The sequence below is a fragment of the Coturnix japonica genome, chromosome 28 (assembly GCF_054131305.1).
Source record: "Coturnix japonica strain WE chromosome 28, WE-NBRP24, whole genome shotgun sequence".
Taxonomy (NCBI): domain Eukaryota; kingdom Metazoa; phylum Chordata; class Aves; order Galliformes; family Phasianidae; genus Coturnix; species Coturnix japonica.
The window spans coordinates 3,808,517-3,866,540 of record NC_140690.1 but is presented as its reverse complement, the minus strand read 5'-3'; the positions used below and the strand labels follow the sequence as shown (position 1 = coordinate 3,866,540).

Below are 58,024 nucleotides of genomic sequence, written 5' to 3'. Positions count from 1 at the left end.
CAGATGGGAGAGGTAGATTGTGTTTTTGCAGTGGAAGTTTCCAGTATTTTCAGTACATAGTGTAGGCCCTAACTGAATGTATAACCCTCTTGTAAAACAGCTGTATAAGTAGTTTTTGCACCAAGAAAGTTGCTGAACAGAGTTAAGTTCAGACTGGGGGCATTCTGACATGGGTAGAATTGAGACAAGCACAAGATAAATACGCAGGGTGGGTAGAGCCCAGCACAGGACAGAATGAATGTACTGACTGTTGGAAACATTGCCCTTCTCTGTCCGCAGAAAAGTACAAGGCAGACCTAAAAACAAGAGGTTGGTAACTGACCTTATATGGAAATGAATCCTAGCCACAGTCTCGAGGAGTCTGTGAGCCTGAGATGCTCAACCAATGAGAGCCATGAGAGCATCACCTGCATTGGGTTTAGGGCATAGAACAGAATTAATGTCACTGACTGGTGTGCAATTTCTCCCTTGCCAACAGGGGATGTGCGCGCAGTATTGCAGTAATGAATAAGCACTGCTGCTATCGCTGCCAGCTTTGCCTAACTAGAAATCTTTGACTTTGAGAGTTTCTCACACAAGGGGAGAGGGTAAGAAAGTAAAGAGGCACAGAAAACTAAGGGAAACTGCTCTTCTTTATCTTATCTATAAAAATTGATACGATGCTGTTGTGCATTTTTTTTAATTTTATTTTAAATTTTTTGCTAATGTCAGTTAGATTGTTTTAAAATATCCACACACCAAAATCTGACTACCAAGCAAATGTAATGAAAATGAAATGAAGGTGAGTTAGTGGAAAGCACAAGGCCATATTATATTAGGCTCCAGCAAATTTACAGGCAGTCACTGCACGAAGAGGTAGATCTGAGTTGCACATTATATGATTCCCACAAAGATTAATGAAATCTGAAGCTTTCAATATATTTTTTTAATTCTATTTTCATTTCATTTTTAAACACCTGACCCAGATCCCAACCCTCACAGGAGCTGTAAAGATAACAGCATTAACCAGCAATGTAACTCTAATCCTAACCCTTACCCTTATTCTAAAATCGTCCCTAACTCCAAATGCAACAACAAAAATGATGCTAGAAGTTTGTAGCAAAAGGAACCTTAACCCTGATCATAATCCAAAAAAAAAATCATTATGGTAACAATAATCTTTACCTTAAGAGTAATATTAATCAGAGCCCAGATGATGCCTGCATCCAATCAGAAGCATGCTTTGCATTATTTAAGAGTTGTATTTTTTCCAATGAACTCTCTCTATTATCACGTTTATAAAGTAACAGAGTCTGTTCTTTTTCTCCTGACACTTTGCCTTACTCCTGACATCCCCTGGAAATGACCCAGATAGGGCACCATCAAAGTAATGCTAATAGTAATGTCAATCCTAAGGGTATCTCTAGCCTCAGTGTTAATGGGACGCTAACAACAATCCCAACAGCCTTAAACATTCTGGTGGTGTGAAAGAGGTGCTGCCTTGCACATGCTGGGCAGTCCCATTGCCTGTTAAATGCAGGCGGCAGCGTAGAAACATGATGCCCGTGGTCAGAATGCCCTGTGGCAGATCCTGGCACCGGAGAACTGACCGGAGAACCATGAGAGAACTGACAACAAATCACGCGACATCAGAACCGACCCAGTGGTTATTTACAAGCCTTGGGTGACCCAGACAGGATCTCAGAGTGGTGAATGTAGGTACAGAAGTTGTTACTACTCTGTTTTCTTCTAAAAGAAGTGTTTTTTTTTCATCTCAGAAGTTGGGGGGGGGGGGGGGGGGGCGGGAAAGGGATATCAATTTAATTACTCATTAATTTATTGACAGACATTCACGTTTGCTACGTTTGGAGAAGTTTTTATTTGTTTGCTGTGGTTTGATTTTTTTTTTTTCTTTTTTTTTTCCCCCTTCCCTCCTCTTCCATCTTTGTGTTCTTCCCCTATAATCAAAAGAGAACGGATCCCCAGGGTCTGTCCCGCAGACGTTCTTTCCGTGGTCTCTGCTGCCACCTGCTGGCCAATACGCGGAACTGCCACTGTTGGGCGTTTGGTGCCGCAGGAAGCACAACGCAGATCTGAGTTCTGACCGGTCTACGCAGCAAATCCGCCAATCTTTATTGCGATAAGCCCTCCAGACAAGAGCATAAAGTCTTTGCCTGAGGGCAGGGTTAGTAGTAATGGATGTCAGTTTTGAAATTTCCAGTCCATTCACCATATCACTTTCTGCCTCCATGTCCCATAACCAGAGCAGCTATGCTGGCATGCTCTGGTTTCTGTCTAAACCACTGTACTATATCCATCAGTTCAGCTGCTGTATTATGGGCAGCAGGGTTTGGGGGGTGGACACTGGTCAGGGCACTCCCACCAGCCTATCCTGCATTTATTTTTTTTCATTTATGGGTTACAATCAGTCAGATCTCAAGTAGATCTAGTCCAAATGGAACCTCAAAATCTGACCTTTTAGTGCCTTCATTTACAGAGTCCATTTTATACAGATTCCCTTGTACAGGGCCCCCATGGTCCTCCAGACAGTTGTTACTGATCTTCCATAGGAGAATGATTGAATTAGGTTTTTTCCCCATCAAAACTGCCACCTGTCTTTCCAGTTTTTCAACACTATCATTCAATAGCTGATTTGCATCAGCCTGAGCCTCTTCAGTTATGTTCAGACAGTTCAAGGCCATTAAAAGTGGCCATGCCACCATGAACACAGCTAACTGTCATTCTCAAGTTGTAAGTATGTCTTTGCTAAGACCATGGAAATACTCAGTCAGGTGGGCCAGGGACTCATGGACCCTCCCTCCGTCCCACACAGGGCCCCATTTTTCAGGGGCAGAAGCAGTGCTGCATTTTTAGGATCCTAGGAATCCCAGGACATGCCCTGACAAAAGGTCATTCAAAGGGGTAGTCTTTCCCCATCCAAACAACTCCATGATATTCACAGAATCACAGAATTGTAGGGGTTGGAAGGGACCTCCAGAGACCACTGAGTCCAGCCCCCTGCCAAAGCAGGTTCCCTACACCACGTTGCACAGCTCAGCATCCAGGCAGGTCTTGAATATCTCCAGAGAAGGAGATTCCACAACCACCCTAGGCAGCCTGTTCCAGTGCTCTGTCACTCTCACCGTAAAGAAGTTATTGCACACATTAGTGCAGAACTTCCTATGGTGCAGTTTCTGTCTGTTTCCCCTTGTCCCTCCTCCACACACTGCTGAAAAGAGTCTGGCCTCACCTCTTTGCCCCCCACACCTCAAATATTTATAGACCTGGATCAGGTCCCCTCTCAGCCTTCTTTTCTCAAGGCTAAACAGACCCAGTTCCCTAAGTCTCTCCTCATAGGGGAGATGCTCCAGGCCCTTCACCATCTTTGTGGTCCTCCACTGGACTCTTTCCAAGAGATCCCTGTCTTTTGTGTACTGGGGAGCCCAGAACTGGATACAATATTCCATATGAGGCCTCACCAGGGCAGAGTAGAGGGGGAGGATCACCTCCTTCGACCTGCTGCTCCTTCGACACGCTCTTTTTAATGCACCCCAGGATGCCATTGGCTTTTTTGGCTACAAGGGCACACTGCTGGCTCATGGTCAATCTGTCATCCACCAGGATGCCCAGATCCCTCTCAGCAGAGCTCCTCCCCAGCAGCTCTTCCCCCAGCCTGTACTGGTGCATGCAATTATTTCTACCCAGGTGCAAGACTCTACACTTGCTTTTGTTAAACCTCATCCGGTGTCTTACTGCCCGGCTCTCCAGCCTGTCCAGGTCTCGCTGAATGGCAGCACAGGGTTCAGGTGTGTCAGCCAATCCTCCCAACTTCGTGTCATCAGAAAACTTGCTGAGGGTGGTCACTATCCCCTCATCAAGGTCGTTGATGAAGATGTTGAACAAGACCGGACCCAGCACAGACCCCTGGGGGACGCCGCTAGTTACAGCCCTGCAGCCAGACACTGCACCGCCAACGACAACCCTCTGCACTCTGCCAGTCAGCCAGTTCTCAACCCACTTCACTGTCCAATCACCTATCCCATACTTCCTCAACTTTGGTATAAGTATGTCATGGGAGACTGTATCAGTTATAGAGGTTATAGAGTTCAATTCCTGCAGTCAATTTGGCGGCCCAGGTGAGACCAGCTCTGTTCGCTGCAGGACCAGCTGAGAGGGAGACACTTTTGGCGCACCCTGAGATTTCTCTGAAGGACTCCCTTCCTCACCTGATCACTGCAGGGACAGACAAGGACCACCCATAGGTGGACCAGGTATGTGTATGGTAAGTGGAGCCCATATGTCTTGAGGAGACATCCTACACAGTTTACAGCCATACGTGCTGCTCCCAGGGAGGTGAGCTCATGGCTTTGGTTGCCAGCTGGGTAGGAAGACTCCTTGGGTGAGTTCCTATGAAAGGGAACTGTATGTCATATGAATGGAAACAAGAACAAATACTCTCTCCCAGGTAGTTGACAATAGGAGGGACCTAGGTTGGTCTCTCCTACGGGTATGGGATATAGTGGATAGCCTGTCAAATGGTAGCCTGGGTTCTCCAAGTTGTAATCACGGGGGTTATAGGTTGTATGTTCAATATTATCATCTGCTTTAAGTGTTTGGTACCGTGTGTCAAGCCGACTCTGGGAAAAACATTAACGTTTGCAACTGGTCGACCAGAGTATGAGTGTTATTAAGATTCCAGCTAGAAAACGTTGTCAGCATTGTGTAGTATGAATAAACCATGGTTTTTGATCTAAATGTCAGAGTGAGTGTGGTGTGAGTGAGACACAGAACAGCTGCAGGGTGAGTGCCGAGTCCCGATCCATGTTTCCTTCCTCCTGTGAGGGAAATGGCCAGACACGGACAAAGTGAAAGACTGTGTTGTGTGTCCACTCATATGTACTTTCTGCTTGTATGTAAGAAGATGGGAGTTTGTGCTCTGTAGATTAGTAAGATTGTCCTGAGGAGAGGTGTACATTCCACCCGACCAATGAGTGTCAACCCATTTATGTAATACTAAGTACTGCTTGTGAGGAAGTGTGTGAGGGAGGTGGTTCAATCAGTGCTGGTTCTGTGGCACAGTGTTTATAACTGAAGAATACAGACTGTATTAAGGGAGTTTATGTGAACTGAAGAACTGTACTGTTTGACAAACAGTTTTGATGGTATAAGAAAGTGTAATTGTTAATGATATATGGAAGTGTACTTGAGGGAATGTGGAAGTGTATCTGAGCATAGAAATAGAGGAAGCATTTACAGAAGAAAAAAGGTTAAAGTGAGTTTACCTGCACTGACATGAGAGCAACACCCTGCACCGCTGCCCTGTGAGCTGAGCAGAGCAGAGCAGAGACACAGTCCTCATGTATCAGGTAGTGTTATTCTGCTTACCAAATGAATGAGTTCACTACAGAAGAGGCAAATCTTCCCCTCTGCTCCATTTGTGGCATACTCTGGAGTTCAAGACATTGCAAAGCTATGGCACATCTACTTTCTTTCAATGATGACGCCTTTGTGTGCTCTGGGCTGTCATTTCAATTGCATCTAAAGAAGTCTAGGGTCATGCCAGCTGACAGGAAGCTGGCAAATGTTGTCTCATTGTAAGGAAGAGCAAGAAAGATGACATGGGCAATTATGGACCTGTCAGTCCAGAGCCTGGTAAAATTATGGAGAAAATGATGGTGGGAGTTATGGAAAAACAGCTGAAGGACAATTCTGTCATTGGTCGCAGCCAACACAAGTTTGTGAGGCGAAGGTCCTGTTTAATTTAAGCTCATTCTGTGACACATTTATCCGTTTAGTTGACCAAGGGAAGCCAGTTGATGTAATCCTTGAGGATTTCAGTGGAGATTTTGATACTGTTTCTCACAACAACCTTCTGGACAGAATGTTCTGCATATGGCTAGACAGAAACACAATGTGGTGGGTGAGCAGTTGGCCAGTAGGTCAGTCCCAAAGGATTATAGTCAGTTTTTTTCATCAGGCTGGTAGATGGTCACTGTCGGGGTCCCCAGGGTTCCATTTTGGGGCCACTTTCCTTTCATGTTTATGCAGATGACTTGCATGCAGGACTAGAAGACGTTCTGAGCAAGTTTGCTGATGAGACCAGATGAGGAGGTGCTGTTGCCTCGACTGAGGGTGGAGAGGACTTGCAGAGAGATGTGGACAAGTCAGAGAAGTGGGTACCAGTTGGTACTAAGCACCAAGTGCATAACGTATAACAAGAACAAGTGCCTGATTGTGCACCGCAGAACATAAAGGACATCAAACTCTGGGAGAATGTGCAAATGAGGGCACTGGAACTGAGAGATCTGAAGTTCAGAGTTTCACAGGGATTGGCTGCTTGTTCAGACTGGGCCCTTCTCACATCCCTTCTCACATCCTGCAATGAAACATAGGTCTCATATGGGACATGAACCTCACAGCGTCCTTGCACCACATGTAGAGCCTGGGATCTTCTGTCCCCATGTCTTTCATTTAACATCATACGGACCTCCAACCCATTGCCCCAGGAAATGCCAGGAGCCAACATGAGAGACAGGATCTCTCTACCACTGGTCTTGCAATCAGGGCTTGACCTGTCTGCTTCGTAAGGCAAAGGAGAGGTTTCTTAGCATGCCAGTGCCTTTGCCTGCCTTTAGTCATGGCTTCCAGTTATCTTCTCTAACAAGTCCCTTGGGAAGCTTACTTGGTAATGGCCCTCAGTGGGCCCATTAATACTCCAAGAAACTTCACTGTTACTTCTGATTTTGTCTTGTTGAGCACTTTGTGCAAACTTCTCTCTGCACTAGAGGCTGATGAACTCAGCATCAAATGCACCCTGGGGCCCATTATAACCTAAAGAATCTCCTGTGCCTTATACCATCTTGTTATCTTCTTCAGGTTATCAGAACTTGTTCAGCAAAAAGGAGGGATATCTGGAGAGAGCTTAAAGAATCCAGTATAAATTTATTGTCTATTTATTTATAGTTGGGTTTAAAGAAGACATTAAAGCAGCACTGTGCAACTGATACCAATCCAGGATGTCCCAATGAGTTCTGTACTGTTACTGTGTTGACAAAGGTCCTTCTCAACCTCCCCACACAATTTCTGCTCACAATGGACCTATGGGACTTGCATCACTTTTCTTCACATCACTCTTCTCCTCTGCATTCATCCGCTCAGTGTTAAAACTGCTTTGCACCAACTCCCACTGGCTTTCCTCAGAGAACCAGCTACACATGGAAAAGGAAAGATTTCTCTTTTTTATCTGGCCAGCAAATGGAAAGAAAGGTGATGCAATTGAATGAACAGTAAAACACAGTGATCAACTGCATGCCATGTTCAAGCTGCATCTATTGAAGTTTGTCTTTCACATGGAATATTTTTAAAAGAAATGATTTATACTGAGGTAGGATAGGATAGATTGAATCACAGTGAAGTAGTTGACAACAGAGGCCATCAGACTCTGAGAGATGGAGCAAATTCCAGTAATCTTCCTGGGATAGATCAGCCAGGTAGTTGAGAGGTATCAACTTAAAATTGATCAGGACTTGTGAGTATTTCACACATTGAGATGGGTTAACACATTCTCATTGATTTATATCTTTGTCTCCAACTCTGTTTTTCACTTTTACTGACATTAATGAACATCTTTCAGACGTCGTGCCTTAATAAAAAAGAGACAGTGATTGAGAAAAAGAAAAAGTATAAGAAGAAAAAGAAAAAGAATAGATAGGAAGGGATAGATCAAATCACAGTGAAGGAGTTGACAACACATTCCATCAGACTTTGGGGAGATGGAACAAATTCCAGTAATCCCCCTGAAAGTCAGAAATCAGACAGATAATTGGGAGGTATCTGACTGAACAAAGAGCAAGGGATGGAGAAATCTGGAGGGCAGTGGGAGTAGTGTGTGCCCAAATGGCCTGCTGAAAACATGCCCTTAACCATGGCCATTTATTTAGGAGAGCTGAAAAAACTTGGAGGATGAGGCACATCAAATAGGCAGCAGGGAAGAGTAGTGCTGGGCACCGGGCTATAGTCACAGGGCATTGGCACTGGCACCGCTGTCTGTGTCTCTGAACCTGAAGGCATTTGTGTCCAGCGAACACAGTTCTGGAAAACATTGTAGTTTCAGTAAAAGAAAAAAAAAGGCATCAAATCACCTCAAAGATTCATATTTACAACTTAAAATGGAACAAGACTCATGAGAATTTTTCATGTTGAGAAGGGTTAACACATTTTCATTGATTTCCATCTTTGTCTTCAATTATTTGTTTCAGTTTTATTGACATTTATGATCAACTATTAAGCTTACAGCCTCAAAATAAATAAATAAATTAAAAGAGATACATTTGCATCTTGCACATGGCCTGATGCCCCTTTCACCTTCACAGTTCCCACAAGTCCTTCCATGCCGGAGAGTATGAGATCCAGCAGAGCACCTCTCCTCTTTGGTTCCTCCATGGCTTGGTCAAGAAGCTTCCATCTGTGCTCTCCATGGATCTGCTGGATGCCACATGCCCTGCTGTGCTGTCCCTGCCACAGATAATGGAGTGACAAAGGTCACCAAATGGGACAAGGGACAGACAACATCAGATTCCCATCTGTCTGCAGAGGGCACCTTCCATTTACTCTCCCTGATCAGGAAGACAGGAAAAGACACTGATGGTCTCCTCTGTTGGCCATTTCCATTAGCTCTGACCTGTCTGCTCTTCCATCCCCAGGCAGAGCTCAGTGCACTCTCACAGAGGGCAGTCGCCCTTCTTTGTCTCCTCGCCCATCCATCCTAAAGACTCGGTATCCCCCTTGTGCTACAGTGCAGTTGTGGAAACCATTAAACTGTGTCCCCATGGTCCAAACAGGAGCTCAGGCCTGCAGCTCTACCAAGATTTCTAGCTTCTTGTGTGTTGGTGTTTGCATTAGTGCAAAAGCACAGAAGTAAATATCCTAATTGAAAAGCATCACTGGACATTGCCTGACTGGATAGCTCATCTATAGAATCAGTGTGCAGAAGGTGGCACACAAACATTAGACCGATCGTGGGTCTTGGAGGTGACGTAGCAGCACGGACACACCATGGGCATGGCTTTCCTGAAGGCCCTGTGCTGCTCTTGTAGCTGTGAGTGAATTCACCGGACAGCCGGTGCTATCCCCTCTCTGGCCCTCAGCTGATGCCCAGGAAGGAGGTGTCTATCTCAGGGATTTCCCACACGGTTTACAAGCACTTGCAAACATCAGGAGCAGCCCAGGCACCTTGGGCATCACCCAGTGTCTGTGTGTGAGCAGCTGCCTCCCAGCTGAAGGACCGAGGACTCAGAGCAGGAGCTCACATGCAGGCAACTCCTTGTGCACTTCTGAACTGAACCAGAGAAATCCCAGCTCCTGTGGTTCTGTGGGGAGCCGAATCCCATTTCAGCTCCAGGATTTCTGTCAAGGGATGAGACTCCTGCGCTGCCTCAGCTGGATCACTGCCCTGCACAGGGAAAGTCCAAACCTCGCCTTCCTTGTCTGGTTGCCCTTATTGTTTCATCAAACGATCTCTGGGAGCACTCCCCATATGTCTCCAATCAGTCACTGACCACTGGACATGTGGTGGTTAATTGAGCGGATTTCAAAGCACAGTCATGATGCTGTTGTCTTTCAGGAGCTGTTGGCCATGAGGACCCAGGGACATGTCAGGGGAAATGAGTGGGAAGGATAAAAATGACATAATCTGCTGCTTGCTTGTCCAGGTTCCTGGGACACAGGGAGCTCATAAAAGTGGGCAGAGCTGCAGAGAGACAGCTGTGCCCAGGAGCAGATCTCGTGCACAGCACAGCCTGCAGGTGACAGAAGGAGAGGAGAGAAATTGGAGAGAGCTTGCAGGATGTGTGTGGTGTGAGCGGGCTGTGAACTCACTGCAGGAGCATTGCTCACAGACCATGACAAGGTAAGTCTCACAGCTGACCATGAGCTGCTTTTAATTAAGGGGTAACTATAACTGGGACATCCCATAGGAGATCTGACTGCAGGCACTGCATGTTTCTTTACTGTGGAAAAAGCTTTCTGCTCCAGCTGAGACGGGTGCCCAGGGCTGTCCTGCAGAGCAGGGTCCCTGCTGTGCCCCAGGGGCTGTGTGCCGGGTATGGGACTCTGCCGCCTGCCAGGCTCAGCACTCAGCCTGCCCGGGGAGCTGCCCAGGGCACTGCGGGGAGACGGGTGGGGGGAAGGAGCCCCCGGCAGGGTTTGTGCTGCCACAGCTGCTGCCTGGGGCAGGGGATCACAGCTCCACTGCACAACTGAATGTTTCTGAGGGCACTTTGCAAGTGGAGAGCCAAGGCAGGGGGTTTCCATTTCCTGTTCTGAGGCAAAGAGGTTTGGAGTCAGAAATCTAAAAGGGGCAATAAGAGTTCTGAGAATTTTTCGTCAATCAATTGCTTGTTTTGTGAACAGTCACACATGATGTGCTTTCAGTCTCCCCTTTCTCAAAGGATGGAATTATCATCATTTTCTGTAGGCATGAATAATTCACTTATCCTACAAACAGGCAGCATTTTCTAACTGAAACTGAATGCCACAGAAGCTCGGGCAGGGGGCTCTAAGAGCACTTGTGGTAAAGATATGAGACTTGAAACAGATGAAAATATCCAGGGAGAAGGGATAAGAAAATAAGAGGAAGGTTAGAGCTCCATATGCTGCTTCTGCTTAAGGAATGCTGATCTACATGAAATTAAATGCAAGTAATGGTGCTAAATGTACACTGTTGTAGGAGAATTAAAACATTTCATAGTATAGCAGGAGTAGTGCCTCTGAGAATGGTCTGGACTTGTCATTATCTTCTGCACTCTGAGCAGGACTCCAAGCCCAACAACAGCAGATGCCCAACAGCAGCTCCATCAGTGAGTTCCTCCTGCTGCCGTTGGCAGACACGCGGCAGCTGCAGCTCCTGCACTTCTGGCTCTTCCTGGGCATCTACCTGGCTGCCTTCCTGGGCAACGGCCTCATCAGCACAGCCGTAGCCTGCGACCGCCGCCTGCACACCCCCATGTACTTCTTCCTCCTCAACCTGGCCCTCCTTGACCTGGGCAGCATCTCCACCACTCTCCCCAAAGCCATGGCCAACGCCCTCTGGGACACCAGGGCCATCTCCTACACAGGATGTGCTGCACAGCTATTTTTCTTTACCTTCTTCATGTCAGCAGAGTATTCCCTTCTCACCATCATGTCCTATGACCGCTACGTTGCCATTTGCAAGCCCCTGCACTACGGGACCTTGATGGACAGCAGAGCTTGTGCCACCATGGCAGCAGCTGCCTGGGGCACTGGGGTTCTCAGTTCCCTGCTGCACACTGCCAGTACGTTTTCACTGCCTCTCTGCCAAGGCAATGTTGTCAACCAGTTTTTCTGTGAAATTCCCCAGATCCTCAAGCTCTCCTGCTCAGAATCAAATCTCAGGGAAGTTGTGTTTCTCATTTTTACTATCAGTTTAGATGTAGGCTGCTATGTTTTCATAGTTGTGTCCTATGTGCAGATCTTCGTGGCTGTGCTGAGGATGCCCTCTGAGCAGGGACGGCACAAAGCCTTCTCCACGTGCCTCCCTCACCTGGCCGTGGTCTCCCTGTTTCTCAGCACTGGTGCTTTTGCCTACCTGAAGCCCCCCTCCATTCCCTCCCCACTCCTGGATCTGACAGTGGCACTTCTGTACTCAGTGGTTCCTCCAACACTGAACCCTATTATCTACAGCATGAGGAATAGGGAGATCAAGCACGCTCTCAGGAAGGTGTTGCAATACTCACTATTCCCGCTTCAATAAAGTGCACATCTTCATCGCATGATTCCCAGTGATGGTTCTTCATCTTTTATGCATCTTTGATTGATTGATTATGTGAGATATAGCAACGTGCAAAAAAATGTTATTGAACTTATAAATAAAAATTTGTTTCACTTCTTTCACACCTACTATCCATTTTCTCACTCCAAGAGCTCATGTAAACATGGAACCAGATTCCCCGAATAGGTTAAGAGATAAATAAATAGCATTCAAAATACGCTTTTCCTTAGCTCTTCTCTTATCCAACTTTGTCTGGATTTGGGGAAGGTACAGCCACAGATAGAAGCACAACTAGTTCTTTTCATTCCTCCTCTCTTTACACTGATACAGTGCACAGAGGATTCGAGTCCTCTCATTTCTACAGGCCTGAAGGTCTTGTGTGTCTCACAGCAGTCCCGTCGTCTCTACAGCAGCACTCAGGGGTTTGCTTAATTTTCTTATCTCATTACTTGGAACAGCTACAGGACCTGTAGCATAAGTGACCGCAGAGCTCCTTATGAGGGGTGGAGTGACGGTGGGATCTGTCCAGAGCTTGGAGCAACTGCAGGATGTGTAGCAAAAACTTGGAGCTATTGCAGGGACTGTGCCAGGAGTTGCAGAGGCTGCAGCAATGTCAGCAGATCCAGCTCTCTTCCCCTTGAAGATGCTGAATAGTGTTGAACACAGCTCAGTAGGTGTGGGCCAGGCCCTGGCACACTGCAGTCATTTGGGCCTTTTTAGGATTACCAGTGCCACAGCAGACCTGTCTCCAATATTCTACCAGTTTCTCAGGATCCTGCAGTTGCTCGGAGATGAAGTTCCAAAGCCCTGGGGGTGCCCACCACTCCAGGCAGCTGCCCAGACCGTCCCACACCCCCTGCCATGCAGAGCCTTCTCACCTTGGGGCAGATCTCTCACTGATATTCCTGAATAATTGTTTAACCTCAGTCCTAGAATCATAGAATCACCAAGGCTGGAAAAGGCCTGAAAGATCATCCAATCCAACCGTTCACCTATTACCAATAGCTCCCACTAAACCATGTCCCTCAACACAATATCCAGTCTCTCCTTGAATACCCCTGGTCTCCCAGAGACGACAGTGTAAAATGTGTAATTCCTAATCATACCAACAATATTACTTCCAAAACCCAAAGATGTCCAAAGAGCTGAATGTGCACAAAACTTCACTTTGCCAATTTTATCGTGGTACAAACCAAGGTCAAACAGCATAGCAAAATAAATACCCTAATCCAGCATCCAGAGTTGACAAATGATGCAGCAGGGAAAACAAGCAGCAAGCAAGGAGCTGTGAAATGCAGCTTCATGAGAAGACTCAGCAAGCTTCACAAATAGGGAAACTATCAGCACCATGGCCTGCACATCTCCAACTCCCACAAAGCCCTGTCCACTCTGGACAGATGTGCTCTTACCACAACCCTTGGAGCCTCACATCAGGCACCAAAATGACTGTGGTTGTTGAACCCAACATGTGGCTCAGCAGCTCACAGTGCTTTGTGCACTGCCCCATTCCCAGTGGGATGGGGATGAGAACTGGGAAAAAGAGTACAACTTCTGGGTTGTAACAAAGCAATTTACTAAGAGAGATAAAAGGAGAGGAGTAATAGTTATCACTATATATCCGTTGATATAGAATCGTATGTAACAACTGATGCACAAGCACTTGCTCAGCACCACCAGACTGATGCTCAGCTGGGCCCTGAGCAGTGAAGAGACTGAGATGAACTCCCACCCCTTTCAATACAATTTCTGCTTGCTGTCAGCTGATAGACAACGTCTCTTTGGCCACTATCAGTCAGCTGTCCTCACTCTGTTCCCTCCCAGCTCCATGTGCCTTTACTGACCATGGCCTTGGCTCCGTACAACACTGCTTAGCAGCAGCTGTAAACATCAGAGTGTTATCAATGGTTTTCTCCTAGAACCAAAACACTGCACCACAGCAGGCAGTCTGAAGAAAAAAAATTCATCTGAGCTGTAACTCAGATTCCTGCCTGTCCCCCTCCTCTTGTTCTTCCTGATCAGGAAGCAAGGAACAGAATATGCTGCTCTTCTTTTTGAAACCTTCCCATCAGTATTCAGGTGGCTCCTCTGCCATCCCCGGGCAGAGCTCAGTGCACTCTCACAGATGGCAGCAGCCTTTCTTCATCTTCATTGCCTAATCGTAATGAAGAGTCTGTACCTACTTTGCTACAGTTCAGAGGTGGGAGCCATCCCACCATGTCTCTGTGAGACAAACAAGACCCTAGGCCTGAAAAGGCACAGAGATTTGGAGTTCGCTGAGTGAATGTTTGTGGTCCTCTCATTAGTGTAAGGATTCTTCAGAAAGCATCCCCTTCCAGAAGCATGCTTTGATTTAGCCTGTCTGGGTCTTGCATCTACACTGTGGTACTGATGTTCAGGGCCTTGCTCGGAATCAGCAGCCTGCATGAAAGGAAAAGCTCTGTGGTTTTCTCTTGATTTGTCCCGTTTATTTCTCATGCTACCCGCACTGGTCTACAGGCACTTTAGGGCAGCAGTAGGTTGGGGTTACCCCCAGAGGGTACACAGTAAGATTTAGGACGGGGTATTGGCAACAAGACTTTCTCTGAGGAATCCTCACACAATCCTATAGAACAACTCAGAGGCTTTCCCTTCAATCTCCAACAGCAACAACATCCCTCAGCCCTTCTCTGTCACATCCAATTCCCCACCCTTCCCCATTTGGACCTGGTTTAAAGCCCTTTAATCAATCAGTGCAGGAGCATTTCAGATGGGGTCATGGAGGAGGCAGACTGCCATTCTTGGGGTGGCCATTTTCCCAGGAGGGCATGGTGGGAGGGCTTTGTCCCATCTGGTTCCACCAACACTTGCATCCACCCAGCAGAAGGCTGTGCCCTCTGTGTCCCACTTGAACTCTGCATGGAGCTTACAGTTGGCAGTGACATGGCTGAGAAGCTCTGGGCATGGATTAAGGGACAGGGAAGTAATGTGCCTTCCTAACTTCCTCCCTGCATGCCTTAGCAACTTCCTTGTAATCTCCCCAAGTACCCAGCCCCTTCTTCCAGAGGGCGTAGATTCTCTTTTTCTTCCTGAGTCTCAATAGTTTTTCCCAGTTCATCTGCACTGGTCTTCTTCCCCTATGGCTCACCTTATGGCATTCAGGGACAGCCTGATCTCGTGCCTTTAAGATTTCCATCTTGAGGAGTGTCCAGGCTTCCTGGACCCCTTTACCCATAAGGAGCGACTCCCAAGGGACCTGTGCTACAAGTGTCCTGAACAGGTCAAAGTCCGCCCTCTAGAAGTTCAGGATAGTAGTTTTGCTAGTCACCCTTCTGACATCTCCAAGAATAGAGAATTCTACCATTTCATGGCCACTCTGCCCAAGACAGTCCCCAACCTTCTCAACTCCTACCAGTCCTTCACTGTTAGTGAAGAGCAGGTCTAGCAAGGAACCACCCCTGGTAGGACTTCATACCAGCTGTGTAAGGAAGCTGTCTTGCATGCAATCTATAAACCTCTTGGACTGATTCCTCTGCTATTTATTATATTCCCAGCATATATCAGAGAAGTTGTAGTCTCCCAAGAAAAGGTGTGCTGGCAATCTTGCGACTTCAGTAAGCTGCTCATAGAATGCCTCACCCATCAATTAGGCGGTCTATAAGAAACCTTTAGCAAGATGTCACACTTACAGGCCTTTCCCCCGATCCTTACAAACATGCACTTCATTCTGAAGCCCAAGCTCTTCAACATCAAAACTCTCTTTAATATAAAGGGCCACACCACCACCCTTCCTTCCTCCTCTATCCCTTCTGAAGAGCTTGTAACCATCCATCACAGCACTCCAGTCATGGCAGTGGTCCCACCATGGGTCGGTAATAGCAACTAGGTCATGGTTTGTCAGATGCACAGTTGCTTCCAGCTCCTCCTGCTTGTTGACCAAGCTGCGTGCGTTGGTGTAGACGCACTTCAGCTGAGGCATCTGCCTCTCTCCCAGCTCAAACAGCATTTCCCTAGGCTTATCTCTGGTAAGCCCTGTTTTGTCCCCTCCCCCATCGTAGCTAGTTTAAAGCTCTTTCGATAAGCCCCGCTACCGTCTGTGCTAGGATTCACTTCCCCCTTTGAGACAGTTGGGTTCCATTCATGGATAACAGACCATGGGCCAAGTAAACTGTCCTGTGATCAAAGAACTCAAAGTTTCTGGCTCAGTACCAACCTCTGAGACAATTGTTCATTGCTTTGCTTTCCAAGCCTGCTCTGTGTCCCTCACTGCCACTGAAGGTATAGAACAAAAAATCACTTGATCTCCCATTTTGTGAACTAAATGGCCTAAATTCCTGAAATCTCTTTTTATAGTTTGTAGTCTTATCTAAGAAATTTCATCACTGCCCACCTAAACTATGAGTAGTGGAAAATAATCAGTGGACCTAACCAGCATTGGGAGTTTCCTCATTATGTCCCTGACCTGAAACCAAGAAGGCAGCAGACTTACTGACAACTGGGGTCCAGTCTGCAAATGGGGCCCTCTATTCCTCTGAGAAGGGAGTCACCCACCACGACCACCCTTCTTTCTTTCATGGCAGAGGAAGTCACAAGGCTTGGTAGTGACTGCCTTGCATTAGGTTTCCTCCTAGGCAGATCCTCCATTGCCTCCCCATTCTTATCTCCTTCAGATTTCAGAGTGTCAAACCTGTTGCTTATATGGATCAGGGGTCGAGGGCTAGGCAGGCATGGGGGGGCTCCTGTGATGTTGAGTTGGGACTCTCTTCCAACCCTTCTCATCAGTCAGGTCTGTCTGACTGTGACAGGGCAGGGAGTCAACCACTTTTCTGGGGGTATCTGCCTGGCAGCCTTCCCTCGGGGATGCCAGCAAGTCACTCCACCAGCCCATCTCCCGATCACACTCCCTGATGGTAAACTGTGAGTAAAACCTTGAGTAAAGTGAGAGTTCACCTAGACAAAAGTATGAGTAGAAACATGGACTGACGTGAGGGTAAACCCAGAGTAAACCCAGGATCCCATCCATTGGGCATGCACAGCCTCTGAGGGCAACTTTTTCCAGTGTTGCTGTGTAAAAATATAGGTTCCTCACATCTAACCTATGTCTCCCCTTTTTAATTTAAATCCGTTTCCATTTGTCCTGTTATCAACAGACCATCCCATCCTTATTCTAGCGTTAGGCATCTCATCCTCAGATGGAAACCCTGGGGCTGAATTGGGATCAGTTTTTCAAAGAACCACAGGAGCTACAAGTTCACCTAGCTGAGTTCAGATGTGCACAGTGAGGTGTCTGTGTGTGAGTCCCTCATCTGAATCCTTGGTTTTTATTCCACAGGGACTGCACTACTCATACACAGTCTCTCAGTGATGCCCAAGGTGCCTTGGGTGATCCTAGTTTTGTGCTAGTGCTTGTAAACTGTGACGGAAAATCTATGAGATAGACAGCTCCTTCTGGAGCATCAGCTGAGGGCCAGAAGGGAGGTATTCTTGGCCATCCTAAATACCACTGCAGCCCCATGCTTAGGGCACCCATTGTGTCTTTTGCACCTGACCCCATGGAGTATGTAGTGATATTCAGCTTATCAAAAGGATGAGCTCAGAACAGAAGAGGCAGATCTTCCTCTCTGCTCCATCTGTGGCATAGTCTGGATTTCAAGGCATTGCAAAGCTATGGCACATCTACGTTCTTGCACTGATGACACTTTAGCATGCTCTGGGCTCGCATTTCAATGGCATCTAATAAATCTAGGGTCATACCTGTTGACAGGAAGCTGGCAAATGTTGTCTCATTGTAAGGAAGAGCAAGAAAGATGACACGGGCAACTATGGACCTGTCAGTCTCACTACAGTGCTTGGTAAAATTATGGAGAAAATGACGGTGGGAGTTATGGAAAAACAACTGAAGGACAGGTCACAGACAACACAAGATACAGAGGGGAAGGTCCTATTTAATTTCAGGTCTTTTTATGAGACCTTTATCCATTGAGCTGAACAAGGGAAGGCAGTTGATGTAATCCTTGAGGATTTCAGTAGAGCTTTTGATACTATTTCTCCAGCACCCTTCTGGACAGAAATTCCTGCATACAGCTAGACAGAAACAGAACGTGGTGTGTTGTAATACAAGAAGAATTTTACAGAGCAGCAGCCATGGATTGAGATAAGGAGTTCACAGAGCAGCAGCTGCGGAGCAGGATAAACAGCATGAGAACCAAGGACATCTCTAGGAAAAGAATGAATGGCTCGTGGCTTTGAAGGGGGGTTATAGGGTTGTTATTGCAGTAGCTTTCCTCCAATTAGCGTGTGTGATTTTTGGACGCCCTTGTCTGTCTCCTATAAAAGTCTGGCTTTTCGGGCAATAAATTGACGCGGCTATATGTAACTATATTGGTGTCTGTTTGTCCCAGCACGCTGACATTTTGCCTTTCAGGTTCACCAGCAGTGGTGAGTGAGCAGTTGGCCAGTAGTTCTGTCCCAAAGGATTATAGTCAGTGGGTTCCATCGGGCTGGTAGATGGTCACTGTCAGAGTTTCCCAGGGCTCCACTTTAGGGCCACTTTCATGTTTATGCAGATGACTTGAATGCAGGACTAGAAGATGTCCTGAGCAAGTTTGCTGATGAGACCAGATGAGGAGGTGCTGTTGCCTCCACTGAGGGTGGAGAGGACTTGCAGAGAGATGTGGACAAGTCAGAGAAGTGGGTACCAGTTGGTACTAAGCACCAAGTGCATAAAGTATAACAAGAACAAGTGCCTGATTGTGCACCTGGGTATGGGCAACCCTGGACATACACACTGACTGGATATGGGACACATGAGAGACGTCTGACTGAAAAGCATTGGGGGTCCTTCTCAACATAAAATTGGAAGTGAGTCAGCAGTGTGCCCAGGCAGCCAGGAAGGCCAACGGTACCCTGGAGCGCATAAAGCAATTTATTGCCAGCTGGGTGAGAGAAAGGGTTGTCCCTCTTTGCTCTGCATTGCTACTGCCTCACCTGGAGCACTGGGTGCACTTTTGGGCAATGCAGAACATAAAGAACATCAAATTTTCTGCCCAATTGATGGGGAGACAAGAGTGCCTACGGCCAGATGCAGGCTCTGAATAGTGGTGAAAAGGTCAGAGAACCATCTGCTGCCATGACTTAGGCGTCCAGCCCCTAAGGTAATCCAGTCTGGACCCATTAGGGTCTTGAGACAACAAATGTTTAAAGACCAGATTAGAGCAGGAGTTCAGTTTAAAAAGATCGATGGACAGCATAATCAGGAAAAAATATCTGTTAAACAGGCCCAAGCACTGAGTATTTTCAGTCCAACCTTTTCAGCCAAACTAGATGTGAATGTAACTCAAGAAGGGTCTGGATGGGGGCTCTGGCAGAGCCAGAGTTCTTTGTGAACCCCTATGAGGTTTTGGTCACAGGTTTGGCATGGAGCAGAATAAAGATACATCACAGTTGAAAAGCATTTATTGGCTACCTATTCTACACTACAGGTGGTAGAAACAGTAACTCAGATTTCAGAGGTTATCGTTAAACAACAAGGCCAGTCCAGGGGTGGGTAAAAGATCTAACACACATCTCTATGATGGGGGTGGCCCAATGACAAGCAGTGGTGCGCTCAGTTGTTCTGCTTGCCTGCTCCTCAAGGAGTTAGGAGAAATCTGTGCCTGCTGCGTGTTCAAGTGCATGCGCAATGCCATGTGGAGGGCTTATCACAATAAAGATTGGCGGATTTGCTGCGTAGACCGGTCAGAACTCAGATCTGCGTTGTGCTTCCTGCGGCACCAAACGCCCAACAGTGGCAGTTCCGTGTATTGGCCAGCAGGTGGCAGCAGAGACCACGGAAAGAACGTCTGCGGGACAGACCCTGGGGATCCGCTCTCTTTTGATTATAGGGGAAGAACACAAAGATGGAAGAGGAGGGAAGGGGGAAAAAAAAAAAAGAAAAAAAGAAAAAACCAAACCACAGCAAACAAATAAAAATGTCATGTTTCTACGCTGCCGCCTGCATGTAACAGGCAATGGGACTGCCCAGCATGTGCAAGGCAGCACCTCTTTCACACCACCAGATTGTTTAAGGCTGTTGGGATTGTTGTTAGCGTCCCATTAACACTGAGGCTAGAGATACCCTTAGGATTGACATTACTATTAGCATTACTTTGATGGTGCCCGATCTGGGTCATTTCCAGGGGATGTCAGGAGTAAGGCACAGTGTCAGGAGAAAAAGAACAGACTCTGTTACTTTATAAACGTGATAATGGAGAGAGTTCATTGGAAAAAATACAACTCTTAAATAATACAAAGCATGCTTCTGATTGGATGCAGGCATCATCTGGGCTCTGATTAATATTACTTTTAAGGTAAAGATTATTGTTACCTTAATGATTGTTTTTAGGATTATGATCAGGGTTAAGGTTCCTTTTGCTACAAACTTCTAGCATCATTTTTGTTGTTACATTTGGAGTTAGGGACGATTTTAGAATCAGGGTAAGGGTTAGGATTAGAGTTACATTGCGGGTTAATGCTGTTATCTTTACAGCTCCTGTGAGGGTTGGGGTCTGGGTCAGGTGTTTAAAAAATGAAATGAAAAAAAAATTTAAAAATATATTGAAAGCTTCAGATTTCCTTAATCTTTGTGGGAATCATATAATGTGCAACTCAGATCTACCTCTTCGTGCAGTGACTGCCTGTAAATTTGCTAGAGCCTGATATAATATGGCCTTGTGCTTTCCACTAACTCACCTTCATTTCATTTTCATTACATTTGCTTGGTAGTCAGATTTTGGTGTGTGGATATTTTAAAACAATCTAACTGATATTGGCAAAAAATTAAAAATAACTAAATAAATGCACGACAGCATCAATTGTATCAATTTTTATAGATAAGATAAAGAAGAACAGTTTCCCTTAGTTTTCTGTGCCTCTTTACTTTCTTACCCTCTCCCCTTGTGTGAGAAACTCTCAAAGTCTAAGATTTCTAGTTAGGCAAAGATGGCAGCGATAGCAGCAGTGCTTATTCATTACTGCAATACTGCGCGCACATCCCCTGTTGGCAAGGGAGAAATTGCACACCAGTCAGTGAAATCAATTCTGTTCTATGCCCTAAACCCAATGCAGGTAATGCTCTCATGGATCTCATTGGTTGAGCATCTCAGGCTCACAGACTCCTCGAGACTGTTGCTAGGATTCATTTCCAAATAAGGTCAATTACCAACCTCTTGTTTTTAGGTCTGCCTTGTACTTTTCTGCGGACAGAGAAGGGCAATGTTTCCAACAGTCAGTACATTCATTCTGTGCTGTGCTGGGCTCTACCCACCCTGTGTATTTATCTTGTGCTTGTCTCAATTCTACCCATGTCAGAATGCCCCCAGTCTGAACTTAACTCTGTTCAGCAACTTTCTTGGTGCAAAAACTACTTATACAGCTGTTTTACAAGAGGGTTATACATTCAGTTAGGGCCTACACTATGTACTGAAAATACTGGAAACTTCCACTGCAAAAACACAATCTACCTCTCCCATCTGTGCAGCCTTGCAGACCCAGAGCACGCCAGGTTATTTCTGCTTTCATAGCATTTGCATGCTGTAGGGTGAGCAAAAGGTTCTGCTGCTTGATTCTTCTGCAAGAGCTGCCTACCGGCAAATGGTTGCAGGGATGGAGGATGTGACAGAAAGCATTTGTCTCCACAAGAGCAGAGTTACATTCAGTGCAGAGAGTGAGAGTCAGGTTGGTGTGGAAAAGCACTGACACGCTGTGGATGATGCAGTGCTCACATGTCTAACACTCACAGACATTACTGTCAGAAGGATGGTGCTGTGTTGTGCTTCTACCTTTGGCAGCCCCTGGAGAAATGCTGTGGCACACAGAACACCTTTGTATTGCACTGACTGCTGCCATGCAGCATGGATTTAACACACCAAATCCAGAGGAGCATGACTGCATCTAACTGCCCTGAGAAAAACTACTGTAGCTGAAGAGATGAGGAGGCAGCTGCTCATCTGCAGAACAAGCAGCACTGCCAGACACTGGGCCAGGTGAGCACCTCCTGCTGCAGCGTGATGATGACAGGGCTGGAGATGATCTGCAAAGCCAGCTTAAAAGTGGGAGACGTGAGTCAACATGGCAGGAGGACAGAGGTGTTAGGGAGCAGCCAAGGCATCAAAGAGTATCAAAAGGCTTTAAAAGGTATCACAAAGCGACAGCCAGAAAGACTGGGATTATCATGAGCAGCAACCTGGATGCTAGAGATTATTTGCTGCCATACAAAATGGTAGAGATCTTGCTGCTGACATCCCAAAGCCATGCAAAATGGGAACCCAGAGCTCTGCCTGCACGAACCCCACAGCCATAGCATTGCAAGCTGAGCTGCCTTGCTGTTTGTTGCATTCATCCCAATCCCTGTGAATGAAGACTCGGAATGCAGCCAAGGCGATGATTGAGCATGAGAGCGACTTTATTCAATAAAAGACAGGAGGGCTTGAGAGGTCAAGGGTGAAGATGGGACTCCTCTTGTCAAGATGAGAGTGGCTCAGAGCTGGTGCTGCTGCCTGGTGCCTGGGACTGGCAGCCTGACTCTAAGTCCCCATCTAAGATGCTCAGCTTCACCTCACTGATGCTGCCCTGCTCCTGCATGGTGGTGCTGCTGCTGGGGCACTCGGGCTGTGCTTGGGATGGGCAGCACTGCAAAGGCGCTGGGTCACAATCCAGGCAGGTGACTGTGGTGTCTGGCAGGCTCAGGTCAGGAGCTTCAGCAGAGCCAGGAGATATGAGAGCATGAACGTGGATGAGCCCCTTGTGTCCATCACTGTTACCATGTGGAAGGCTGTCATCCGAATTGCAGCGATTTGTGCTTAATAAGAACTCTCCATTGATGGAAACACACTGCACATCACTACTTGGTTTGGATCTTTGGGGTTGACAAGGGCTCGAATTATCTAGGAAGGCACAGAAACACAAGGGTTAGTGTCAAACGTTTGCAAGTTGAATCATGCAAGAGGTTGCTGATACTTGGTAATAGAGTGGCGGCAGGACGAAGCAAATAAGCTTGAAGCAACAGAGCCACTGTCTTGAAAGTGATCCTCGTGCAGGTCCATAAGTTTTGACTCTGCCTGGACTTCATATGGGGCAGTATGACATCACAAAGGGGTGATATGATGTCACAAATGGGCATTATGACGTCACAAATAAGCATTATGATGTCACAAAGGGGCACTATAATGTCAAAAATGGGCATTATGACATCACAAATAAGCATTATGACGTCACAAAGGGCATTATGACATCACAAAGGGGCATCATGACGTCACAAAGGATTGTTATGACGTCACAAAGAGGCATTATGACATCACAAAGGGGCATCGTGACGTCAGAAAGGGGCATCGTGATGTCAGAAAGGAGCATTATGACATCACAAAGGGCATTATGACATCACAAAGAAGCATTATGACGTCACAAAGGGGCATTATGACATCACAAAGGGGTGTTACCATCACCCTGCGCCCAACTCCTCTCTCCCTCCTATTGGCTCCCTCTCCCACCAATCCCCGATCTCCCCTCCCCTTAGGCATTGAATTCTCTTCTCACTACCTCCTCCCAGTCCTCCCCTAGGAACAGAAACCATTCAGATTCTACAGCAAACTACAGCATCTGCACTGCAAGAGCTCACTGAACCACCTGCAACAATGAAACATGGTTTTGGAGAGTGGGTTTGAAAACACACCTTTAGACAGCTGTCTCCCTGTAGCCAAAAGGAAACCAAGCAGCAAAAGAAGAGTCCAGCCTGAAACATGCCCATGCTACTAGCCCAGGTTTTTCACAGTCAATGCAGAATCCATCCTGTTCATGAGGTGACAAATGACCAGTGGGTCTCCCCTTGCTCCACCCCTTCTCCTTCAAAGCCAGAAAAAGAAAGAAAAAACAAGCTTCTGTACAGCTGCCGTTATTTCTGACAGCGAGTGTAATCACAGAATCATAGAATGGCCCGGGCTGGAAGGGACCTCAAGGATCATGAAGATCAATCGCCTCCCTGTCCCTGCTGGCCATCCCCTCTTCTGATGGAGCCCAGGGGACCATTTGCTCTCTGAGCTGCAAGAGCACGCTGATGGCTCACGTTCTGTTTTTCATCCACCAGGACCCCCAGGTCCTTCTCTGCGGGGCTTCTCTTAAGGACTGCTCCTCCCAGGCTGTAGAAATGCCTGGGATTCCTCCAGCCCAAGTGCAAAACCTTGCACTTTGCTGTGTTCAACCTCATTAGATTCACCTAGGCCAACCTCTCGGTTGAGCTGCCTCTGAATGGCATCCCTTCCTTCCACTGCATCAGCCCCACCACTCAGCAAACAGCAGAGGGTGCACTCCATTGCATCATTGGTGTCACTGATAACCATGTAAAAAAGCACTGGTCCCAAGACAGACTCCTGGATGACACCACTTGTTATTGGCCTCCACCTGGACACAGAACCATGAATAACCACCCTCTGTCTGTGGCCTTTCAACCAATCCCTTATCCACCAGGTGGTCCACCTGTCAAATCCACATCCCTCCAGTTTAGAGATAAGGATGTGGTGGAGGGCCATGTAAAAGATCTTGCTCAAGTCCAGGTCAATGACATCAGTTTCCTTCCTTTTGTCCACAAATGCCGTCACTCCATCATAGAAGACCACCAGATTGGTTAGGCATGGCCTTCCCCTGCTAAAGCCACGCTGACTGTCTTGGATCACATGCTCATTCCTTATGTGATCAAGCATGTCTTTGAGGCGGATCTGTTCTTCACCATCTTCATCACAGTTCTACATTTGAATCAAGTAACTGGTGTTGCTGTCACCAAGAAAACCTCTTTGTCTTCTACTCCTGCTGCACATCTGTGCTTTCACCAGAAGCAAAGGGAGAGGCCACCTCCTAGATCCAAATTTTAAGAAACCAACACCCAATAGGTGTCATCTGAAGTAAAATAGGAGAGAAATTAAGATGACTCTTTTGCATCCAGCTTGGATCACTCCCTCACTCAGGCACACCACCATCAGATCAAGGAGATGCTGCCTTCAGCTTAGAGACTGTATGGGAAATCACAGCTTGAACTTCTGATTAATCAGCTGAGGCAAGTGTTGGGCCAGCTGCGGGAGCACAGGTGAGAGTAATCTAGCTGTGCTCCCAGAAGGGGTGGACCTTGACTGCACCTCTTCTGAGACCTCACCTCATTTAAACGCTGACCACCACTAAGGCAGAATCTCTTGGAGACTGCTCCCCAGTTGAGACTGCCTCAGCTTTCTGGTCAAGGCATCAACATTGGTCAGTTTTCCTTTGCTAATAATCTTTGACTATTTACCACCATCTTGGTTAACATCTTTTTACTAGCCACCTTTACAGAGACCATAAGGGCTTGGGCTTCCAAACTCTCAGCAAGCATTTGGATCAGACAGCTTCCTGCTGGGGAGCCCCCTGCATCACTGCTGCCTCCTCGTGTTCCGTACCCGCAGATGCTACAGAGCTCATTAGCATGGACTTCCTTCCTCCCCTCAGCAGCTGCTCCTGCACTCACCTTCATTCCTACTCAGATACCGGCCGCTTCCAGCACCAGCTGACCTGCAAGACACAGAAAGGAAAGGTGGGAGTCATGCAAACGCAGAAGCCCAAGGCTGCGTCACCACCACGTATGGCAGCCTCGGGAAGTCAGCTGCAACTACATCCTTTGTCAGAATGGAAACAGGCACCGTCAATTAAGTGTGACCTCTGAACTCATTGCCACCATCAGAAATAGGCACTGAAATTGCTCACTTCACTGCAGCTGGTTACCTCCTGATTTTGGGTAAATGCGGACACTGTCTTGAGGGCTACCAGAAAAACGACATCAACTTCATTGTAGGTGGTTAAGCTTGGAAGCTGGACTTGAGCAAGAAAAGTTTCTCAGCTCAGAATCACAGAATTATCAAGGTTGGAGAAGACCTACAAAATCATCTGGTCCAACCATTACCAATACTTCCCGGATAAATCATACCTCTCAACACAACATCCAAACGTTTCTTGAGCACTCCCATGGTCGGTGACTCCACCACCTCCCTGGGCAGTGCTATCCAATGCCTGAATACCCTTTAGGGGAAGTAATATTTCCTAATGTCCAGCCTGAATCTTTCCTGGCACAGCTTAAAACCATTCCCTCTAGATCTATAACTGATCACACGAGAGAAGAGGCCAAACCCCAGCTCACTACAACCTCCCTTCAGGACGTTATAGAGAGTTATAAGGTCTCCCCTGAGCCTGCTCTTTTCCAAGCTGAACAATCCTAGTTCCCTCAGCAGCTCCTCGTAAGGTTTGTGCTCCAGACCCCTCACTACCTTCGTAGCTGAAGACGTTCCAGAACCGCAAGGTTTTCTTGCAGGGAGGGGCCCAAAACTGAATAGGTCAAACATCCTTCTCTCCATCATTGCTGTCACGTGGAAGGCTGTCCTTGGAACTGCAGTGACTCATGCATCCTAACTGCACTCCATTGATGGAAGCACAACGTGCATCATTGCAACTTGCTGGTGGGTTCATGTATTGGCAAGGGATCGATTCACCTGGAAAGAGTAGATACACAGCATTTAGCATCAAACTTTCACTGTCCAAGGAGGCAAAGGCTTGGTGCTGCCTGTCAAGCAGGTTTCAAGCAGCTTGTGAGACTCATCTGGGAAAGACAGGAGTCAACCAAAGATGTCAGGCACAGGCTTGAATGCCAGAAGGAGGTACAAGCCCACTGAAAGCATGAATTCTACCTGTGTTGCTGACAAGCAGTGTTTTGAAAGCTGGATTTGCACCCTTACCTGCCAGGACCAAGACTTCTACTTCAGAGGGCTCCCTGGCACTGCTCTGCAGTTGGTGTTTGGCCACAGGGGATGGTTTGCCCAGGCAGAAGCAGGAACGCCAACTGCCAGCTGGTGATTCCTTCCTCTTTCTGGAAGAACTTGGTCTGGAGAGAAAACAGAGCATGCTGTCAGTCGTGGTGCAGGGTGAGGGAAGAGCTGCACCGAGCCCTTGCCAATAGTTGCCTGTTCCTGGTAATGCCTGCTTTCTGCTGAAACACAGCCTAGAAACACCCTCTGTTTCAAACAGCAGAGGATGCTTCCATTCCTACAGCTCAGCCCTCAAGTCCTGCTGGCTACATTCCTCTCAATGATTTCAAGCAAGATTCGGAGCATGTGAGCAAAGGCTCCACAGCCGGACAGGAAAGGAGCTGGCAGGCGTAACTGCTTTCTGAGGAACGGTACAGTTAGAAGGGAAGTTCAAAAGCATCCCTGACTCTTACATTAACACCTCCTCGGCCTCAGCTCACTGCCACCTTTAATTTCTAGTGCCAGCAAGTCTGACCAACAGCTCTGCTTACAGGAGAAGCACAATTGGTTTCAGGCACATGGCCCTGAAATCTGGAAAACCCCAAGATTTCCATGTACAGCCAGCACAGAACAGGATAGACGCCAGCATGGCTTTCTGCATCTTGTGACTGCCTGCCCAACCAGGAAGGAAAGGCACCTTGTGTGGCTCCACTGAGGCCATAGGGCAACTGTGTGTTAGTTGAATCCTCAAAGATATAATGGACAAAAAATAAACCAATAAAAATCATCCGAACAATGATGGTAGGGGCTGGAAAGGGAATTCCTCTTTCTTTATCTTTCAGATGGAAAATCAATGATTGCGTTGAAGTTCCTCAGTACAGCTGCAGGCCCTTCCTCCACTTGTATCTTGCTGCTCCGTGTTGCAACAGGAGAGCTGCTCTGGCCTCTCCTCTCAGCCTGTGCCGCCTGCACGGTGAGCAGCTTTGTGGATGGAGAGACCCACACAGACTTGGGCCCAGGCAGAGAACTGTGCCCTGCAAGGGAAAACCACAGCTAAGACAGAAAAGGAAGCAGCAGCACAGCCATCCCCATTCTGCATATCTCTCAGAATTGCTCATCCGAGCCACTGGAAGAAGAGGAGCTCAAAATAACTGTGTGCTCAGAGGTATGCTCGTGGCAAAGGACACAGCCACAATTAAGAGCAGCTCACTGTATCTTAAGAGGCAAACAAAAAGCCTAGAAAAACTAGGGGCCAGAGATCTCAGAAAGCATCACTGCCACACTTCAATCAAGTTTCACCTGCTTGCAAAACATCTTAAGAGCAGTGATGGTTTTCTCTATGTAAGGCTTGGACACTCTCAGGACCCATCAACAGGGCACCATATTCTAACCTAAGCCCAGAAGCCTGCTGTCTCCTCAACAGTAACAGAATTTTCAAAGGTCTTGGAGAAGCCCTGGATTGGATGAAGCTGTCAGATTTAGATCAAGCTAATGGAGGAAGATGCTCACCTACTCCCTCTCCCATGGCTGGTGTGGATTTGGAGCAGAAAAGGACGTCTGTGTAAATAGTACTGTTGAAATATCAACTGGTAGAGCAGTGTTGCACATTGTACAAATCACAGTTGGACATCCATGGACAGCTGATGATAAAAGTAATTGTAGGGGAAGAGCTGGATGAAATATTGTTAAAAACAAATAATCATTTTAGCTGCACGTTTGTAAGCATTTCTTTTCATCCTTCTCAAAACAGTTTCATGGCAGAATAAAGAGGACACGTTCACACAGACATTTCCACAGCCAGACTAGGGAATAATCAAAGAATATCAACCAAAACGTGTTTCCTACCAGTTACATGAATCTTGAAGGTGAGTTTCTAGCCAGCAGCCTCGCAGCTGTACTCCCCTTTGTTGCAGTAATTCATTCCTGGATGTAAATCACATGTAGAAAAGTGTTGCTATGATACTAGATGACCAAGAAAGTCCTATAGCCAAAATGTTTTGCACCAGAGAGGCTGTCAGTTGATCCTCCAAATGCAAGACACACAAAATGAAGCGTTCCTTTCTCTCTGGGATTCCAAGCATTTTCTCACCTCTGACTTTCACTTGGAATGTTGCTTTGTCATCTTTTGTTTCACAGCTGTAGCTCCCTTGGTCTTTCAGGGTCACATTTTTGACCATGAGCTTGCGGTGCGTCCCCTTGGAGATGATGGTTGTCCTCTGGTCCTGCTTCACCTCTGTTTGATCTTTCTTCCATACGACAGCTCCGCTTGCAGCTGACACCTCACACACCAGCTCCAGGTCTTCAGAAGGACTGACTGATATTTCTGAAGTGGTTTTGGGCTTGTTGACAACATTAATGGCTTCATCTGAAGAAAAAAAGAGAAAGTGGTTTACATCCTGACTCAGGCTTATTCAGCACAGCATGAAGATACAGTTAGAACTGATTGTAATGTCTCTGCTCATTACATTTGGGTGATTGAGTTTCACCTCTGGAGGTACTCACATACAAACGTGTGCTTGATTCTCCTGTGTAAGGAAAGAGTAAGTTCTATGCAGACAGTTCTTATTTCTTTTAATCAATTCTGTATTCTGCACACGTTCTTCTGAAGCTAAAATGAAGGCAGATAAGTAACGTGTTTGCAATGCATGAACAAACCTATTCAACACTTTGTCTCTAAGCTAACAAGGAGCGTTTGAAGAGCACATCAGTATTTCATGCCCTTCATTCCGTCCAGACAGAACCTGCCTGAGGAGCAAGCTGATGGCTGTCAGCTACAGGCAGACCTAGCTTAGCATTGCATTTCTTAGAGCAACAACTGTTGCTTTCAGTCACTGAATATACCAAGGCCAATTGCTATGCCAGGCACATTTATGGCATCAGTGAACAAATAATGAGTTAAAAATTGTAATAGACAGGAGTCATCTATTCTTGTAAAACTAGGTGACCAAAGAAGAACAGTCCCTCTAGAGTCAAGCTGTTTAGAACTAATAGCATCAATCAATGTCACGTAGATAGATTACTTCCCTGCCCTAAGACCATCTTGTGACCATTTGTTGCTCCTAATTAAGCCCCCTCTTGATGGCATTTTTGTCTGAGCCATGTGACATTTTGTGATAGGAGTTACTGCTAGTGTTCCCTTCACCCTAAACCAAAGTAGGAGGTATCCATTCTCAGGGAATCATGCAGGCTTCCTCTGGATTTGATGCTCAGAGACAGCCCCAGAACTTTTTAAATCTTAGCTTAACACTCATCCAATAATGTTCATCAAACAGTGCAACTTGTCCTTTGGGGATGCCTTTGTTCTGCATCAACCAGTTCCAACGGAGTCTTCTCGGCTTGTTTTAGATCAGTTTTTTAACAGATAAAGAAAGGGGCTTTGAATTACAAAGTGAAATTGCAGAATGCATGATTCTCAACCAAACAGAACGGGAGGTGGGATGCAGGGTGAATACCTGAGCCAACACCACCTGCAAGCAATCCTTCAATATCTTAGGAATCTCTAGCCATCCCAAATCCAGTGTTGGGCTTGATCTATCATCTCTGCTGAGTTTTTAGCTAGCTGATGGTGAGCATCTTGGTGGAGATGGGTGAGCAGTCGGACTAGAGGGTCTTAATCAACCTTAAGGATCCTGTGATCAGAGGAACTTGAATGTGCTGTTAAAGGTCACAAGAGCTGCACTGCAGCATGAGCATACACAGCGAAAGGTTTTCAGTAGAGCTTCGGTTCATAAATGAGGACTGGGTTATGGAAAAGAGGCTCAAGATAGAAACCAGAAAACAGATCTTAACGCCAGGTTCTGTGAATGCAGCCAGCTGAATTTCACAGATATTGAATTTCAATGACAATTTCTTGTGTTATTTTACCCTCCAGCTCCACCCTGAACAGGAACAGGTCAGTGACAAGCATTACTCCTCCAGGCTTGACCTGACAGTGCTTTACTTGTACTATGAGCTAATGCCAGGAAGAGCAGGAAAAGAGTTTCATCCACGTGCCTTCTCCTTCCTTAGTAAAACCAGTGTGAAACTGCAGCCACGTCAGGCTGAAGGAGACGTCTCAGATGTCCTGCCTGGATGCAGGAGCTCACGTGTCAGAGGATGTCTGGCACGTCAAGTCTCATGGCAGTGCAGTGCATGACAAACTGCAACAACACTTTCCTGTGGGCTCCTTTGGGCACGAGGCCCAGCGGGTGACACACCTCTGGCTGCAGCTCTTCAGAGCCTCCCAGCAGCCACGTGATGCCCATGGGAGAGACACAGCTGACCCGCACAGCAGATGATTTACCAGCTCGCTCTGATTTACAGCAAGAGAAGATACAAGTGGTGATGCTGAATGGTGAAATACTGCGAGTGTGTGGCATAGGTATAAGATTTGTGAGCCTGAGGATGTTCAAAGTCAGGATGGACAGGGCTCAGAGCACCTGATGGAGCTGCGGTGCCCCTGTTCATTGCAAGGGAGTCCAACTAGCTGACCCTTAAGGGTCTCTTCCCTATCTATGAGATACACGAAAGCTGATTCTGCAGTAACCAAGCTACCAACAGCAGCTGTTTGTCTTACAGCTTGCCAACACAGATTTTAAAATAACAGCATTGATTACTCATTTGATAGTCACATTACAGTGCAAAGCACATGGAAACGTCCATCAGCTAATTCAATTAATTCTTTGGGCAGACCTGCCAGTATGAAATATTATGCTAACATGACAGAGAGAAGAAAAGCAAAATTAAGACTAGCTGACAAGCCGTGGCAGGAAGTTCTGCTCTCCATCAATTTAGTCCCATTATTCAATTCTGTTTGGAGATGTCTCCATGACTCTCTGGAGTTTGTTCTTTGAGAAGAAGCAATTAAGTAAGCTCTCCAATGCCAAAGTGCATACACTACTCTAGGCCTTTCTTGTTTCTCCATGGATCAACAAGGGTGACAAGCCAGCAGAAGATGATGAAGAGCCTCATCATGCAAACTCATGCATTTTATCCCCCTCACAGATGCACTGACAACTTACAGCATCATCCATTGAGACGTTGTGATTTTTCAGGGTGTGTTTCTTCCCCACAATGTGCAGTTCATATTTTTCACTGGCCTTGAGCTCCTTCCCATCCTTCATCCACTCCACAGTAGCGCCTGTGTCTGAAAGCTCAGCCTGCAGTTTGGCTTCCTCACGCAGCCGAGCGGAGATCTTTTCTACATCTTTGCTCTTATTGGTAAATCTCACTGCAGCACCTGTCAGGAGCAAAGGCCTCGTTATTTCAATTGATATCAGGCTAACCTGGTCAATGTTTCCTGCAACATCTCTGAAAAAGTATCACCTTCTGTTCCTGCACTCATCATTGTGTCACTGCTGAGCAATTCAAGATATTTAATTTGGTCTTCTTGCCGGATTTACTAAGTAAAAATCAACCAAACATCTCCTTCTACTGATTAATAATGCTCTAAACATGCTTCTGCAGAGGTTTCCACCCAATGACAAACAGGTCCTCCCATCATGAATGTTTATTTGTTCTATTTTGTCATGCAAAGCTGATTGATAGAGATATTATTGGAATGATTGCTCCCCTACTTCTAAACTATTCCAGTGCAATCAGAAAGGCTGTCTGAACCTGGAGCTGAAAGTACTGCTCTATGGTGATGCAGTGGTAAACCTGGTGACTGAATGCACTGGCCAAGAGCTGTGAACTGCAGACATTCATCAGCTGGCATGAAGCAATCTGGTTCAGATACCAAGCAGCTGAGTAGACTGGCTTACCCTACACCCAGTGCTATCATGTTTAGGGCAAAACCAGGACTCACGTCAGTCCATGGGATGCAATTTCATGTATTTGGTACAGTCAGTGAATGCCTGCAGCCCCAGTTCTAATCATCAGATCACAGCAACTATGCCTTGACTGGAAGAGGAAAGGAGAAGGATCAAAGCAAATACCTCTCACTCTCATGTTGGTGCTGACATCAACATTTTAGGCAACAAATTTCACTTCTGCTCCATCATCGTTCTTGGTGACGTTCTTTATCATTAGGCTGTGAGTAGTTTGGGTTCTCTTGATGATGCAGGTCTCGCTTTCCTGTAAGACTTTACCACTGAGGTACCAAGTGCTGCAACACATTGTTGTAAGATCAGTAGTAAACATGGCATCCCCTCCAGGTACAGCTTCACCAGCTGTTAGGGGGGATTTCACAGCCAGGACTGGTTCTGAGGAAGAACAACATGGATGTCTTAATGCTCTTTAGATGCAAGTCTGGTATCTCATTTAGAGATGGAAGATTAAATCATAGGTACATTTCTACTTCTCCCTTTGCATGAGTGCTGGAAGAAGCACTTCTATGCTTAAGATCTGTTACAGAAAGTTCTGCCTCTTGCACATGTGTGATATCAAAAGATAAGGATATTCATGTCTCTGTCACAGAAACAGAACTTGTATCACTTTAGTGGTAGCTGGAGGTTGACAGGAGAACTAGTAATAAAGGAAAGCCTTTGGTGTGTTAATGCACTACTATCCTTAAAGTCAAAGGAAACATCTTTAGGGAACCAACACAGCTGCTCAGCTCACACTGACCCATTTCCATTGGGGTTTTTGTGCTTACCAATGTGCACGCTCCCTGGGAATTCCAGAGACGGGCTCTGTCCATGCGCATTGACTGCAGACACTCGGAACTGATCATCAGCCTCTTCAGAAAGATTGCTCACCGTGAACTCTGGGACGGGGACATGAGACTCGTGGCACCTCACCCACGTGAAGCCAGTTAGTTTATTGGGTTCCACAATGTAGCCATCGATTGGAATGGGGCGGTGCATCTTCGGAGGGGACCATGACAGCGTCACTGAGGTTTCTGTTTTATTTTTCACCACGGGGTCAGTTGGGGGCTGAGTGGGAGGTTTTCTGGGAGCTGAACAGAAAGAAATACAGAAATATTAGCATAAGGTCATGTAGGCTGGAAAAGACCTTCAAGATCAGCAGACTCAACTTTCAGCATGACCTACTGAGTCCCACCATTAACTACTGTGGTACCTGAGGACATACATGACAAGCTTATTCCTGCAGGTATTTGCATAGTGAATATATTCACCCTCTGGTTGCTTTGGAACATTTTAGAGGTTAAAATCCCATCAGACTTTTTCACCGTGTGCAGCCAATTAAACAGGCAGGAGGCTGGGAGTTACCTGATGGGCTCTAGTTACAGACTACTGACACAGTAAAGGATTGATTTCATTTCATTTTGGCCATCAAAAAGTTTGGAGTCTGGTTTAAGTCATCCATCTAGACTCCAATTATAATCATATGGAGAACAGCGCATTTAGGAGAACTCATCTCATCTTAATAAACCTGAATGAAATCACAGAATCATAGGATCACGGGAGGGCTTGGGTTGGAAGAAACCTTTAGGATCATTAAGTTCTAAACACCCTGCCATGGGCTGGCTGCCCACTAACCAGCTCAGGCTGCCCATCACCCATCCAACCTCGCCTTCAACACCAAGGACAGGCACCCACAGCTTCTCTGGGCAGCCTGAAATGGAAGCAATGAGCCACATGTTGAAGATACTCAAACATTCATGACTGTAGAGAGAGCCAAATACTCCATACATATTGCCTGCCTGGTCAATTGCATTAAAATGCCAACAACAGACTCATCCAGCTCATTGAAAATGGTGTGAACAAGGCGTACAGGATTCTTCCAGCAGTGAGTTAGATCTGCAAAGTGTAAAAATAGGAAATCTCAATGCAATGCAATTTTCCCTCATAACATAAATAGACACATAACTGTTTTGGGGTGCACTGTTACCAGCCTGTCAGTTGCTGTTGGTCAGTGCTAGATGCCAAAGGTCCCACTAACATAGCATGAAGCTGAAAGCTAGACGCTGGAATCAGATCTCCTGACCTTACCATCAGAAATCGAGATGTCATATTTTGCTCAGAGGTGCCTGCTTGGAGGAGGGACAGCTTCCGAGCTTTTTCTGCTCCAGGAACCAGCTCCATCTTCAGGATTTAAACAGCAGTCAGAAATTAAACTGAGCTTTGTCACCTCCATCAAATAGAAGGAGTGGTTGGGTGGTACAGCTTTCCAAATCACTTAGAAACTGTCACAACAATCAGATGCCTACCTTTTCTTTTTTAACTTGTTAATACATAGAGCTTAATAGCATCAGAATGCCCCAAGCACTTCAGATAACACGACAGCTGTAAACCCTTCTTTAAGGATTCCTTTGTTTAACCACTGAGTAACTGTAATTCAGTGGTGCTGGTGGGAGAAGGGAAGTCCTAATCTTCCCAGATGGTGAATAGAGCTGATGTTCACATGCAGACTGGTGCTGCAGCACAGCCAGAAACCACTCATTTGGGAAACACAGCACCAAGAAAATAATGGGAATAGCTTCATAAAATCAGGCAGCTTCACCCAAATTTCATGTCAGGTCCATTATTCTTCCTATTTTCAGGAAGAAAGGTTTTCCCTTTTTCTTGTAGTTTTATTTTCTTTTCCTTTCATGCAAGCAGCTTTGTAGCTTAAAAAATTGTTTTCTAATCACCTCCTGGTGTGGACAAATCACACAGGGTTGACTCCATGTTTTACATAGTTAGCATTTTATATTTGTTCCAGTATGGAACTGTACAGCCATAGAATGGCCTGGGTTGAAAAGGATCTCAAAGATCATCCAGTTCCAACCCCCTGCTATGTGCAGGGTCGCCAACCACCAGACCAGGCTGCCCAGAGCCACAATCCAGCCTTTCCTCATAGGAGAGCTGCTCCAACCCTCTGATCATCACAGTGGCCCCTCCTCTGGACCCACCCCAACAGCACCACAACCTTATTGTCCACAGAAAGCATATAACCCTCATTCAATTGCCCTTCCACTCAGCTTAGAGCACTGCTAAAACCAGCATCTTCACCTTAGCTCATCACACTGCTGCAGTTCCTTTTACAAGGATTTCACTGGCAAAAATTAAATCAAAGCCATCACAAGGGATTTAGCACAGTTACGTGTTACTGGCTACGAGAGCTGTCAGCACAGTCACCTGTCAGGCTTTGCTGCTGTTCTCTTTATGTAGAGGCACAACAAGGTTCAGACACCTCACAGTGCAATTCTCACTTGGACTGTAAAGAAAAAGGAGGCTTGAAAAGCAGCGTGTGGAAAACAAAGAAACAAGAATTAGAACAACAGTGGGGCCATGGCACTTGTAGGAATTGTTCTGCCTTTAACAGCAGAGCTTTTCAAGAAGTATGAGGGCATTGCAAACCAGACCAGTTTGGACAGATTAACAACTGCAAGTAGTGGGTTCCAAAATTCCAGACATGAAATCAAAGATAGAAAAACTCTTCACATTTTCATCTCCCAATTTTTCGTACATTGTGCATTACAGTGCAAACAAGTCTTCACATACAACTTGGAAGCTAAAGACAAGTCTGACAAAACAGACTGCACAAAAATGATGGATAATTAACAGAGCAAATTGCTCTTTCAAAAACAGAGTTTATGTCTTCTGGTCATAACACTTCAGAAGCCTCAGAGGCTTCTTCTCCTTTGTATATTTTCATTAATCTTAGATTTTGTTTTCATTCAATGTGACCTCACTAAACAAATATTGTCTAAGACCATGAGTATCACATAAATGTGCAGATCTCAAGCTGCTCACTTATCTAGTACCCTTGGCATGATGCTTTATTTTCCTCAGCTGATCATCTAGATTGTGCCTGTTGATTGTGCAACAACAGCCTGTTGGTCTCGATTACCTGTGAGAGGCTCTAACTTTGGCCAGGAAAAATCATTTGAGGACAAGTAATTCTCTTGGAATCAGTAAGGCAGTCTTCCCATTCTTTCTTACCAGCACCCATCTTACATGTTAATAAAGGATTCTGGAAATCAGTTTGAAGATCAAGAAACAATTCAGTTCAAGCATATGCAATCACAGGATTTGTACGTCACCTGCAAAAGTCATTTTATTCTATCCACAATCTCATCCTACATGCAGTTCCTTAGAGGGTTCCTTAGGCACACCAACCCCATGCTCCTATTACAGACCCTTGCATAAGACAGGTGATATACCTACAAGATTATCTACAGCTTAGACTATGAAAACAGGGAGTCTAGCTAGAGAAAATTATCTACCTGTGCTTCTGAGCAATCTGTTAACCACTCTCATACAGTTCAGGCCAATCCAAACAAGATGCAATGACATGTCAGCCACAGAAACAGCTTGATTTTAAGGAGTTTGTTTGGACAAGCCCCTGTTGCATACGGTGGTCAAACATGCATTACTTGGGGGCACATTGTATTTGATTTAACACATCCTCTTACCTCTGGCTTTGCACAGAGTCCAAAGTCTATCAGCTTCAAATTGTCAATCAGCAGATTTTCCCGGTGGATGAGAAAGCAGTCAGGAATGATTTCCACCCAAATGCCCAAGGAAACATCTTTTCTCTTCTCTTATTTCCTGCTGTGGACAGTGGTTCCCAGTCTACTCAAAGCTCGCTCGCTCTCGCTGTCTCAGAGATCTTCACTGACTGCTGGCAAGTTCCCATCTTCCAATATCCCAGGTGGGAAATACTAGCTTGTATCTGTTGGAAAGGACCTGGGGACTAGGAGGACAAGTGGTGAGAGACCACAGGCTGAATGCAAGCCAGCAGTGTGCTCTGACAGAAAAGAAGTACAACAAGATCATCAGCTGCATTAAAAAGCAGCACAACCAGACCAGGACAAGTCATTCCTGCTTCAACACTCATTGCACCACATCTACAATACTGTATCTGGTTTTTGGCCAGGAAGGATAACAACCTGAAGCAAGTTCTATGGATGACCTCCAGCCTGTGCAGGGGGCTGAAGCTCCCACTCAGAGAAGAGAAGCTGGGGAGAAAGATGTTTGTTCAGGGTGCAGAGGAACCTCATGGCAGCTTCTCAATGCCTACGGGGTGGGGAGAGGGGGTGCGTATGAAGATTGACTGAGGCTCTGGCCAGCAGGTCACGATGGGATTGTGACAGGAAACAGTCATACACCTAAACAGCAGACTAGATAGAAGGAAATAGCTTTCCAAGCACTGAACATATTACCCAGAGAGAACATGCAGCCTCATCCCTCGCAGAAAGTGATGATGAGAGTGGGAAAAGCTCTTGAGAAACTTGGTCTCACAATTCCCAGAGCAGCAGGTTCAGGCACAAATCTCTACAAGTCACCTCCACACCCAGTTCCTGTCCAAGCCCATAAATCCATCAGCTTCTCAGCTGGAAGCCAGTTGCTTCTAAAACATACAGACAATGATTCATTTTTCAGAGGGGAAAGGTTCCTTAGATAGAGGGATTTCATAAGATGCCTAGGAAAATGCTCGTGCTGTAATGATTTGCTTTACTCCGAGATACCAGCAGCTTACAAAATGCCAAGCTCTAACCTATTGGTGAGGAAATATTCAAGCCTTCCAGTACCTAACCTGTGCTTCAAGACTTCAGTGACAGAAAATCCATTGGATGGGGCCAGAGGAATGCATCTCACCCCATACCCTCTGTATAGCCACCATTTGTTTAAAGGATCACTCTTCCTTGAGGCACAAAACTAGAGCAGGTTACACAACAGACTGACACCACAAGGGCTTCTCTCGAGATACAAACTGCAGCAAAGAGCATCACAAAAATGTGAAACCAACACTCAGATCAGATCTGTGTCTCTGCTCCGCTCATTAGGAGCATCATGTTTTACTCCCCTTTCAGAGGAAGATACTTCTTCAAGGATAACAAAATCCAGCTCAGCTACAGAACACAGTACCACATAGCAATAAATATCTAACATTTCCTGTAGGGAAAGAATCCTAAGCACAAGTTATTGTCTGAGTTTCAGCTGGGACTGAATTATCTTCTTCAGTGTCTGATATAATACTACGTTTTCATTCTAGAGAAACAATGGAGATAGCGCAGTGATGCTTACAGTTGCTGCCAGGCAGCGTTGTACAGAGCCACAGTCAATCTCAGCTGAGAGCCCAAGGAAGTGAGAAGGAACAGAACTAGGACAGCTGACTTAAACTGGCCAAAGGATATTCCATACTATATGACATATTGTGGAAGGAGTTTTGAAGGGGGTACAACTTCATGTAAATCTCTTCCACTACTAGGAGGCTAACTGGACACTGATTGGTAGGTGGTGAGCAATTGCTTTTGCATTCATCATAACTATTATCCTTTTCTCTATCTCAGTACATAATTCTATCTCAACCCATGAGTTCTACTTTGTGTTACTTCTCCCCCCTTCAGTTCTCTCCTGCAGTCCACTGGAATGGAGTGGAGTACTGTAACTCTCTCTGCCAACAGAAAAATAAAAACACATTCATTATTATTTATGGAAGACTGACTGCAGTTCAGGCTCACTGGTTTGAGGTCTCTGGGCATAACCCTGACTGTGAACAGAAGCAATTGCTGAAACAGTCTGTCAAAAAAAGACTGGAGCTTCCTCTTCCAAAAGGCGGTCCTTAGAAACAATGCAATCAAACAGCTTCCCTGTAAGATAAGGTTATCTGAAAATGCATTTAGAGAGTATCAGAGAAAGGTAAGTAACAATGACAGCACAGAAAGCAGAAACTATTTCTTACCTCTATGACTATAAATATTTCTTTGATGTCTCTCTTACGTGATCCAATGGGCAAACATGTTGATGACTTCAGTTCTTCATGGCATCAATTTCTGTTTTAGCATGAGGCAAGTCATCCTTAAGAGACCATAAAAGCAAGCGATGAAATCGCTAACTACTGTGACATACCAGGTACCACATCTGACAGCTGTGGAACAGAACAAGCACATATGGGACAGTACACAATTCAACATCAACTCAGCAATGACTGACATCACTCCCATAGAAATTCTGAAACAGAGCTGTGAAAAATGAAAAGTAAAACATTCAGCATTTTCATTGGCATTTTGGTAAAGTTGCTGTAATAATGTAACAATAATGTAATGTAATGTAATGATGTAATAACTTCCTCCATTTTAAAGCCAGAGAATTCTGCCCTCTGAACAACCAGCAACAAGATTTGTGGTGCTCTGTTAAACTTTTTCCAGCTCTACAGCATCTTTCAAAAGGCAATGGGACCAGTAGGCTGCATTCGTATGTACCATCCCACCTGCCCCCGTGTTCTTGAGAACTCCACAACTCCAACAGAAGATATTATCATATTTAAATGCCTTTTGGCTTACCCCTACAGTAACTTTCTCCATGATTTTTAGTGCAACTTTTTCACCAGTAAGAAGATGCCGCCCGAGTTTTACCTTGGCAAAACCACCTACAAATCAAAACACAGATGCTTAAAGTTGAGTGTGAATTCTTCTCTAATATAACATTACAATTTCCAACTGGTTTAAAAAACGAATTCCAAATTTATACAAATGAAACCTGACTTAGAGAACTGACAAGAGCTGTTAATCTATTCTCAGATTAATTCTAGAGTGGTGAGACAGACTGTTAGGCGTGCTGTTTCTGTACAAAGATGACACTTACCCGTTCCAACTGTTTCATGGAATTCCTAGTACTTGAGAATTTCCTCGTAGTCACTGACAGACATCCTGAAATGTGCAAGAACTGAAGATCCTCCAAGCACGTGCAATGAGGAAGGGCCAGCAGTGTTCACATCCTACTTAGGACATATTCTTAGAGGCAGAAGGGACACTCGTGGCAGATCCAGCAATGCTCATCTTCTCACCAACGTGCATCCCCCTCTCACCCAGCAACAACAAAACACAGTGCATGAAGCTGGCTTCACTTAGGTTAACAATATGGAACATCCCTCAGGGCTTTGTGCCACAGAGCAGTAGCAGGGCTGGACTACAGCTTGAGGAAGCAGTGGAAGTTTTTCCCTGTATGGTTACAGTGTCCCTGCACGCACCCCACAGCCAGAGCGTTGCAAGCTGAGCTGTCTTGCTGTTTCTTGTACTCATCCCAATCTCTGCGAATGAAAACTCAGAATTCAGTCAAGGCGTTGATTGAGCACGAGCGTGCCTTTATTCAATAGGAAAAAGGAGGGGGTGTGAGGTCTGGAGGAAAGATGGGACTCATTCTCTGTTGTCTGACGAGAGTGTCTCAGAAGTCGTGCTGTTGCCCGGAGCCTGGGACTCTTGGCCTGATTCTACCTCCCCCTCCAAGATGTTTGGCTTCTCCTCTGTAATGCTGACCTGAGCCTGCATGGTTGTGCTGCTGTCGGGGCACTCGTGCTGTGCTTGGGCTGGGCTGTCCTCGAAAGGCACTCGGTTCAGGCTGGTGCCTGAGGAGTCTGGCAGGCTCAGGTCAGCAGCTTCAACAGGTATGGGATGAACGAGAGCTTCAACGATGATGGCATTCTTCTCTTTATAACTGATGTTATACGGAAGGCTTTCATCTGAACTGCAGCATCCTGTGCTTAGTAACAGTTCTTCATTGATGGAATCACAGGATGCTGCATCGTAACATGCCTGGCGTCTTGGAGATATACAAGGGCTCGGGTCACCTAGGAAGGAGTAGACGCACAGCAGTTAGTGTCAAAGTTTCACAAGATGAATCATGAAACAGGTTCTTGACATTTGGCTATGCACTGATGGTGGGCAGAAGCAAATAGGCTTCTAGCAACAGTGTCACTGTCTTGAAAGTGATCCTCGTGCAGGTCCAGCTCTTGTGTTGACAAGAGACTCATTTGGGAAAGACAGAGGTCAACTGAAGATGTCAGGCACAGGCTTGAATGCCAGAAGGATGTACAAGCCCACTGAAAGCATGAATTCTACCTGTGTTGCTGACAAGCAGTGATTTGAAAGCTGGATTTGCATGCTTACCTGCCAGGACCAAGACTTCAGCTTCAGAGGGCTCCCTGGCACTGCTCTGCAGTTGGCGTTTGGCCACAGGGGATGGTTTGCCCAGGCAGAAGCAGGAACGCCAACTGCAAGCTGCTGACTCTGCCCTCTTACTGGGAGAACTCATTCTGCAGAGAAAACAGAGCATGCTGTCAGTCGTGGTGCAGGGTGAGGGAAGAGCTGCACCGAACCCTTGCCAATAGTTGCCTGTTCCGGGCAATGCCTGGTTTCTGCTGAAACACAGCTTAGAAAAGCGCTCTGTTTCAAACAGCAGAGGATGCTTCCATTCCTACAGCTCAGCCCTCAAGTCCTGTTGGCTAAATACCTCTCAACGATGTCAAGCAGGGACATGGATCCCGAGAATGTTGGAGGCTCAGGCTGCTTCACTCTCCTGGGGCAGGCCTTCAACAGGGAACGAAGGCAGGAGATGAACTTGCCCCGTTTCTTTGGCTCTGCGCAACAAAACAAAAAAACAAGTTCATTTCAGCCCTGGCTCGGTTGGACGAGGCCGAGTGCAACACATTCAACAGAACACGTAACAACAGAAAGCATGTTCCCAACAAAGACACGCAAGAACGGATTTTCCCCATCCCTGGAGGTGCCCAAGGAGCTTAATGCAGTTCTCTTTCTAAGCTTGCTCAACTCGGGCATTAATGAACCCCCTGAAAGCCACGTTCAGACCCCATTTTACTAACCCGCATTGTCAAATGCAAAATACGCACCTGGCTTTGGCAATGAATGTAGGATGGACTCGGGCAGCTTTCCCCTGATGAGTTCCACGCACTCACCAGGGAAAAAACCAACCTGTAATAAGAACAAAAAGACAGGTGGGCATTAGCCCAAGCCCAGAGCCAAAGGGAAGGTCCTCTGACACCGACACAGGGCAACTGTTTGCATCCAGAAGCCATCCTGTGCAGGCAGAGCAGCTCCAACCGGAGATTCCCGACTCTACTGAAGCTGTGCTCTCTAGTCAAAAATGTGTGCCTACCTCAAAGCCACGCTTGCCTCTCCAAAAGGGGCTCATCTCCTTTGGTGGCATATCAACAATGCACACGATGTCTCCAACCTGCAAAAGATTGAAACATCAATCCCAGCTTCAGCACAGCTAAAACAAAAGCCTTCTTCTACGACACAAAATATGAGAGTATTCCCAAGGCTTTCACACTCTATACTAATTCTGTGCACAACAACAAGGAACGCCTGGAACTGCTTACCTCCAGAGAGAGCTCATCCGGCCCCTGGGCGACGTGGCTCCTAATAACATGGGCTGCCGCAATCGCTGGTACGTTTAAAGATGACATAGCACGCACCAGCTGCGGCTCCCGCATGTTATCAGCCTGCAAAACAGAGCACAGGCCGTGGTCAGGAGATGAGGACAAACCAGGAGGATTTCAAGGTGAGGAGCACATCTGCAAAGAAAGCTGCAGCAAATGCGCTCCGTCCTTATCAGGAGCACTTCAGAAGGAGCTGCACGTCTCATCACAGTTATTTCCCTTTCTGGCGTGCATTGCCAGGCCATGCAAAGATGCATCTCTCTCTACCCAGACTAATCAGCAATGGCACTGGCACAGACAGGTGGCCAGGCCCTTTTTGGCCCATTCTTTCCTGCAGGAGAGTACACCTGCAGCTCCTTCTAATGGCTCAACACAGGGAAAAAAGACTGGCCAGAGCTTCATACTGTACCTCCGTCGCCGCCAACTCAGGCTCTCGGCTGATCCCACTGCACGCAGCACCCATCACAGCAAGTGTGAACAGCTGGAACAGAGCAGAAACACACTTCTGTTTTCTCTATTCACACAGCACAGTATGGACAGACTTCTTCAGAGCTACCCGCGCATACACTGCGGCAAAACCATGCGGGGGGACAAAACATGGCACGTACCTGGCAGTGAGATCACCTCAAGCTATCTGCAGCAGTTCCTTGTCGCTTTGCTCGGATGAAATGAGAGCAAAAGCTGCACCGAGGCAGTGGGCGGAGGGTGAGGAGAGGAGAGAGAAAGAGCAGGTCAGTGAGCAGGGCTAAGACATCCATGGAATAACACACACAGCACAACTGTCCCACCCACTTGCTGCAAGACATGCTGAGTCTCAGGCTACGTGATGCCTGTCCATCCAGCAACTTTACAATGCTTCCACTACTGAGCAAAGACAATGGAAGAAGCACGGGACAGGTGCCAACTTTACTGATACCCCCTTTGGAACGTGTGTACCGGGGAAAATTACGTCTGATGGTCAAGAGTAAGCAATACGGTGCTGTGAGCTCAAACAGCCAGCAGTTCTCAACACCTCACTGCCCACCCATCCATCCCACGCCAGCTCAACTTACCTACAAGCTGCTGCACACGACGGTGAGAAGAAAAAGCACTAAAGATACTAACTAAAGCCACTAACTAAAGGCACTGACTAACTAACGTCACTAACTAACTAAAGGCACTAACTAACAACAGTAACTAACTAACAACAGTAACTAACTAACAACGCTAACTAACAACACTAACTAACTAACAAAACTAACTAACTAACAAAACTAACTAACTAACGGCACAAAAGGCACAAGAACAACAAGACAACCAACCACTCCGACCACTAGCTCACCCACAAAGGAACACAGAACGCACCGCTCCTCCCCTCATTCCAGCCGCTTATGACATCACCAACGGCCAACAGCCTGGTCCACCATGACCCCCCACAAGGCGGGGAGCCAAGACCACGTGGTCACATCTGATTCCAACACGGCACCACAACATTCCAGGACTCAGTGTGGGCTTGGAATTCTATCCTGGTGTGGCAGCGCAATGGGAGGTGTTAGGGCACAGCTGAAGAGCTGACAGACAACGGACGTTTCCAAAGGAGGGTGCCAGATTAACTCTCAGCATTCTCTTGCGGGGCTCTTAGGAATGCTTCAAACCCATTTTCACTGCCTAAGCTCATTTCTAGAAAGTCCAGTTGAGAAATGCTCACTTTGTCTGGGGAACGCCTCTATGCATCATGAATGAAAAATAAAATAAAATGGGCACGCGACCCTATGAAAATTACCTCTCTGCTCTTGTTGTCAGCCAGACACCTCAGATGAGCATGATGTGTCCCTGCTCCTGAATGAAGATTCACCCAAGTCTGTGTTCCTCTCTGCTCCATCTCTGGCTCTAAAAGAAACACAGACAGAGATGATTACAAGATCCTTTGTGCAGACGAAAGACAAGGGTGCACACGAATTCTGTTTAGCAAGAAATACTACATTCCCAATGGTAGTACTTGAATCCTCCTTTGGGGCTGGAGCTCAACAGGTCAACACATCAGAAATAACACAAAGTGCATCTGGAAGACGTGTCTCAAAGCCCAGAAAATCCAACACGAGAGGGGGCTGGACAGTGGACCACAAGTGTCCATTTCCATTGCAGCTCCCTGTAGAGAACAGCACCAATCAGCAGGCGTGAATCAATTCATTCACAAGCTGCACAATGACTCTGTTCTTTACATGATAAAGAAACACACAGAGATTCCTGACCAAAAAGTTGGGAGTTAATAACGACCAAAGAGGTTCCTGTTCCTACGCCTCATCCTCTCACCCCAACTCCTGGGTGATGCCCACAGGCTTCAAGACAGCTCTCAAATCCATTGAACTCCAGTCACAGAACTCCATCAAAAAGGATGTCACACATGTGACACTTACATACATTTTGCATCAGAAACAGTGACGCCAGCAGGAGCAGAGAGGTGACTGTCCCCCTGTACTCAGCACTGGTGAGGCCACAACTCTAATTCTGTGTCCAGTTTGTGGCCCCTCACTGAGAAAAAGAAACTGAGGCATTGGAACGTGTTCAAAGAAGGGCAACAAAGCTGGTGAGGGGTCTGGAGCACAATGGGGCCATATGAGGAGAGGCTGCAGGAGATGGGAATGTCCAGCCTGGAGAAGAGGTGGCTCATGGGAAACCTCATTGCTCTCTATAACTTCCTGAAGGGAGGTTGCAGTGAGCTGGGGGTCGGCCTCTTCTCTCGTGTCATTACTGATAGAACTAGAGGGAATGGTTCCAAGCTGCGGCAGGAGAGGTTCAGGCTGGACATTAGGAAATATTACTTCTCAGAAAGGGTGGCCAGGCACTGGAATGGACTGCCCAGGGAGGTGGTGGAGTCACCCACCCTGGGGTGTTCAAGGAACGTCTGCAGAAATCCCTGCTGAAATCCTGACCTCTGCCACAGGTGGCTGAGTGACACAAAAGCTGTGTCCTTGGTTCCCGGCCTTACCTTCACTTGCTGTTCATCTTTCTCTGCAGCTCCTGTTCTGAATAGTCTTCTTATATTCCCATGTGATGTACCCTGAAATACATCATTTAGTGAGTCTGAACAAAACATAAGACATTAATTGGAACTGTGAAGAAATGTTTTTTGCACTTTACTTGGAGGATGTTACATGCTATACCTTCTTTTCTCAATTGTAACACATGATTTTTTATAAAAAGAAACATAGCAAGTCAGCTCTTCAGTGTGCATATTGATGAAACTTGGTGAAATACAACTTTAGAAAAAGGTAATTTGAAAATTTAAATATTCTTATCAGAATCTCTGCTATTAGTTACCGTTCCCATGTTCTGATTTGATGATGATTCTCTCAGAGCTGTTTTGTCACTCGCCACCTCAAATGCACTTCAAGTGCTTTAGGAGCATCACTGGAATTTTGAATAAACTCGATATATTTTAGCAAAGCTGCTACAGATGCACGACTGCAGTACTTTGGAAAAATATAATCTTGATTGAACGCTGAACAGTGTTATTTAATTATAATCCAGGTAATTAAATTAATTAAACCAAGGGAATCACCTCCCAGTCAGTCAGCTCCCACCAGGGAAATCGCTTCCCTGCCAAGCAGATGCAACCAACACAAGCTGCTACATCACTCTAGGGCCCCACTGAGTCTTCCCAAGGGGTCTCCAAAGGCTTCCCTGTTGACTTCTGGGAACCTGGAAACACTCACATGGAAACCAGTGCCCCCTAATGTGCCCCAGAGGTTTCTCAGGGCCCTGCAATTAGCTCTACAGACATCCAGACATGCCCCAGAGCAAGTATGTGTGCTGTAGGGAGCCCAAGAGACATTCCAGAGTATGCTAGTACTCCTCAGTGCACTCAAGGGTTCTTCACCTGTCTCTAAATATGCCATACTTGACTTTGTTTTCTCTTCTGGAGCTTAGTTCTCAGCTTTGCTTTCTCATGCCATTTATCATTCAGTTTAGAGATTATTTTAACTAAAATATTTTAATCCACCATATTTTCTGAAAACTAAGAATTGATCCCGCTCAAGGAAACAGAAGAGAAAAACATCACCCACAGGCTGCAGATATTTACCTCGACTTCTCTACATGCCTTCCCCAGTGTGCTTTTCAACTCACATTGCACAGTGACCCTGGCTTTTGTTTCAGAGTCCTCTGTCTCACAGGTGTACTCCCCACTGTCCTTGGCAGTAGAGTCATGGATGATCAGAATGGCCCCAGTTCCCTCCTGCTGCAAGTCGTACTTCTGGCTTTTTCTGATTGCTTTGCCATCCTTGTACCACCTGATGTTCACATCTGGTTTCGACAGCTCACGGCTCAGGCTGATGTCCTGCCCTGCTGCTGCTGTCTTATCCTCCAGCTGTTTTGTTACCTCAGTAGGTTTTTCTGAAAGAAAACATGCTTTTTGAGTAACATACACTTAGGGTAGGATGCCTCTCTCAAAATACACGCATCTACATGCTGGAGATAAGTTAGAGAGGCACTTGCAACAGAGGCCATCCTACAGCCAGCAGTAATCTGTAAAGTACAGACAATAGAATTCCAGGCACCATTAATTCTCTCTTAAATCTACCCCATTGAGGATGATGAACCATGTCTGAAAACTGCCTCTTCCTTCTCTCCACTGATCACACTGGGAGCCTCAGATGATGCTCTCAGATGCACATGTTCTAGATAGGAATTTGTTGTACAGCTAGATGATGTGAAGGCCATCCCTTCAGCTTATACTTAGAGGATATTTGCTCCCACAGTTGCCTCAACAGATCATTCCTGATTTACTGGTAATGGAACAAGCTGTAGTGAGATGCCCATTTCCAACACTACCCCAGTGCTTTGGGTAGTTCTCACATTTGTGTCAAATGGTTCCTCCTTTTACTTATTTTTAAGAGAAATTCTCAGTGCTTCAAGGTTCAAGTAGAAGGTTGCTATTCACTTTAACCATATTATGAGTTAGCTCTCATGACAATCTTATCAGAAGACAGTTGAAGGAATCAGACCCCAGAATCTCTCCCATCTCATTACCTTTCACAGACAGAGAGGCTTTGGAGGTTAGACCACGGGCAATAAAAACGACTTCCCCAGAGTCAGTAGGAGTCACACTTTTGATAAGGAGAGTCTCTTACCAACCCACGTTAGAAGCTTTAAATCGCCCACCACTTTCCACTCTGCTTCCATTCAGTGTCCACTTGAACTCATCAATGCTTTCATGGGACAGAATGCATTCAAAAGTGCAATCTTCTACCTCCTGGATTTCATTGTTTTTCAGCCGTTTGCTAATGCCAATATTCAGCTCTGGAAGATAAGAGATAGGTTAGTATGAGGTTTAGATGGAGAAAAGGCATTCGTGACCAATGTGAGTAGCAGTACTGGTGTTTGAACTCAGGATTTGCAGATCATGGCTGCGTTCCTCACTGATGTATTCTCTAAGACATTCTCCACTCAGAATTACCAGAAAGCTATAAAAAAAAAGAGACGTGAATCTCTTGGCTTTGCTCTGGAAGAACTACAAGGAGAGCAGCTCAGTCCATGGAGCACAATGAAGATTCAATGAGCTACAGAGGGAAAAACCTAACAGAGAGGACAACTCTAGGATGCTGCGTGAGAAAAAGGGTTTTGCCTACGACAAGACATTAAATGTTTCTATTAGCTAATTTGTTACCATCCTACCCCTACTGGTGTTCAAACCATTTCTCCATTTTAGGGATGTTTAGAAAGGAATCATTTCCAGGACATTCTTGACGTTTTTTGTGATTTTCATGGCAAAAGGAGATACATTTACTTCAAAAGCAATGGGAATTTTCCAGACATCACTGCGCTAAATTGCAGAAATACTGTTCTATTGTAGAAACTATTAAGGCTCGTGGGGGAATAGGTGTAAGACACAGTGACCACACTGAATGTGCTTTTAGCACTCCTTCACTTTCCACAGTACTTACCCTGAACGCCGACATTTGACTTGGCAACATCAGTGCCAATATCACAGGTATAGAAACCTGCATCTGGCTTCTCGAGGTCATGGAGAAGGAGACATAGGGTCTTCCCAGACTGTACCAGCTCATACTTGTTGCCAGAAGTGAGCACATCACCGTCCTTTTTCCTCACTGGTTTGACCTTCTCTTTAGAGACTTCACATTCCAATTTAATCACACCCCGCTCCTCACCAAAAACATCATCCAAGGACTTCATGAAGACAGCAGGCTTCTCTGCAATTAAACAGGCAAAACAGAACAACGTGATACAGAAGTTGAGACATTTCCAGTTGCTTTCAGCTTTTTAAGGAGAGATCAATAAATCTTTACCAGTACTGACAACACCAATATAGAACCTAAAGCGGTTTCATGTCTCTTGACAGAATGCGCTTTAAGGAATTCTGAACTAATCAGTAGGAGAATACAGGGAACAGGAGGGACAGCCTGCATTGCTGTGGGTGGGACTGATATCATATGAAGTTATTGGGATGCAGCTCTTCTAAAGCTGGAGAGCTGGCATTGCCCTCACATGGAGCAGAGCTCATACAGCAGGCCACAGGATTAAGAGGATAAGCTGATCTCTCCCTGCAGTCATAAATCCTTGGAGACAATAGCATTGACACTGCATGGCACTGAAGCAGTAAAAAAATTGCTCCTGTAACTCTTCTTGTGTTAAGTAAAATGATGATAAAAAGCAATGGAATGCTTTGGCAGGACACCAAAACCATCCTCCTTCGTTGATATCTGCTGCAATGGAACCTTCCACTGGAAGAAAGCCCCTGATAACTTGTCACCCCAGAGAGGTGAGCTTTAGAAGCAGGATTGCTTCACAATAGAATGAACTGGAGCTCCTTAGCATCTCTTACATCCAGGAGGGTTGTGACCAGACCCACCTATCACCTTCAGGCGCGCGCTTTCTGACACCTTGTCTGACTTCACTGTCACTGTGCCAGCATCTTCAGGCTTAACCTGACTCATTGTCAGTGTGCAGCAACTGCCAACGTTCTTGATGTCATTGTAATTGTTGGTGTAAAGGAGGTTGCCATTCAGGAACCATTCCACGTCCTCGTCATCATGGGACAGCTCGCAGGAGAAGACAGCAGAGCTCTCTTCTTCAGTTTCCACATCATGCAGGTGCTTCGTCACTTCTACATTGCGAGCTGTGGGGAAACGAGGTGAACTGTTACAAAAATAAGAACCTTAAGAAGAGAAATCTGAGGTGAAATAGGACATGGAAGAGGCCACCCTCCATGCTCATACCTTCAGCTGTCAGCGTGGCCTAAGTCTCTGCAATTTCTGCCTTGCACTTGTACACACCAGCATCATCGAGCTTCAGCTTCAGAATCTTGAGCTCTGCTGAATGCTTATCCCTCTTGATCTTGTACTTCTCAGAGGGCTCGATGGGTGGGTGGCCCTTGAACCATTTCACAACCATTGGAGAAGGCCTGAAGTCACAGGACAGGATGACAGAATGACGTTCCAAAGCTGTCTTGTCCTCCAACTTCCTGGTGATTTGTAAATGGTAATCTGCAAAACAGGGGTGGAAGAGAAGAAAGGATGAGGACAATTGGAAGAAGAGGAAAGTCTCTTGCGTGTATTCCATTCCAATTAATTCCATGTTCACAATTGTTCTTTGAACCACTCTAAAGATAAAACAAACGATTGCCTATAGGGAATGCCATTGACTACATTTCTATAAAGTAATACTGTATATTATCTACTAAATGCAAGGTCCAGCTCTTGTTCTGTGCTTATTAAATTGCTCCCAGTTGAGGCTTTTTTTCAAATAAGAGTGAGTTGAAAATATAACAAGTACTTTAGGATGTGAATGGAGACTCTTACGCTGGGGACAACAGCAGATAAGAAGCCTGGAAGTTTCCTTCAGATGAAATCAATGACAAACTGCATCAAATTTAGGTGCTACCAAACTTAAACTTGTCTAGTTCAGAAATACAATTAATTCCACCTGATTTGACTTCTTTGGTATAGCCAAGGACAAAACCTCAGCTCTGTAGGTCTGAATAGTAAGCACATCACAACTATTCAAACAGATCTTTTACTGAGATGCAGCTGTCTTATTTAGTGTCCAACGACTTTTAAAAGGAAATGGAGCAGACCCTCCAGAAAACACACAATATTTCAAAGACTCCAGTGAAGGAAGACTGTACGTTAATTAATTCTTCATCTTCATGATGTAAATCAAGCCAGGATACGTTACCTCTGATGAGCAGATTGGCTGTGGATTTGGATTTGCCAATTGAGAACTGAATGGTGCCTGTCATATCAGTGGTGGTTTTCGGTATGGTCAGCCGGTGGATGGTGCCTTCTTGCTGCATAATCAAGTTTCTGCCAGCCTGTAAGATTTCTTCACGCAGATACCACTTGGGAGGTTTCATAGAAGGAATGGATATCTCGCATTCAAATTTGGCTTCTTCAGGCTCAGTCACATCCTCATCACACAGCTCCTTTACTAGATTAATGGATTGCTCTTTAAGAAGGATGGAACAAGAGAAAGCAGAGATTTAGAAGGAATATAAAAAACCCATACATTATCACCCTACTTACTCATGTCAGCATTACTGCACATGAACACTACACCTATCAGCTCAAAATGCCTTAAAACATCATTAAAAAAGTAGTAGAAAGAAAGGAAAGTTGTTAAGAAGTCAGACAATAAGACTGACAACCTGAAGAGAGCCCAGATCTTCTGATTCCCAGTCCAACATCCAAATCAAATCATGACCTTCCCATCTCGATATCAAACTCCTCGCATTACGAAATGGAATAGAGGATCAGTGAAACACAGACATTGATAATTACTTTGGTTAAATACAGCAACGTAGCTCTGAACAACAAGTTTTCTCCTAGTAAAGGTCTCTGTAGCTCAAATGTAATGACTCTACTTAGGAGAAATTCATTTTCCAGGATGTTCTTGCCCTTATAATTGTAACAGTGGCAAAGCTGGGGACTGAACTCTTGAGTACTGTGCTAACTCAAATGTCTCCCTTTTCTTTACCACACTTAACATCATATATATACCCTAACATTGTATATATTAAAAAAAAAACACAACCTGTGCTCATTTCAAACATACAGAGAAGAAGAAGAAAAATTCAAGCTATGTTTTTATCCCTCAACGTTCAAACACAAATCTGAAGTCTAAAGGTAGAAAATCAACTTCCTAAGAAAATCGCCTGTTTTACTTAGCAAAGTAAATCCCAAAAGAGAAGCTGGATATTTTGTGGGCAGAAAGGCAGGTAGGTTGGAGCTTTTATTTCTGTGAAAGGTCATGGTGGTGTTTAACTTCCTTGACATTAAAGCAAAGGATGTTAGCTGGTTTATAACATAAGATAATTTAAGCAAAATCATCATCAGAAGCATAATTACCTTTCACTGTAAGATGGGCACGAGATTCTGCCTTTTCTGCTACAGATTTTATTTCTGCGGCATCCTTGACTTGGACACGTGTGTAAGTCAGCGAGTAGGTCTTTCCTGAAGCAGAGAACCACAGAGTCACTAAGGCTGGAAAAGACCACTAAGGTCATCTAGTCCAACCGCCAACTCATCCCTACCAAACTGTGCTCTTGAGAGCAAACCCACAACTACACTTGGCTTCCTTGAGCAAACAGCTCTGAGGCACATGGCCAGGCTGAGCATCATCCATCTGGTTTCACAGCATCACTGCCTGTTCTCTCATGTCAATGAAACCACCCATTCCCCCACATCCACATCCCACCAAAGCTGCTTAGTGTTCCCAAAGCAAATGCTCACCAGTTGTTTCCAACTTGAAGGTCATCTTCTGGCCAGCAGCCTCGCAGATGTATTCTCCAGCATCTTTCTTCTCCAGCTGCTCCACAACCAGACGCCGTGTTTTGCCCACAGATTCCATTCTGAACTTTCTGGAGGAGGCAAGCAGTCTTCCATCCTTGGATCATTTTACTTAGATTGGATCCTGTGCTACTTCACAGCTGAGGGAGGCACATGCTGCCAGGGCAGCACTCAGCTCTTTCTGCACCTTCTCCTGGTTTATAAACACAGGTTTTGGCTCTGAGGGAAGAAAAGAAAAAGTATTGACTGAGGGACTGAAATGAGACCATCTTGCAGGTTTGTATGTACAGCGTGGAACAGGTTTAGGTTACCACTTGTGCCCAAACTAATAGCCTTCACTAGAGAATATCAGCTCTTCTGTTGAAACTAAGTGTCAAATCTAGGCAAGAAAGAACCTAGGAACTGAAGGAACCAAGAGGGTCCTTGAACACCAGTCCCATGGTTGCAAGTCACTATGCAAACTTATTGAACCCAAAAGAACATCTGTCCTGCAGGCAACCAAAACCTGAGTTCCTTTTACTTCAGACCCACTGTGAAACATCAAAACACATAAACATGTGATAGTCAAATCACTGGCTGCCTTTTCATGACCCAGAACAGTACTCCTGGCTTCCTGAACAGACTCCTCATGGCATCTACCATTGCCACAAATGTGACTGTCAAAGACACAAAGGAAATATGCTCACCAACGCAGTCCTTTGTTCTTTGTGTGTGATTTGCAGATATCTATTTTACTTTGAGCTCTGGGAATAGTCAGCTCTACCAGGTCTCTTACTGTGAGTAGCAGACTCACCTATCCAGATGCAGCCTCCAACATAAAGGCATAGGAAAAAGGCAGTGTACTACTAGGAGAAGTTCCTGCTTCTCCTGCCACAAAAGGCTGCACGTAGAACATGCACTCCAGCCTCACTGCACATACTTATCTTAGTCAAATGTTTCGGTGAACAAGAATTACAGTTTGGGATCTCAGGCACAGGAGAGATTTGAATAATATCTTGAATATTGCTTCCATTGTACATATATCAGTAATTATTATTCTACAGACAGACTGAAACAGGTCTTTGTGCCATACTAAAACCAAATACTTTCTACAAACCCAGGCAATCAAGTCTAGGGAAAAAACCTCAGCACAGACTACTGCAACTGGATCACTGTATAATAGAAACTAGATTTTACTTTACTGTTCTCTGCTGTATTTCAGACAACACCTGTCTCACCTGTGACATGAATCTTGAAGGTGAGTTTCTGGCCAGCAGCCTCGCAGCTGTACTCCCCTGCATCTTTCTTCTCCACCTGGCTCACCACCAGCCGACGCTGTTTGCCCTCTGACTCCACCTTGAACTTCTTGCTCCAGGTGATCAGTTTCCCCTCCTTGTACCACTTCACCTCCATCTTCTCCTGGGCCACCTCGCAGCTCAGCGTGGCATTTTCTGTTGGTGCAGCCTTCATCTCCTTTTGTATCTTGTCCTTCTCTGTAAACACGTCTTCTTTCTCTGCAGGGACATCACAAGAGTCACACAGTTTTGCTGTAGTCTGCTGCAGAGCTTACTCCAGTTGCCCGTTTTCATTATACTTGCACTTCACAGGGAGCATCGTGATGCCTCACTAAGACAGGAAAATACTTTCCCCTCTATTTTGCCTTGGGAAATGATAGACATATCATTTCATGTCATATCATATCATATCACATCATATCACAAAGCTAAACATTTTGCAGTCTGATAGCAGATTTGGACATGAGATTTAGAACACCTGCATGCACTGCTGAACCTCCTATCTTATCTTTTTTTCTTCTGATGTCTCTCTACATTTCCAGTAAATCAGAAGGGAACGGCCCTCTAGAACAGGTTGCCCAAGGAGACTGTGGATGCTCCATCCCTGCAGGCATTCAAGGCCAGGCTGGATGTGGTTCTGGGTAGCCTGGGCTGCTGGTTGGCAACCCTGCACATAGAAAGAAGGGGGTTGGAACTGGATGAGCACTGTGGGCCTTTGCAACCCAGGCCATTTATGAGTCTGATTAGTGGCATTTTCCACCTCATTGTGTCATTCAAATTTTGTAACCAGATCTCTTCAAACACCTCCCCTTTTCTCACTCCTTGCATGCCTGGTGTGCTCTTGCACTGTAACCCTGCAGACACCAGCTGACTACAAGAGCTGCACAAGTTACCCTCCTTGCCTATGGTTTGTTGCAGTAATTCATTCCTGGATGGAAAAGCACATGTAGAAAAGTGTTGCTATGAGACTAGATGACAAAGAAAGTCCTAGAGCCAAAATGTTTTGCACCAGAGAGGCTGTCAGTTGATCCTCCAAATGCAAGACACACCAAATGAAGCGTTCCTTTATCTCTGGGATTCCAAGCATTTTCTCACCTCTGACTTTCACTTGGAATGTTGCTTTGTCATCTTTTGTTTCACAGCTGTAGCTCCCTTGGTCTTTCAGGGTCACATTTTTGACCATGAGCTTGCGGTGCGTCCCCTGGGAGATGATGGTTGTCTTCTGGTCCTGCTTCACCTCTGTTTGATCTTTCTTCCATACGACAGCTCCGCTTGCAGCTGACACCTCACACACCAGCTCCAGGTCTTCAGAAGGACTGACTGATATTTCTGGAGTCATTTTGGGCTTGTTGACAACATTAATGGCTTCATCTGAAGAAAAAAAGAGAAAGTGGTTTACATCCTGACTCAGGCTTATTCAGCACAGCATGAAGATACAGTTAGAACTGATTGTAATGTCTCTGCTCATTACATTTGGGTGATGGAGTTTCACCTCTGGAGATACTCACATACAAACGTGTGCTTGATTCTCCTGTGTAAGGAAAGAGTAAGTTCTATGCAGACAGTTCTTATTTCTTTTAATCAATTCTGTATTCTGCACGTGTTCTTCTGAAGCTAAAATGAAGGCAGCTAAGTAACGTGTTTTCAATGCATGAACAAACCTATTCAACACCTTGTCTCTAAGCTAACAAGCAGCGTTTGATGAGCACATCAGTATTTCATGCCCTTCATTCCATCCAGACAGAACCTGCCTGAGGAGCAAGCTGATGGCTGTCAGCTACAGGCAGACCAAGCTTAGTATTGCATTTCTTACAGCAACAACTGTTGCTTTCAGTCACTGGATATACCAAGGCCAATTGCTATGCCAGGCACATTTATGGCATCAGTGAACAAATAATGCATTAAAAATTGTAATAGACAGGAGCCATCTATTCTTTTAAAACTAGGTCACCAAAGAAGAACAGCCCCTCTAGAGTCAAGCTGTTAAGAACTAATAGCATCAATCAGTATCACATAGGTAGATTACTTCCCTGCCCTAAGACCATCTTGTGACCATTTGTTGCTCCTAATTAAGCCCCCTCTTGATGGCATTTTTGTCTGAGCCACGTGACATTTTGTGATAGGAGTTACTGCTAGTGTTCCCTTCACCCTACACCAAAGTAGGAGGTATCCATTCTCAGGGAATCATGCAGGCTTCCTCTGTATTTGATGCTCAGAGACAGCCCCAGAACTTTTTAAATCTTAGCTTAACTCTCATCCAATAATGTTCATCAAACAGTGCAACTTGTCCTTTGGGGATGCCTTTGTTCTGCATCCACCAGTTCCAACGGAGTCTTCTTGGCTTGTTTTAGATCAGTTTTTCAACAGATAAAGAAAGGGGCTTTGAATTACAAAGTGAAATTGCAGAATGCATGATTCTCAACCAAACAGAACTGGAGGTGGGATGCAGGGTGAATACCTGAGCCAACACCACCTGCAAGCAACCCTTCAATATCTTAGGAATCTCTAGCCATCCCAAATCCAGTGTTGTGCTTGATCTATCATCTCTGCTGAGTTTTTAGCCTGCTGATGGTGAGCATAATGGTGGTGATGGGTGAGCAGTTGGACTAGAGGGTATTAATCAACCTTAAGGAGCCTGTGATCAGAGGAATGTGAATGTGCTGTTAAAGGTCACAAGCGCTGCACTGCAGCATGAGCATACACAGCAAAAGGCTTTCAGTAGAGCTTCAGTTCATAAATGAGGACTGGGTTATGGAAAAGAGGTTCAAGATAGAAACCAGAAACCAGATCTTAACGCCAGGTTCTGTGAATGCAGCCAGTTGAATTTCACAGATATTGACTTTCAATGACAATTTCTTGTGTTATTTTATCCTCCAGCTCCACCCTGAACAGGAACATGTCAGTGACAAGCAGTACTCCTCCAGGCTTGACCTGACAGTGCTTTACTTGCACTATGAGCTAATGGCTGTGCTTACAGCACCTCAGGGAGACACCTCAGAGATCACAACGTCCTTCGGGTACAGCAGGAGACACTCAACTCTCCAAATGTGGAGTTTAATTTGTCCAAAGAGGAGACAGGATTCCCATGCTAAGAACTTAGGACCGTTTCAGTCATAGGTTTAAAGATGATGTAAGTGCTGAGGCAATTCATGAACTAGAAGAATGAAGCCCAGATGTCAGGGCTCAAGTCGTGACTCCAGTTGTCTCTTTGTTTATGAAGTTTGCCAGTGCTGAAACAAAATATGGGCACACAAAATATGTACGATGGTAAAGAACTGCAGGGACATTGCTGACCATGAGGCATTCATTTATCATAAGGCCAAACATACACGTTTAATCCTAGTTCTAATTGCTAGATTCTAATTCAGAAGCTGGCAAATTGGCAGCTTTTATAAACCACGTACCAGATTACCTTATCTCCACAAGTTGAAAGACATACACTGTACAGGGGACAGAGCCAAAGGAAGAAGCCCAGGGCTTAAAGAAAATGTCTAAACTCGGAAAACTGAGGAAAGAATTGGAACAAGCAAACTAGAAGGAAATAAATGGAGGGTGTTCTATTACTGCATTGTAACCCCCTGGAAAACAAATCGAGCCTAAAAGATGGAGACAACACTTAGGACTGAAAAGAAAAACAGAATTCCTTTATGGAAGTTAATTGGAGCGCAAAAGTTAGATGATGAAACTGGCCTCTATTAACACACAGTGGAATAATTGTAGTCACCTCACCACTGCTGGATGTGAGCCCAGCCACACAAAAGCAGCTGCTGGTTTTCACTGCAGATACTGCAGGAAGGAGGAACAGCCTCCGGACTGGACCAGCTGAGCGTGGCCCTACCAGGATTTGCTCCAAAAGTCTTATTACCAGTAGTGCTTCCTGCTGAAATACATGGGGGTCCTCCTTTGATTCCAACCCCAACCCACCCCACCATGCCCCCTGATAACATCCATCAGGGCCACATCTCCACAGTTCCTGAACACCTCCAGGGATCCCACCACCTCCCTGGGTAGCCTGTGCCAGTTAATTCTGAGGGCAGACCTGCCAGTATGAAATATTATGCTAACGTGACAAAGAGGGAGAAGAAAAGCAAAATTAAGACTAGCTGACAAGCCTTGGCAGGAAGTTCTGCTCTCCATAAGTTTAGCCCCGTTATTCAATTCTGTTTGGAGCTGTCTCCATGCCTCTCTGGAGTTTGTTCATTGAGAAGAAGCAATTAAGTAAGCTCTCCAATGCCAAAGTGCATACACTATTCTAGGGCTTTGTTGTTTCTCCATGGATCAACAAGGGTGACAAGCCAGAAGAATATGATGAAGAGCCTCATGCATACTCAGTGTAAAAAAGAACAAGGCAATTGTTGCTGGGAAGAAGGTGCATTTGCATTT

The 58,024-nt window shown here is 45.7% G+C and overlaps 2 protein-coding genes and 3 long non-coding RNA genes across 6 annotated transcripts; all 5 read right to left on the bottom strand.

Annotated features, from left to right (window-relative positions):
- Positions 1–26,527: 26,527 nt before the first annotated feature.
- Positions 26,528–31,732, bottom strand: LOC146756089 (uncharacterized). 2 transcript variants are annotated; one of them, XR_014937571.1, is made up of 5 exons: positions 31,533–31,732; positions 28,622–28,897; positions 28,378–28,455; positions 28,042–28,172; positions 26,528–26,669 (listed from the first exon to the last, which is right to left on the bottom strand). It is a non-coding gene; the product is annotated as an uncharacterized LOC146756089 (long non-coding RNA). The 2 variants fall into 2 exon arrangements; XR_014937572.1 differs by lacking the exon at positions 28,042–28,172 and having other exon boundaries at positions 31,533–31,727.
- A 5,724-nt stretch (positions 31,733–37,456) lies between these two features.
- Positions 37,457–39,189, bottom strand: LOC146756088 (uncharacterized). The gene is made up of 2 exons (XR_014937570.1): positions 39,088–39,189; positions 37,457–37,752 (listed from the first exon to the last, which is right to left on the bottom strand). It is a non-coding gene; the product is annotated as an uncharacterized LOC146756088 (long non-coding RNA).
- A 2,049-nt stretch (positions 39,190–41,238) lies between these two features.
- Positions 41,239–42,347, bottom strand: LOC146756087 (GTPase-activating protein CdGAPr-like). The gene is made up of 5 exons (XM_085524799.1): positions 42,297–42,347; positions 42,031–42,112; positions 41,634–41,760; positions 41,295–41,436; positions 41,239–41,250 (listed from the first exon to the last, which is right to left on the bottom strand). The coding sequence occupies exons 1-5, from the start codon at positions 42,345–42,347 to the stop codon at positions 41,239–41,241; spliced, it is 414 nt and encodes a 137-aa protein (XP_085380925.1).
- A 179-nt stretch (positions 42,348–42,526) lies between these two features.
- LOC146756086 (uncharacterized) lies at positions 42,527–46,908 on the bottom strand. Its single transcript, XR_014937696.1, has 6 exons — positions 46,690–46,908; positions 45,551–45,622; positions 44,345–44,451; positions 43,191–43,263; positions 42,992–43,063; positions 42,527–42,645 (listed from the first exon to the last, which is right to left on the bottom strand). It is a non-coding gene; the product is annotated as an uncharacterized LOC146756086 (long non-coding RNA).
- A 1,578-nt stretch (positions 46,909–48,486) lies between these two features.
- On the bottom strand, positions 48,487–50,048 carry LOC146756085 (immunoglobulin superfamily member 22-like). The gene is made up of 3 exons (XM_085524798.1): positions 49,800–50,048; positions 49,433–49,699; positions 48,487–48,773 (listed from the first exon to the last, which is right to left on the bottom strand). The coding sequence occupies exons 2-3, from the start codon at positions 49,515–49,517 to the stop codon at positions 48,487–48,489; spliced, it is 372 nt and encodes a 123-aa protein (XP_085380924.1). The 5' UTR covers positions 49,518–49,699; positions 49,800–50,048.
- Between the last annotated feature and the right edge of the window lie 7,976 nt (positions 50,049–58,024).

Coding starts and splice junctions, on each gene's coding strand:
- LOC146756087 (XM_085524799.1), bottom strand. CDS start 42,347: ATGCCACCAAAGGAGATGAGCCCCTTTTGGAGAGGCAAGCGTGGCTTT. Junction 41,761..42,030: donor ACATTCATTGCCAAAGCCAG/GTGCGTATTTTG, acceptor TTTGTTGCGCAG/AGCCAAAGAAACGGGGCAAG. Junction 41,437..41,633: donor CTGCTTGACATCGTTGAGAG/GTATTTAGCCAA, acceptor TTTTCTCTGCAG/AATGAGTTCTCCCAGTAAGA.
- LOC146756085 (XM_085524798.1), bottom strand. CDS start 49,517: ATGAGTCAGGTTAAGCCTGAAGATGCTGGCACAGTGACAGTGAAGTCA. Junction 48,774..49,432: donor CGCGCGCCTGAAGGTGATAG/GTGGGTCTGGTC, acceptor GTTTAATTGCAG/AGAAGCCTGCTGTCTTCATG.